Raw genomic sequence first — 60,948 nt, forward strand, 5'->3', positions numbered from 1 at the left:
GCTGCAGTACTACAGAAATTATTGGACAACACTACAGCACAGTACAAAACAAAGTGCAGTACAGGCTATCAACCATACAATTCCTGCCATTCAACACACAGAATGCAATAACAAGCACCATGCGACTTACAATACGGTACAAATCACAGCGTAATACACAATGCATTACAAAACACGTTACAAAAGACAACACAATATGGAAAACCGATACGATAAATACCATACCTTATGTTCCATGCAATATGGGCAATACCATACGTACCATATCACAGACAAAATACAGAAAACGCAACACAGTGGAATACACACAAAAATTGCAAAAAATTCAGTACAAAAGACATACAATACAATATTTGCTACAATACCTACAACACAAAATGCAGTCTCAGACACGCAACAGGAGAAATGCAATCTGACACACGCAACCTGATAAACGCCATACCATGCAATACGCAAAACACCACAAAGTCTGGTACAAAATACAGAAAAACCCTACGGTACAAAACAAATACTATACAATACATGGACTGCAATACACAGAATACATACAATGCAATGAGCACAAGACAATCAGTATCGTGACATACCATGCAACAGATAGGACACAACATGCGCGATACAGTACAACACGTACAACACTTACAACGTTAAAGACAAAATACAGAATACAATACATACAACTCCGTATGTCACATAGCTTACCACACAATACACACCCTACATAAAATACAACACGCATTACAAGGCATACTGCATTACAAGAGAAAATGCATTACAAGGGAAAATACAGTCCAACACAAAAAAGCACTGAAATAAAAAGGTACATTGCAGTACATACAAAATACATTACCACATCTAAACCAAAACACACTACGTAGAATACAAAACACATTACAAACCCTCGTACGTTACAAGCCGTGCAATACAGCTCCATACATAGAAGGCAGCGCAGACCACAATATACAGAAAACACAATACAAAAAGAATACAAAATGTAAGACAACACATACAACGCAAACTACAATACCAAATACATGACAATACAAACAAGACAATATAGGTAATACAGTATGAATAATGTGACACCATACATACAATACATGGGACCGACGTCGTACCATACCACGCACACAGGAGACTGTACAAAACGTTCAACTCCAAATACCACAATGTGTGCAAAATACAATAAACAGAACACAAAATACAATACGAAAGACTAAATCATAGAGAGTACAAGCAATACTTTGCAATAAATGCCATACCAGGTAATAGGATACAAAAAAATCAAGTACCACCACGCAATACTCACCACGCTGCTAACACCACCACAGAATATGACACAAACTAGAAACAAGACATACAATATCATGTAACACAATACAGAAAACATTTACAAAACGATACAACAGATGACAAAACATACAAAATATACAAGACGCAGCAATAAAAACCAGAACACGGTACCCACCACACAACGTGTACCACACCATACAACACAAACTACAGCACAAGAAAAAATACATCATGAAAAAAAAAAAAAGGGGCAATACAACAAAAGTTATCATCAAAAATTCATCAGAAAACATGGACTAGAATGCAAAGCCATATATACAACAAAATAAAATGCCACATATCCCATTCCGTACTTCAAATACAACTCCTACTACACCGTATTTCAAATGCAATACATGCAACACATTAAAAGCATTCCAACAGAAAACACATACCACAGGCTACAAAATACTGAACAGACCGTACACACGATGCATTACATACGGGACAAAATTCAAGAGATTATAAATACAATAAATCAAACGTACAAATAGAACACAAAATAAAATACGTACACTACAATACAAAATACAACGCAATACATACAACAGGAGATAAAGTACAAGGCAAACAAGACAATACCTACAGTACAATACAAATGATACACCAACACATACAACACAACACATGGCAGAAACATCATACCATACGGCATACTCCATACAAAGCAGACGACAGTACAAGACAAAATGCAATATGTACACTATGTACCACACAACATACGAAATACCAGGTAAAATATGAAATACAAAATGCAATACAAAACACTAGCTATTGCATACTACAGACTGTGATAAATACCATAGCGCACAACAGGATACAAACAGTGGGCACTACCATACAATGCACGCTAAAACAGAAATAACAACACACAATACGACACAAACTGTTGCACGCTACCATACATCGAATACATACAATTAAACAAAATACAGAGCAAGACAATGCAAAACAAAATACAACAGAATACATATCATACAATTCATACTATTCAACACATACAAACCAACAAAGCTTGTAACACAATACACACCACACAATGTATATGAAACCATAAAATACAGTAACACAGACTAAAACCACAAAATACATGGCGATACAAACAACACAATACGCAGTATCCTTTAAAGATCACAATACACCAAATAGAATACTATACACACTCCAAAATACAGACCATGCATAAAATACCATACCTGAAATATATAACACACAATACGTGAAATACACTCCATGAAATAAAATACACAGAATGCATTACAAACAGCGCAATAGCATACACAAGGCATAGCAGAGGACATAAAACACAATACTATGCACAGCTAAAAACACCGGCAATACCACACAAAACACAGTACTACACAATGCATACACCCCATAAACTACACGGTACAGAACAAACTACAGTGCAATACAGTACACATCGTGCAATGCACACCATACCGTACAATACACGCAACACACAATACAAGGCATACACAACAGAAAATACAATCCGGAACGGAAAATGCAGTATTCAATAAAATACAATGAACAACAGAATACGTAACAAAATATAACCCACACAAGAACAAAAAGACTGGACAATACATTACATACAATCAAGCGGTACGTTAGAACACATACCTTACATACAATAAAAACTGCAATACAATACAAAATGCAAGCTACATACAGGATAATTAGAAAGACATACAATAAATACCATACCACACAATAAAAGACAACATACACAATACATAAAATACAATATATAACGCAACACATACAATATATACAGTTCAGTCAAAGTACACACGGTACGATACATACAAGCCAACACAGAATATAAATGCTGAAACATACAGCAGAAAATACAAGACACTGCAACACGTACAATACAAAATACAACACACCATAGAATAGACAGCAGATACCCATAGCAGAACCGCAATATATACCATCCAATAAACACCAAACAATACCATACACCCCACGTAAGACACACACAAGGCGCCGGACAGTCGAATACACCAAACCCAACGCCGTACAGAACAGCAAACGCAATGACGCCGCCGTGACCGGCTCCCCTGGTGACGTGTGCCGAAGGGCTCTGCCGGGGCGCCGCCGCCATTCAGGGCTCCTTCAGCGCGGGGCGACGAAAGGCTCCACAGAGACGGCCTGGGCTGCGTGTCGAACGTGTCCTCCAGGGCTGGCACGATGCAGGGCTCCCCCGGCTAAACAAGCCCAGCCCCTGCAGCCTCGCTCAAGACACACACCACCAAAGAAGTGGCAAGAGCCAGGACATGACAAACCATAGCGCATGCCACAGGACACTTGCAGAAACAGCGTGCAAAAACAGACGCAAAAGACAAGGCAGGAAACGCAATCTATGGGGAAAATACTTCAAAAGACAATACGTACCAGAAAATACAGGCAAAACCCAGTAAAACACACGCAAGAGAAGGTACTATGCAATACATATAACATACAAGAGAGAACAAAAAATGAATACATACCATCAAAATCATCCTGCAACATCAAAGACAGCACAAAGAATACACACAATACTTAACAGACAATAACAAATACTCTACAGAAAACTAAATCCATTCCCTGCAATGTATACCAGACAGCGCACACTGTACAAGAACGACGATAGAATACACACAAGACATACGGTACAATACGAAATGCAAGTACCAGACAGCACACAAATACAGGCCAACTACAATGCCAGACCATCCCAGACCGGACTGGAGATGCCATAGGCAGGGACCAGCCCTGCAGTACCTACCGTGCAATACCTACCACACCAGCAGCGTCAGGAAGATCTCCCGTGGGCGCTGCGATGCACGGCTCCTCTGGGGCTGCGCCAGCCAGGGCCCCTCCAACGTAAGGTGACACAGGTGCCCTAGCAGGCAGCGCAAGGAGCGGCTCCTGCGGGGCGGCGCAAAGAAAGGCTCCTCCAGGGCTGCGCAACCAAGGGCTCCTCCAGCACAAAGGCGTCAACGCCTCCGCCTCAAGGGCACTGCCACCAAGGGCTCCTCCACGCCGCTGCCCTGACGGGCTCCACTGCTGCTCAGCGACGTGGCACTGCTCCACGGGACTCCTATGAAGGGCTCCTCCAGGCTGCCACAAGAAACTACTCCTTTGGCACGGGGCAAACAACGGCTCCTCCCACACAGCACGACGCAAGGTGCCTCCGGGCACCACAATGAAGAGCTCCGGCAGGAAGGTGCAGCCAATGGCTCCTCCACAGCGGCACCACAAAGGCCTCCTCCGCCACCAAGCCGTCAGGGGCTCCTCAAATGCTGCACCATCAACGGCTCACCAGCGTGGCACCACCAACGGCTCCTCCGATGCAGCAAAGGGGCTCCAAGAAGAGCTGGGCATCAAACAAACTGCTCCTCTGGCGCTCCCTGCTACCCACTGCTCTGCTGGGGCGGCACAAAGCCACCTCTAAGCCGGCGCCAAGACACGATCCTGCGGCGTGATGACACCAAGGACGCCTCCACGATGGCAAACGCCAAGAGCTTTGCCAAGCACAAAGCAAGAAATGGCTCCTCCAGAGTGGCACCACAAAGGGATCCTCTGCGGCCGAGCGCTCAGGGGCTCCTCAAATGCTGCACCATCAACGGCTCACCAGCGTGGCACCACCATCGGCTCCTCCGATGCAGCAAAGGGGCTCCAAGAAGAGCTGGGCATCAAACAAACTGCTCCTCCGGCGCTCCCAGCTACCCACTGCTCTGCTGGGGCAGCACAAAGCCATCCTCTGGAGAGGTGCCAGGACACGCTCCTCCAGCGTGGTGACACCAGGACGCCTCCAGGACAACAAACGCCAAGAGCTTTGCCAAGCACAAAGCAAGAAATGGCTCCTCCACAAACGGCTCCTCTGTGGCCGAGCGCTCAGGGGCTCCTCAAATGCTGCACCATCAACGGCTCACCAGCGTGGCACCACCAACGGCTCCTCCGATGCAGCAAAGGGGCTCCAAGAAGAGCTGGGCATCAAACAAACTGCTCCTCCGGCGCTCCCTGCTACCCACTGCTCTGCTGGGGGGGCACAAAGCCACCTCTAAGCCGGCGCCAAGACACGATCCACCGGCGTGATGACACCAAGGACGCCTCCACGATGGCAAACGCCAAGAGCTTTGCCAAGCGCAAAGCAAGAAATGGCTCCTCCAGAGCGGCACCACAAAGGGCTCCTCTGCGGCCGAGCGCTCAGGGGCTCCTCAAATGCTGCACCATCAACGGCTCACCAGCGTGGCACCACCAACGGCTCCTCCAAAGCAGCAAAGGGGCTCCAAGAAGAGCTGGGCATCAAACAAACTGCTCCTCCGGCGCTCCCTGCTACCCACTGCTCTGCTGGGGCAGCACAAAGCCATCCTCTGGAGAGGTGCCAGGACACGCTCCTCCAGCGTGGTGACACCAGGACGCCTCCAGGATGGCAAACGCCAAGACCTTTGCCAAGCACAACGCAAGAAATGGCTCCTCCACAAACGGCTCCTCTGTGGCCGGGCGCTCAGGGGCTCCTCAAATGATGCACCATCAACGGCTCACCAGCGTGGCACCACCAACGGCTCCTCCGATGCAGCAAAGGGGCTCCACGAAGAGCTGGGCATCAAACAAACTGCTCCTCCGGCGCTCCCAGCTACCCACTGCTCTGCTGGGGCGGCACAAAGCCACCTCTAAGCCGGCGCCAAGACACGATCCACCGGCGTGATGACACCAAGGACGCCTCCACGATGGCAAACGCCAAGAGCTTTGCCAAGCGCAAAGCAAGAAATGGCTCCTCCAGAGCGGCAACACAAAGGGCTCCTCTACGGCCGAGCGCTCAGGGGCTCCTCAAATGATGCACCATCAACGGCTCACCAGCGTGGCACCACCAACGGCTCCTCCGATGCAGCAAAGGGGCTCCAAGAAGAGCTGGGCATCAAACAAACTGCTCCTCCGGCGCTCCCTGCTACCCACTGCTCTGCTGGGGCGGCACAAAGCCACCTCTAAGCCGGCGCCAAGACACGATCCACCGGCGTGATGACACCAAGGATGCCTCCAGGATGGCAAACGCCAAGAGCTTTGCCAAGCACAAAGCAAGAAATGGCTCCTCCACAAACGGCTCCTCTGTGGCCGAGCGCTCAGGGGCTCCTCAAATGCTGCACCATCAACGGCTCACCAGCGTGGCACCACCAACGGCTCCTCCGATGCAGCAAAGGGGCTCCAAGAAGAGCTGGGCATCAAACAAACTGCTCCTCCGGCGCTCCCTGCTACCCACTGCTCTGCTGGGGCGGCACAAAGCCAGCTCTAAGCCGGCGCCAAGACACGATCCACCGGCGTGATGACACCAAGGACGCCTCCACGATGGCAAACGCCAAGAGCTTTGCCAAGCACAAAGCAAGAAATGGCTTCTCCAGAGCGGCACCACAAAGGGATCCTCTGCGGCCGAGCGCTCAGGGGCTCCTCAAATGCTGCACCATCAACGGCTCACCAGCGTGGCACCACCAACGGCTCCTCCGATGCAGCAAAGGGGCTCCAAGAAGAGCTGGGCATCAAACAAACTGCTCCTCCGGCGCTCCCTGCTACCCACTGCTCTGCTGGGGCGGCACAAAGCCACCTCTAAGCCGGCGCCAAGACACGATCCTGCGGCGTGATGACACCAGGACGCCTCCACGATGGCAAACGCCAAGAGCTTTGCCAAGCACAAAGCAAGAAACGGCTCCTCCACAAAGGGATCCTCTGTAGCCGAGCCGTCAGGGGCTCCTCAAATGCTGCACCATCAACGGCTCACCAGCGTGGCACCACCAACGGCTCCTCCGATGCAGCAAAGGGGCTCCAAGAAGAGCTGGGCATCAAACAAACTGCTCCTCCGGCGCTCCCAGCTACCCACTGCTCTGCTGGGGCGGCACAAAGCCACCTCTAAGCCGGCGCCAAGACACGATCCACCGGCGTGATGACACCAAGGACGCCTCCACGATGGCAAACGCCAAGAGCTTTGCCAAGCACAAAGCAAGAAATGGCTTCTCCAGAGCGGCACCACAAAGGGCTCCTCTGCGGCCGAGCGCTCAGGGGCTCCTCAAATGCTGCACCATCAACGGCTCACCAGCGTGGCACCACCAACGGCTCCTCCGATGCAGCAAAGGGGCTCCAAGAAGAGCTGGGCATCAAACAAACTGCTCCTCCGGCGCTCCCTGCTACCCACTGCTCTGCTGGGGCGGCACAAAGCCACCTCTAAGCCGGCGCCAAGACACGATCCTGCGGCGTGATGACACCAGGACGCCTCCACGATGGCAAACGCCAAGAGCTTTGCCAAGCACAAAGCAAGAAACGGCTCCTCCACAAAGGGATCCTCTGTAGCCGAGCCGTCAGGGGCTCCTCAAATGCTGCACCATCAACGGCTCACCAGCGTGGCACCACCAACGGCTCCTCCGATGCAGCAAAGGGGCTCCAAGAAGAGCTGGGCATCAAACAAACTGCTCCTCCGGCGCTCCCAGCTACCCACTGCTCTGCTGGGGCAGCACAAAGCCATCCTCTGGAGAGGTGCCAGGACACGCTCCTCCAGCGTGGTGACACCAGGACGCACCCAGGACGGCAAACGCCAAGAGCTTTGCCAAGCACAAAGCAAGAAATGGCTCCTCCACAAACGGCTCCTCTGCGGCCGAGCGCTCAGGGGCTCCTCAAATGCTGCACCATCAACGGCTCACCAGCGTGGCACCACCAACGGCTCCTCCGATGCAGCAAAGGGGCTCCAAGAAGAGCTGGGCATCAAACAAACTGCTCCTCCGGCGCTCCCTGCTACCCACTGCTCTGCTGGGGCGGCACAAAGCCACCTCTAAGCCGGCGTCAAGACACGATCCTGCGGCGTGATGACACCAAGGACGCCTCCAGGATGGCAAACGCCAAGAGCTTTGCCAAGCACAAAGCAAGAAATGGCTCCTCCAGAGCGGCACCACAAAGGGCTCCTCTGCGGCCGAGCACTCAGGGGCTCCTCAAATGCTGCACCATTAACGGCTCACCAGCGTGGCACCACCAACGGCTCCTCCGATGCAGCAAAGGGGCTCCAAGAAGAGCTGGGCATCAAACAAACTGCTCCTCCGGCGCTCCCTGCTACCCACTGCTCTGCTGGGGCGGCACAAAGCCACCTCTAAGCCGGCGTCAAGACACGATCCTGCGGCGTGATGACACCAAGGATGCCTCCAGGATGGCAAACGCCAAGAGCTTTGCCAAGCACAAAGCAAGAAATGGCTCCTCCACAAACGGCTCCTCTGTGGCCGAGCGCTCAGGGGCTCCTCAAATGCTGCACCATCAACGGCTCACCAGCGTGGCACCACCAACGGCTCCTCCGATGCAGCAAAGGGGCTCCAAGAAGAGCTGGGCATCAAACAAACTGCTCCTCCGGCGCTCCCTGCTACCCACTGCTCTGCTGGGGCGGCACAAAGCCACCTCTAAGCCGGCGCCAAGACACGATCCACCGGCGTGATGACACCAAGGACGCCTCCAGGACGGCAAACGCCAAGAGCTTTGCCAAGCACAAAGCAAGAAATGGCTCCTCCAGAGCGGCACCACAAAGGGATCCTCTGCGGCCGAGCGCTCAGGGGCTCCTCAAATGCTGCACCATCAACGGCTCACCAGCGTGGCACCACCAACGGCTCCTCCGATGCAGCAAAGGGGCTCCAAGAAGAGCTGGGCATCAAACAAACTGCTCCTCCGGCGCTCCCTGCTACCCACTGCTCTGCTGGGGCGGCACAAAGCCATCCTCTGGAGAGGTGCCAGGACACGCTCCTCCAGCGTGGTGACACCAGGACGCCTCCAGGACAACAAACGCCAAGAGCTTTGCCAAGCACAAAGCAAGAAATGGCTCCTCCACAAACGGCTCCTCTGTGGCCGGGCGCTCAGGGGCTCCTCAAATGCTGCACCATCAACGGCTCACCAGCGTGGCACCACCAACGGCTCCTCCGATGCAGCAAAGGGGCTCCAAGAAGAGCTGGGCATCAAACAAACTGCTCCTCCGGCGCTCCCTGCTACCCACTGCTCTGCTGGGGCAGCACAAAGCCATCCTCTGGAGAGGTGCCAGGACACGCTCCTCCAGCGTGGTGACACCAGGACGCCTCCAGGACAACAAACGCCAAGAGCTTTGCCAAGCACAAAGCAAGAAATGGCTCCTCCACAAACGGCTCCTCTGCGGCCGAGCGCTCAGGGGCTCCTCAAATGCTGCACCATCAACGGCTCACCAGCGTGGCACCACCAACGGCTCCTCCGATGCAGCAAAGGGGCTCCAAGAAGAGCTGGGCATCAAAAAAACTGCTCCTCCGGCGCTCCCTGCTACCCACTGCTCTGCTGGGGCGGCACAAAGCCACCTCTAAGCCGGCGCCAAGACACGATCCACCGGCGTGATGACACCAAGGATGCCTCCAGGATGGCAAACGCCAAGAGCTTTGCCAAGCACAAAGCAAGAAATGGCTCCTCCACAAACGGCTCCTCTGTGGCCGAGCGCTCAGGGGCTCCTCAAATGCTGCACCATCAACGGCTCACCAGCGTGGCACCACCAACGGCTCCTCCGATGCAGCAAAGGGGCTCCAAGAAGAGCTGGGCATAAAACAAACTGCTCCTCCGGCGCTCCCAGCTACCCACTGCTCTGCTGGGGCAGCACAAAGCCATCCTCTGGAGAGGTGCCAGGACACGCTCCTCCAGCGTGGTGACACCAGGACGCCTCCATGATGGCAAACGCCAAGAGCTTTGCCAAGCACAAAGCAAGAAATGGCTCCTCCACAAACGGCTCCTCTGCGGCCGAGCGCTCAGGGGCTCCTCAAATGCTGCACCATCAACGGCTCACCAGCGTGGCACCACCAACGGCTCCTCCGATGCAGCAAAGGGGCTCCAAGAAGAGCTGGGCATCAAACAAACTGCTCCTCCGGCGCTCCCTGCTACCCACTGCTCTGCTGGGGCAGCACAAAGCCATCCTCTGGAGAGGTGCCAGGACACGCTCCTCCAGCGTGGTGACACCAGGACGCCTCCAGGATGGCAAACGCCAAGAGCTTTGCCAAGCACAACGCAAGAAATGGCTCCTCCACAAACGGCTCCTCTGTGGCCGGGCGCTCAGGGGCTCCTCAAATGCTGCACCATCAACGGCTCACCAGCGTGGCACCACCAACGGCTCCTCCGATGCAGCAAAGGGGCTCCAAGAAGAGCTGGGCATCAAACAAACTGCTCCTCCGGCGCTCCCTGCTACCCACTGCTCTGCTGGGGCGGCACAAAGCCACCTCTAAGCTGGCGCCAAGACACGATCCACCGGCGTGATGACACCAAGGACGCCTCCACGATGGCAAACGCCAAGAGCTTTGCCAAGCACAAAGCAAGAAATGGCTCCTCCAGAGCGGCACCACAAAGGGCTCCTCTGCGGCCGAGCGCTCAGGGGCTCCTCAAATGCTGCACCATCAACGGCTCACCAGCGTGGCACCACCAACGGCTCCTCCGATGCAGCAAAGGGGCTCCAAGAAGAGCTGGGCATCAAACAAACTGCTCCTCCGGCGCTCCCTGCTACCCACTGCTCTGCTGGGGCGGCACAAAGCCACCTCTAAGCCGGCGCCAAGACACGATCCTGCGGCGTGTTGACACCAGGACGCCTCCACGATGGCAAACGCCAAGAGCTTTGCCAAGCACAAAGCAAGAAACGGCTCCTCGACAAAGGGATCCTCTGTAGCCGAGCCGTCAGGGGCTCCTCAAATGCTGCACCATCAACGGCTCACCAGCGTGGCACCACCAACGGCTCCTCCGATGCAGCAAAGGGGCTCCAAGAAGAGCTGGGCATCAAACAAACTGCTCCTCCGGCGCTCCCAGCTACCCACTGCTCTGCTGGGGCAGCACAAAGCCATCCTCTGGAGAGGTGCCAGGACACGCTCCTCCAGCGTGGTGACACCAGGACGCACCCAGGACGGCAAACGCCAAGAGCTTTGCCAAGCACAAAGCAAGAAATGGCTCCTCCACAAACGGCTCCTCTGCGGCCGAGCGCTCAGGGGCTCCTCAAATGCTGCACCATCAACAGCTCACCAGCGTGGCACCACCAACGGCTCCTCCGATGCAGCAAAGGGGCTCCAAGAAGACCTGGGCATCAAACAAACTGCTCCTCCGGCGCTCCCTGCTACCCACTGCTCTGCTGGGGCGGCACAAAGCCACCTCTAAGCCGGCGTCAAGACACGATCCTGCGGCGTGATGACACCAAGGACGCCTCCACGATGGCAAACGCCAAGAGCTTTGCCAAGCACAAAGCAAGAAATGGCTCCTCCAGAGCGGCACCACAAAGGGATCCTCTGCGGCCGAGCGCTCAGCGGCTCCTCAAATGCTGCACCATCAACGGCTCACCAGCGTGGCACCACCAACGGCTCCTCCGATGCAGCAAAGGGGCTCCAAGAAGAGCTGGGCATCAAACAAACTGCTCCTCCGGCGCTCCCAGCTACCCACTGCTCTGCTGGGGCGGCACAAAGCCACCTCTAAGCCGGCGTCAAGACACGATCCTGCGGCATGATGACACCAAGGATGCCTCCAGGATGGCAAACGCCAAGAGCTTTGCCAAGCACAAAGCAAGAAATGGCTCCTCCACAAACGGCTCCTCTGTGGCCGAGCGCTCAGGGGCTCCTCAAATGCTGCACCATCAACGGCTCACCAGCGTGGCACCACCAACGGCTCCTCCGATGCAGCAAAGGGGCTCCAAGAAGAGCTGGGCATCAAACAAACTGCTCCTCCGGCGCTCCCTGCTACCCACTGCTCTGCTGGGGCGGCACAAAGCCACCTCTAAGCCGGCGCCAAGACACGATCCACCGGCGTGATGACACCAAGGACGCCTCCAGGACGGCAAACGCCAAGAGCTTTGCCAAGCACAAAGCAAGAAATGGCTCCTCCAGAGCGGCACCACAAAGGGATCCTATGCGGCCGAGCGCTCAGGGGCTCCTCAAATGCTGCACCATCAACGGCTCACCAGCGTGGCACCACCAACGGCTCCTCCGATGCAGCAAAGGGGCTCCAAGAAGAGCTGGGCATCAAACAAACTGCTCCTCCGGCGCTCCCTGCTACCCACTGCTCTGCTGGGGCGGCACAAAGCCATCCTCTGGAGAGGTGCCAGGACACGCTCCTCCAGCGTGGTGACACCAGGACGCCTCCAGGATGGCAAACGCCAAGAGCTTTGCCAAGCACAAAGCAAGAAATGGCTCCTCCACAAACGGCTCCTCTGTGGCCGGGCGCTCAGGGGCTCCTCAAATGCTGCACCATCAACGGCTCACCAGCGTGGCACCACCAACGGCTCCTCCGATGCAGCAAAGGGGCTCCAAGAAGAGCTGGGCATCAAACAAACTGCTCCTCCGGCGCTCCCTGCTACCCACTGCTCTGCTGGGGCAGCACAAAGCCATCCTCTGGAGAGGTGCCAGGACACGCTCCTCCAGCGTGGTGACACCAGGACGCCTCCAGGACAACAAACGCCAAGAGCTTTGCCAAGCACAAAGCAAGAAATGGCTCCTCCACAAACGGCTCCTCTGCGGCCGAGCGCTCAGGGGCTCCTCAAATGCTGCACCATCAACGGCTCACCAGCGTGGCACCACCAACGGCTCCTCCGATGCAGCAAAGGGGCTCCAAGAAGAGCTGGGCATCAAAAAAACTGCTCCTCCGGCGCTCCCTGCTACCCACTGCTCTGCTGGGGCGGCACAAAGCCACCTCTAAGCCGGCGCCAAGACACGATCCTGCGGCGTGATGACACCAAGGATGCCTCCAGGATGGCAAACGCCAAGAGCTTTGCCAAGCACAAAGCAAGAAATGGCTCCTCCACAAACGGCTCCTCTGTGGCCGAGCGCTCAGGGGCTCCTCAAATGCTGCACCATCAACGGCTCACCAGCGTGGCACCAGCAACGGCTCCTCCGATGCAGCAAAGGGGCTCCAAGAAGAGCTGGGCATCAAACAAACTGCTCCTCCGGCGCTCCCAGCTACCCACTGCTCTGCTGGGGCAGCACAAAGCCATCCTCTGGAGAGGTGCCAGGACACGCTCCTCCAGCGTGGTGACACCAGGACGCCTCCACGATGGCAAACGCCAAGAGCTTTGCCAAGCACAAAGCAAGAAATGGCTCCTCCACAAACGGCTCCTCTGTGGCCGGGCGCTCAGGGGCTCCTCAAATGCTGCACCATCAACGGCTCACCAGCGTGGCACCACCAACGGCTCCTCCGATGCAGCAAAGGGGCTCCAAGAAGAGCTGGGCATCAAACAAACTGCTCCTCCGGCGCTCCCTGCTACCCACTGCTCTGCTGGGGCGGCACAAAGCCACCTCTAAGCCGGCGCCAAGACACGATCCACCGGCGTGATGACACCAAGGACGCCTCCACGATGGCAAACGCCAAGAGCTTTGCCAAGCACAAAGCAAGAAATGGCTCCTCCAGAGCGGCACCACAAAGGGATCCTCTGCGGCCGAGCGCTCAGGGGCTCCTCAAATGCTGCACCATCAACGGCTCACCAGCGTGGCACCACCAACGGCTCCTCCGATGCAGCAAAGGGGCTCCAAGAAGAGCTGGGCATCAAACAAACTGCTCCTCCGGCGCTCCCTGCTACCCACTGCTCTGCTGGGGCGGCACAAACCCATCCTCTGGATAGGTGCCAGGACACGCTCCTCCAGCGTGGTGACACCAGGACGCCTCCAGGATGGCAAACGCCAAGAGCTTTGCCAAGCACAAAGCAAGAAATGGCTCCTCCACAAACGGCTCCTCTGTGGCCGGGCGCTCAGGGGCTCCTCAAATGCTGCACCATCAACGGCTCACCAGCGTGGCACCACCAACGGCTCCTCCGATGCAGCAAAGGGGCTCCAGGAAGAGCTGGGCATCAAACAAACTGCTCCTCCGGCGCTCCCTGCTACCCACTGCTCTGCTGGGGCAGCACAAAGCCATCCGCTGGAGAGGTGCCAGGACACGCTCCTCCAGCGTAGTGACACCAGGACGACTCCACGATGGCAAACGCCAAGAGCTTTGCCAAGCACAAAGCAAGAAATGGCTCCTCCACAAAGGGCTCATCTGCGGCCGAGCACTCAGGGGCTCCTCAAATGCTGAACCATCAGCGGCTCACCAGCGTGGCACCACCAACGGCTCCTCCGATGCAGCAAAGGGGCTCCAAGAAGAGCTGGGCATCAAACAAACTGCTCCTCCGGCGCTCCCTGCTACCCACTGCTCTGCTGGGGCGGCACAAAGCCACCTCTAAGCCGGCGTCAAGACACGATCCTGCGGCGTGATGACACCAAGGATGCCTCCAGGATGGCAAACGCCAAGAGCTTTGCCAAGCACAAAGCAAGAAATGGCTCCTCCACAAACGGCTCCTCTGTGGCCGAGCGCTCAGGGGCTCCTCAAATGCTGCACCATCAACGGCTCACCAGCGTGGCACCACCAACGGCTCCTCCGATGCAGCAAAGGGGCTCCAAGAAGAGCTGGGCATCAAACAAACTGCTCCTCCGGCGCTCCCTGCTACCCACTGCTCTGCTGGGGCGGCACAAAGCCATCCTCTGGAGAGGTGCCAGGACACGCTCCTCCAGCGTGGTGACACCAGGACGCCTCCAGGATGGCAAACGCCAAGAGCTTTGCCAAGCACAAAGCAAGAAATGGCTCCTCCACAAACGGCTCCTCTGTGGCCGGGCGCTCAGGGGCTCCTCAAATGCTGCACCATCAACGGCTCACCAGCGTGGCACCACCAACGGCTCCTCCGATGCAGCAAAGGGGCTCCAAGAAGAGCTGGGCATCAAACAAACTGCTCCTCCGGCGCTCCCTGCTACCCACTGCTCTGCTGGGGCAGCACAAAGCCATCCTCTGGAGAGGTGCCAGGACACGCTCCTCCAGCGTGGTGACACCAGGACGCCTCCAGGATAACAAACGCCAAGAGCTTTGCCAAGCACAAAGCAAGAAATGGCTCCTCCACAAACGGCTCCTCTGCGGCCGAGCGCTCAGGGGCTCCTCAAATGCTGCACCATCAACGGCTCACCAGCGTGGCACCACCAACGGCTCCTCCGATGCAGCAAAGGGGCTCCAAGAAGAGCTGGGCATCAAAAAAACTGCTCCTCCGGCGCTCCCTGCTACCCACTGCTCTGCTGGGGCGGCACAAAGCCACCTCTAAGCCGGCGCCAAGACACGATCCTGCGGCGTGATGACACCAAGGATGCCTCCACGATGGCAAACGCCAAGAGCTTTGCCAAGCACAAAGCAAGAAATGGCTCTTCCACAAACGGCTCCTCTGTGGCCGGGCGCTCAGGGGCTCCTCAAATGCTGCACCATCAACGGCTCACCAGCGTGGCACCACCAACGGCTCCTCCGATGCAGCAAAGGGGCTCCAAGAAGAGCTGGGCATCAAACAAACTGCTCCTCCGGCGCTCCCTGCTACCCACTGCTCTGCTGGGGCGGCACAAAGCCACCTCTAAGCCGGCGCCAAGACACGATCCAACGGCGTGATGACACCAAGGACGCCTCCACGATGGCAAACGCCAAGAGCTTTGCCAAGCACAAAGCAAGAAATGGCTCCTCCAGAGCGGCACCACAAAGGGATCCTCTGCGGCCGAGCGCTCAGGGGCTCCTCAAATGCTGCACCATCAACGGCTCACCAGCGTGGCACCACCAACGGCTCCTCCGATGCAGCAAAGGGGCTCCAAGAAGAGCTGGGCATCAAACAAACTGCTCCTCCGGCGCTCCCTGCTACCCACTGCTCTGCTGGGGCGGCACAAACCCATCCTCTGGATAGGTGCCAGGACACGCTCCTCCAGCGTGGTGACACCAGGACGCCTCCAGGATGGCAAACGCCAAGAGCTTTGCCAAGCACAAAGCAAGAAATGGCTCCTCCACAAACGGCTCCTCTGTGGCCGGGCGCTCAGGGGCTCCTCAAATGCTGCACCATCAACGGCTCACCAGCGTGGCACCACCAACGGCTCCTCCGATGCAGCAAAGGGGCTCCAGGAAGAGCTGGGCATCAAACAAACTGCTCCACCGGCGCTCCCTGCTACCCACTGCTCTGCTGGGGCAGCACAAAGCCATCCGCTGGAGAGGTGCCAGGACACGCTCCTCCAGCGTGGTGACACCAGGACGACTCCACGATGGCAAACGCCAAGAGCTTTGCCAAGCACAAAGCAAGAAATGGCTCCTCCACAAAGGGCTCATCTGCGGCCGAGCGCTCAGGGGCTCCTCAAATGCTGAACCATCAGCGGCTCACCAGCGTGGCACCACCAACGGCTCCTCCGATGCAGCAAAGGGGCTCCAAGAAGAGCTGGGCATCAAACAAACTGCTCCTCCGGCGCTCCCTGCTACCCACTGCTCTGCTGGGGCGGCACAAAGCCACCTCTAAGCCAGCGCCAAGACACGATCCTGCGGCGTGATGACACCAAGGATGCCTCCAGGATGGCAAACGCCAAGAGCTTTGCCAAGCACAAAGCAAGAAATGGCTCCTCCACAAACGGCTCCTCTGTGGCCGAGCGCTCAGGGGCTCCTCAAATGCTGCACCATCAACGGCTCACCAGCGTGGCACCACCAACGGCTCCTCCGATGCAGCAAAGGGGCTCCAAGAAGAGCTGGGCATCAAACAAACTGCTCCTCCGGCGCTCCCTGCTACCCACTGCTCTGCTGGGGCGGCACAAAGCCACCTCTAAGCCGGCGCCAAGACACGATCCACCGGCGTGATGACACCAAGGACGCCTCCACGATGGCAAACGCCAAGAGCTTTGCCAAGCACAAAGCAAGAAATGGCTCCTCCAGAGCGGCACCACAAAGGGCTCCTCTGCGGCCGAGCACTCAGGGGCTCCTCAAATGCTGCACCATCAACGGCTCACCAGCGTGGCACCACCAACGGCTCCTCCGATGCAGCAAAGGGGCTCCAAGAAGAGCTGGGCATCAAACAAACTGCTCCTCCGGCGCTCCCAGCTACCCACTGCTCTGCTGGGGCAGCACAAAGCCATCCTCTGGAGAGGTGCCAGGACACGCTCCTCCAGCGTGGTGACACCAGGACGCCTCCAGGATGGCAAACGCCAAGAGCTTTGCCAAGCACAACGCAAGAAATGGCTCCTCCACAAACGGCTCCTCTGTGGCCGGGCGCTCAGGGGCTCCTCAAATGATGCACCATCAACGGCTCACCAGCGTGGCACCACCAACGGCTCCTCCGATGCAGCAAAGGGGCTCCAAGAAGAGCTGGGCATCAAACAAACTGTTCCTCCGGCGCTCCCTGCTACCCACTGCTCGGCTGGGGCAGCACAAAGCCATCCTCTGGAGAGGTGCCAGGAAACGCTCCTCCAGCGTGGTGAACACCAGGACGCCTCCAGGACAGCAAATGCGAAGAGCTTTGCCAAGCACAAAGCAAGAAATGGCTCCTCCACAAACGGCTCCTCTGTGGCCGAGCGCTCAGGGGCTCCTCAAATGCTGCACCATCAACGGCTCACCGGCGTGGCACCACCAACGGCTCCTCCGATGCAGCAAAGGGGCTCCAAGAAGAGCTGGGCGTCAAACAAACTGCTCCTCCTGCGCTCCCTGCTACCCACTGCTCTGCTGGGGCGGCAAAAACCCATCCTCTGGAGAGGTGCCAGGACACGCTCCTCCAGCGTGGTGACACCAGGACGCCTCCACGATGGCAAACGCCAAGAGCTTTGCCAAGCACAAAGCAAGAAATGGCTCCTCCACAAACGGCTCCTCTGTGGCTGAGCGCTCAGGGGCTCCTCAAATGCTGCACCATCAACGGCTCACCAGCGTGGCACCACCAACGGCTCCTCCGATGCAGCAAAGGGGCTCCAAGAAGAGCTGGGCATCAAACAAACTGCTCCTCCGGCGCTCCCAGCTACCCACTGCTCTGCTGGGGCAGCACAAAGCCATCCTCTGGAGAGGTGCCAGGACACGCTCCTCCAGCGTGGTGACACCAGGACGCCTCCAGGACAACAAACGCCAAGAGCTTTGCCAAGCACAAAGCAAGAAATGGCTCCTCCACAAAGGGATCCTCTGCGGCCGAGCGCTCAGGGGCTCCTCAAATGATGCACCATCAACGGCTCACCAGCGTGGCACCACCAACGGCTCCTCCGATGCAGCAAAGGGGCTCCAAGAAGAGCTGGGCATCAAACAAACTGCTCCTCCGGCGCTCCCTGCTACCCACTGCTCTGCTGGGGCGGCACAAAGCCACCTCTAAGCCGGCGCCAAGACACGATCCACCGGCGTGATGACACCAAGGATGCCTCCAGGATGGCAAACGCCAAGAGCTTTGCCAAGCACAAAGCAAGAAATGGCTCCTCCAGAGCGGCACCACAAAGGGATCCTCTGCGGCCGAGTGCTCAGGGGCTCCTCAAATGCTGCACCATCAACGGCTCACCAGCGTGGCACCACCAACGGCTCCTCCGATGCAGCAAAGGGGCTCCAAGAAGAGCTGGGCATCAAACAAACTGCTCCTCCGGCGCTCCCTGCTACCCACTGCTCTGCTGGGGCAGCACAAAGCCATCCTCTGGAGAGGTGCCAGGACACGCTCCTCCAGCGTGGTGACACCAGGACGCCTCCACGATGGCAAACGCCAAGAGCTTTGCCAAGCACAAAGCAAGAAATGGCTCCTCCACAAACGGCTCCTCTGCGGCCGAGCGCTCAGGGGCTCCTCAAATGCTGCACCATCAACGGCTCACCAGCGTGGCACCACCAACGGCTCCTCCGATGCAGCAAAGGGGCTCCAAGAAGAGCTGGGCATCAAACAAACTGCTCCTCCGGCGCTCCCAGCTACCCACTGCTCTGCTGGGGCAGCACAAAGCCATCCGCTGGAGAGGTGCCAGGACACGCTCCTCCAGCGTGGTGACACCAGGACGCCTCCAGGATGGCAAACGCCAAGAGCTTTGCCAAACACAAAGCAAGAAATGGCTCCTCCACAAAGGGCTCCTCTGAGGCCGAGCGCTCAGGGGCTCCTCAAATGCTGCACCATCAACGGCTCACCAGCGTGGCACCACCAACGGCTCCTCCGATGCAGCAAAGGGGCTCCAAGAAGAGCTGGGCATCAAACAAACTGCTCCTCCGGCGCTCCCTGCTACCCACTGCTCTGCTGGGGCGGCACAAAGCCACCTCTAAGCCGGCGCCAAGACACGATCCACCGGCGTGATGACACCAAGGATGCCTCCAGGATGGCAAACGCCAAGAGCTTTGCCAAGCACAAAGCAAGAAATGGCTCCTCCAGAGCGGCACCACAAAGGGATCCTCTGCGGCCGAGCGCTCAGGGGCTCCTCAAATGCTGCACCATCAACGGCTCACCAGCGTGGCACCACCAACGGCTCCTCCGATGCAGCAAAGGGGCTCCAAGAAGAGCTGGGCATCAAACAAACTGCTCCTCCGGCGCTCCCTGCTACCCACTGCTCTGCTGGGGCGGCACAAAGCCACCTCTAAGCCGGCGCCAAGACACGATCCACCGGCGTGATGACACCAAGGACGCCTCCAGGATGGCAAACGCCAAGAGCTTTGCCAAGCACAAAGCAAGAAATGGCTCCTCCAGAGCAGCACCACAAAGGGATCCTCTGCGGCCGAGCGCTCAGGGGCTCCTCAAATGCTGCACCATCAACGGCTCACCAGCGTGGCACCACCAACGGCTCCTCCGATGCAGCAAAGGGGCTCCAAGAAGAGCTGGGCATCAAACAAACTGCTCCTCCGGCACTCCCTGCTACCCACTGCTCTGCTGGGGCGGCACAAAGCCACCTCTAAGCCGGCGCCAAGACACGATCCTGCGGCGTGATGACACCAAGGACGCCTCCACGATGGCAAACGCCAAGAGCTTTGCCAAGCACAAAGCAAGAAATGGCTCCTCCACAAACGGCTCCTCTGTGGCCGAGCCATCAGGGGCTCCTCAAATGCTGCACCATCAACAGCTAACCAGCGTGGCACCACCAACGGCTCCTCCGATGCAGCAAAGGGGCTCCAAGAAGAGCTGGGCATCAAACAAACTGCTCCTCCGGCGCTCCCAGCTACCCACTGCTCTGCTGAGGCGGCACAAAGCCATCCTCTGGAGAGGTGCCAGGACACGCTCCTCCAGCGTGACACCAAGGACGCCTCCACGATGGCAAACGCCAAGAGCTTTGCCAAGCACAAAGCAAGAAATGGCTCCTCCAGAGCGGCACCACAAAGGGCTCCTCTGCGGCCGAGCACTCAGGGGCTCCTCAAATGCTGCACCATCAACGGCTCACCAGCGTGGCACCACCAACGGCTCCTCCGATGCAGCAAAGGGGCTCCAAGAAGAGCTGGGCATCAAACAAACTGCTCCACCGGCGCTCCCTGCTACCCACTGCTCTGCTGGGGCAGCACAAAGCCATCCTCTGGAGAGGTGCCAGGACACGCTCCTCCAGCGTGCTGACACCAGGACACCTCCACGATGGCAAACGCCAAGTGCTTTGCCAAGCACAAAGCAAGAAATGGCTCCTCCACAAACAGCTCCTCTGTGGCCGAGCCGTCAGGGGCTCCTCAAATGCTGCACCATCAACGGCTCACCAGCGTGGCACCACCAACGGCTCCTCCGATGCAGCAAAGGGGCTCCAAGAAGAGCTGGGCATCAAACAAACTGCTCCTCCGGCGCTCCCAGCTACCCACTGCTCTGCTGAGGCGGCACAAAGCCATCCTCTGGAGAGGTGCCAGGACACGCTCCTCCAGCGTGCTGACACCAGGACGCCTCCAGGACAGCAAACGCCAAGAGCTTTGCCAAGCACAAAGCAAGAAATGGCTCCTCCAGAGCGGCACCACAAAGGGCTCCTCTGCGGCCGAGCGCTCAGGGGCTCCTCAAATGCTGCACCATCAACGGCTCACCAGCGTGGCACCACCAACGGCTCCTCCGATGCAGCAAAGGGGCTCCAAGAAGAGCTGGGCATCAAACAAACTGCTCCTCCGGCGCTCCCTGCTACCCACTGCTCTGCTGGGGCGGCACAAAGCCACCTCTAAGCCGGCGCCAAGACACGATCCACCGGCGTGATGACACCAAGGACGCCTCCACGATGGCAAACGCCAAGAGCTTAGCCAAGCACAAAGCAAGAAATGGCTCCTCCAGAACGGCACCACAAAGGGCTCCTCTGCGGCCGAGCGCTCAGGGGCTCCTCAAATGCTGCACCATCAACGGCTCACCAGCGTGGCACCACCAACGGCTCCTCCGATGCAGCAAAGGGGCTCCAAGAAGAGCTGGGCATCAAACAAACTGCTCCTCCGGCGCTCCCTGCTACCTACTGCTCTGCTGGGGCGGCACAAAGCCACTTCTAAGCCGGCGCCAAGACACGATCCTGCGGCGTGATGACACCAAGGACGCCTCCAGGATGGCAAACGCCAAGAGCTTAGCCAAGCACAAAGCAAGAAATGGCTCCTCCATAAACGGCTCCTCTGCGGACGAGCGCTCAGGGGCTCCTCAAATGCTGCACCATCAACGGCTCACCAGCGTGGCACCACCAATGGCTCATCCGATGCAGCAAAGAGGCTCCAAGAAGAGCTGGGCATCAAACAAACTGCTCCTCCGGCGCTCCCTGCTACCCCCTGCTCTGCGGGGGCGGCACAAAGCCATCCTCTGGAGAGGTGCCAGGACAGGCTCCTCTGGCGTGGTGACACCAAGGACACCACCGGGACGGCGACACCAAGGGCTCCTCCCGCGCAAAGCAAGAAATGGCGCCTCCAGGGCACTGCCACCATCCGCTCCTCCTCGGCAGCGTAACAAAGTGCTCCACTGCGACACGACGAGGGGCTCCCCGGGCACTTCGCCACCAGCCGCTCCCCTGGGGCGCTGCGCTATAGGGCTGCTTTGGGGCAGCGCCACTGGGGGTCTCCAGGGGCAACAGCATCAGCACTCCTCCGGGTTGGCGTGAGCGCAGTACAGCACAACTCATACCAAGCTGGAAAGAACAGACTTGAAATACAATCCGTCATACGACGCATTACAAACAGCCCAGCAGAAAACACAAGACGTACCGTCGGATACAAAATACAACCCGACGCACACCATACACACGAGGCAGGAAATACAAGATGCAACTCAAGAGACCCTCAGTACAAGAAGCACTAAACCATGCAAAACCAAAACAATACATACAGCACCAAATATAACCCAGGCGAGAGCACGCAATACACAGTAATACACGACTATGCAGCGCATACAATATGGAATATGGAACACAAAACCAACTACCATATGCTCCACCAGGTACACCTCCCCCCACAACCCATCCCCGACAAAGCACACTGTGCAGGCCACGTAAGACACACACAAGGCGCCAGACAGTCGAATACACCAAACCCAACGCCGTACAGAACAGCAAACGCAATGACGCAGCCGTGACCGGCTCCCCTGGTGACGTGTGCCGAAGGGCTCTGCCGGGGCGCCGCCGCCATTCAGGGCTCCTTCAGCGCGGGGCGACGAAAGGCTCCACAGAGACGGCCTGGGCTGCGTGTCGAACGTGTCCTCCAGGGCTGGCACGATGCAGGGCTCCCCCGGCTAAACAAGCCCAGCCCCTGCAGCCTCGCTCAAGACACACACCACCAAAGAAGTGGCAAGAGCCAGGACATGACAAACCATAGCGCATGCCACAGGACACTTGCAGAAACAGCGTGCAAAAACAGACGCAAAAGACAAGGCAGGAAACGCAATCTGCGGGGAAAATACCTCAAAAGACAATACGTACCAGAAAATACAGGCAAAACCCAGTAAAACACACGCAACAGAAGGAACTATGCAATACATATAACATACAAGAGAGAACAAAAAATGAATACATACCATCAAAATCATCCTGCAACATCAAAGACAGCACAAAGAATACACACAATACTTAACAGACAATAACAAATACTCTACAGAAAACAAAACCCAAAGTAAAAAAAATACAAAATAATGTAAACAACATATGCCACCTATAAAAAACACCGTACAGTAGGATACCAAGAATACCATGACACAATATATATGATACAGAACATACCACACTACAGAATACAACAGTACAACATCAAAATACATGTAATACAATATAAATTACAATACTTGCAATAGAAGAAAACACACTACGTACAAGACAAGACATTACAATACCACGTACCATTACGAACCGCCAATACAACCCAATACATACAATACTTTGCATGCCATAATTTAGAGAAAATAGAATACAAAAGTAAATGCATGTAACGCACATAAAAATATAAGGCAATACATAGAAGACAAGACACTACATATAGTACCATACAAATCATACACCTTGATATGCTCCAATACGTCGGATAAACGTCATACCATACAATACGTACAGGACAGAACAGAAAACAAACTACGGTACAACACAACACTACAATGCAAAGTACAACACCCACAGTACTTAATAAGAAAGGCAATAGAAAATGGTAAACGCACTACAAAACAGAAAAGATTCTGCAATACAAATATTACAATACACTCAATACCACAAAATACACACAAGACACACTGAAATGCAAACAGCAACAAACAAGATGACACAAACCACCGTGCAATGTAATGCCTGCAACACAATAAAGCACAACCCACACCTGCGAAACAGAAAACAGACACTCCCAGTGCCTCTGGCACGGTGCGGCGAAGGACTTCAAGACCACCTGGGTGCTGCGATGAAGAGCTCCTCTGGGGCTGCTCCGTCAAGGGATCCCCCAGCGCGGTGCCATGACCGGGTCCCTCCTGGGTGGCGCAAGGACGGCTGCAGTACTACAGAAATTATTGGACAACACTACAGCACAGTACAAAACAAAGTGCAGTACAGGCTATCAACCATACAATTCCTGCCATTCAACACACAGAATGCAATAACAAGCACCATGCGACTTACAATACGGTACAAATCACAGCGTAATACACAATGCATTACAAAACACGTTACAAAAGACAACACAATATGGAAAACCGATACGATAAATACCATACCTTATGTTCCATGCAATATGGGCAATACCATACGTACCATATCACAGACAAAATACAGAAAACGCAACACAGTGGAATACACACAAAAATTGCAAAAAATTCAGTACAAAAGACATACAATACAATATTTGCTACAATACCTACAACACAAAATGCAGTCTCAGACACGCAACAGGAGAAATGCAATCTGACACACGCAACCTGATAAACGCCATACCATGCAATACGCAAAACACCACAAAGTCTGGTACAAAATACAGAAAAACCCTACGGTACAAAACAAATACTATACAATACATGGACTGCAATACACAGAATACATACAATGCAATGAGCACAAGACAATCAGTATCGTGACATACCATGCAACAGATAGGACACAACATGCGCGATACAATACAACACGTACAACACTTACAACGTTAAAAACAAAATACAGAATACAATACATACAACTCCGTATGTCACATAGCTTACCACACAATACACACCCTACATAAAATACAACACGCATTACAAGGCATACTGCATTACAAGAGAAAATGCATTACAAGGGAAAATACAGTCCAACACAAAAAAGCACTGAAATAAAAAGGTACATTGCAGTACATACAAAATACATTACCACATCTAAACCAAAACACACTACGTAGAATACAAAACACATTACAAACCCTCGTACGTTACAAGCCGTGCAATACAGCTCCATACATAGAAGGCAGCGCAGACCACAATATACAGAAAACACAATACAAAAAGAATACAAAATGTAAGACAACACATACAACGCAAACTACAATACCAAATACATGACAATACAAACAAGACAATATAGGTAATACAGTATGAATAATGTGACACCATACATACAATACATGGGACCGACGTCGTACCATACCACGCACACAGGAGACTGTACAAAACGTTCAACTCCAAATACCACAATGTGTGCAAAATACAATAAACAGAACACAAAATACAATACGAAAGACTAAATCATAGAGAGTACAAGCAATACTTTGCAATAAATGCCATACCAGGTAATAGGATACAAAAAAATCAAGTACCACCACGCAATACTCACCACGCTGCTAACACCACCACAGAATATGACACAAACTAGAAACAAGACATACAATATCATGTAACACAATACAGAAAACATTTACAAAACGATACAACAGATGACAAAACATACAAAATATACAAGACGCAGCAATAAAAACCAGAACACGGTACCCACCACACAACGTGTACCACACCATACAACACAAACTACAGCACAAGAAAAAATACATCATGAAAAAAAAAAAAAGGGGCAATACAACAAAAGTTATCATCAAAAATTCATCAGAAAACATGGACTAGAATGCAAAGCCATATATACAACAAAATAAAATGCCACATATCCCATTCCGTACTTCAAATACAACTCCTACTACACTGTATTTCAAATGCAATACATGCAACACATTAAAAGCATTCCAACAGAAAACACATACCACAGGCTACAAAATACTGAACAGACCGTACACACGATGCATTACATACGGGACAAAATTCAAGAGATTATAAATACAATAAATCAAACGTACAAATAGAACACAAAATAAAATACGTACACTACAATACAAAATACAACGCAATACATACAACAGGAGATAAAGTACAAGGCAAACAAGACAATACCTACAGTACAATACAAATGATACACCAACACATACAACACAACACATGGCAGAAACATCATACCATACGGCATACTCCATACAAAGCAGACGACAGTACAAGACAAAATGCAATATGTACACTATGTACCACACAACATACGAAATACCAGGTAAAATATGAAATACAAAATGCAATACAAAACACTAGCTATTGCATACTACAGACTGTGATAAATACCATAGCGCACAACAGGATACAAACAGTGGGCACTACCATACAATGCACGCTAAAACAGAAATAACAACACACAATACGACACAAACTGTTGCACGCTACCATACATCGAATACATACAATTAAACAAAATACAGAGCAAGACAATGCAAAACAAAATACAATACAACAGAATACATATCGTACAATTCATACTATTCAACACATACAAACCAACAAAGCTTGTAACACAATACATACCACACAATGTATATGAAACCATAAAATACAGTAACACAGACTAAAACCACAAAATACATGGCGATACAAACAACACAATACGCAGTATCCTTTAAAGATCACAATACACCAAATAGAATACTATACACACTCCAAAATACAGACCATGCATAAAATACCATACCTGAAATATATAACACACAATACGTGAAATACACTCCATGAAATAAAATACACAGAATGCATTACAAACAGCGCAATAGCATACACAAGGCATAGCAGAGGACATAAAACACAATACTATGCACAGCTAAAAACACCGGCAATACCACACAAAACACAGTACTACACAATGCATACACCCCATAAACTACACGGTACAGAACAAACTACAGTGCAATACAGTACACATCGTGCAATGCACACCATACCGTACAATACACGCAACACACAATACAAGGCATACACAACAGAAAATACAATCCGGAACGGAAAATGCAGTATTCAATAAAATACAATGAACAACAGAATACGTAACAAAATATAACCCACACAAGAACAAAAAGACTGGACAATACATTACATACAATCAAGCGGTACGTTAGAACACATACCTTACATACAATAAAAACTGCAATACAATACAAAATGCAAGCTACATACAAGATAATTAGAAGGACATACAATAAATACCATACCACACAATAAAAGACAACATACACAATACATAAAATACAATATATAACGCAACACATACAATATATACAGTTCAGTCAAAGTACACACGGTACGATACATACAAGCCAACACAGAATATAAATGCTGAAACATACAGCAGAAAATACAAGACACTGCAACACGTACAATACAAAATACAACACACCATAGAATAGACAGCAGATACCCATAGCAGAACCGCAATATATACCATCCAATAAACACCAAACAATACCATACACCCCACGTAAGACACACACAAGGCGCCAGACAGTCGAATACACCAAACCCAACGCCGTACAGAACAGCAAACGCAATGACGCAGCCGTGACCGGCTCCCCTGGTGACGTGTGCCAAGGGCTCTGCCGGGGCGCCGCCGCCATTCAGGGCTCCTTCAGCGCGGGGCGACGAAAGGCTCCACAGAGACGGCCTGGGCTGCGTGTCGAACGTGTCCTCCAGGGCTGGCACGATGCGGGGCTCCCCCGGCTAAACAAGCCCAGCCCCTGCAGCCTCGCTCAAGACACACACCACCAAAGAAGTGGCAAGAGCCAGGACATGACAAACCATAGCGCATGCCACAGGGCACTTGCAGAAACAGCGTGCAAAAACAGACACAAAAGACAAGGCAGGAAACGCAATCTGCGGGGAAAATACCTCAAAAGACAATACGTACCAGAAAATACAGGCAAAACCCAGTAAAACACACGCAACAGAAGGAACTATGCAATACATATAACATACAAGAGAGAACAAAAAATGAATACATACCATCAAAATCATCCTGCAACATCAAAGACAGCACAAAGAATACACACAATACTTAACAGACAATAACAAATACTCTACAGAAAACTAAATCCATTCCCTGCAATGTATACCAGACAGCGCACACTGTACAAGAACGACGATAGAATACACACAAGACATACGGTACAATACGAAATGCAAGTACCAGACAGCACACAAATACAGGCCAACTACAATGCCAGACCATCCCAGACCGGACTGGAGATGCCATAGGCAGGGACCAGCCCTGCAGTACCTACCGTGCAATACCTACCACACCAGCAGCGTCAGGAAGATCTCCCGTGGGCGCTGCGATGCACGGCTCCTCTGGGGCTGCGCCAGCCAGGGCCCCTCCAACGTAAGGTGACACAGGTGCCCTAGCAGGCAGCGCAAGGAGCGGCTCCTGCGGGGCGGCGCAAAGAAAGGCTCCTCCAGGGCTGCGCAACCAAGGGCTCCTCCAGCACAAAGGCGTCAACGCCTCCGCCTCAAGGGCGCTGCCACCAAGGGCTCCTCCACGCCGCTGCCCTGACGGGCTCCACTGCTGCTCAGCGACGTGGCACTGCTCCACGGGACTCCTATGAAGGGCTCCTCCAGGCTGCCACAAGAAACTACTCCTTTGGCACGGGGCAAACAACGGCTCCTCCCACACAGCACGACGCAAGGTGCCTCCGGGCACCACAATGAAGAGCTCCTGCGGGACGGCGCAGCCAATGGCTCCTCCACAGCAGCACCACAAAGGCCTCCTCCGCCACCAAGCCGTCAGGGGCTCCTCAAATGCTGCACCATCAACGGCTCACCAGCGTGGCACCACCAACGGCTCCTCCGATGCAGCAAAGGGGCTCCAAGAAGAGCTGGGCATCAAACAAACTGCTCCTCCGGCGCTCCCTGCTACCCACTGCTCTGCTGGGGCGGCACAAAGCCACCCTCTGGAGAGGTGCCAGGACACGCTCCTCCAGCGTGGTGACACCAAGGACGCCTCTGGGACGGCAACACCAAGGGCTTTGCCAAGCACAAAGCAACAACTGGCTCCTCCAGAGCACTGCCATCATTGGCTCCTCCTCGGCAGCGTAACAAAGGGCTGCTCCACTGCGACATGACGACGGCCTCCTGAGGCGCTTCGCCAACAATCGCACCCCTGCAGCGCTGTGATACCGGGCTGCTCTATGACAGGACAGCACAATCAGTATCGCGCTTGAAATACAGTACAGAAAACAACACATTTAAAATACCACAGAAACAACACATCAGACTGGAGCTCCTTGAGCACGAAACTCCTGGATAGCTTCTGCATAATATTCCACATGAAAAACTGCCTTAAGAACACGTTCTGAATGTGCTGGCACCTATGAACCATCTTAACTGCCCCTCACTTCAACGGCACACCCTTAACCAACTCCGTTAGTTTTCAAATGCCGAGGGGCGCATGCGTGCGTTCAGCCTTCTCTTTTGAGGTGGAAACAGGCAGCACCAGAGGTCCCTGGTCCCTGACGCCAGGCTCAGCCTCTCAGATGTGGGGCCTGACGCTAAACCACCCGGCGTGAGCGCCACACTCGGGGCCTGTCACCGGGCCGGCTCCTCACGGCAGGGCCGCGCACAGGCCCCAGACCCGCAGGCAGGCTGCCCGCCGCCTGCCTCTGCGATAAAAGCGCCTTTCTCCCCTCACCAGTCCTGCCGGACGAGGCCTTGGCTCACCCGGCCGTCCTCCCCGAAACTGCCGCCGCCGCCGCCGCCTCCTAACGGCAGCTCCGCGCGCGCCTCGCGCCGGCAGTTACCGCCCGAAGCTTCCCGAAGCCGCGCAGGCACCAGCCAATGGGAGGGGAGGGGCGGGGCCAAGCGGAGCGCAGCGCAGCGGCTGCCCGCAGCCCCGGCCGGAGCCCAGAGCAGCCCGCCCGCCGCTCTGGCGGCCCGAGGGAGGGGAGAGGCAGCGGCGCCCGAGGCAGAGCCCGCCTGGCAGGGCAGGGCTCCCCCGCCCGCTCCCACCCGGCCCCCCTCACCGCGCACCTCAGCCCCGGCCCCGGCCGAACCCCACCTGAAGCCATGCCTGGGGCGGCTCCGTCCTGACGCAGCCCGGCTCCAGCCGGGCCCTGGGCAGGGTCTCCAGGCCGGCTCTCCCCAGAGCGGACGGGTTGCGGCGGTGGCCGCTCCCACCCCCGAGGGCAGCTCCCCGCCGAGGGGGCTCGGCCACAGCGGCGGCAGCAGCGGCTGCCGGGCACAGCCGCCCGCGGGGAGGCGCCGAGGCGCACTGCCCTCGCCGCAGCCAGACGCGCTCCGGGGAACCCCGCCGATTCCCTCTCTTATGACAAGGCGCCACCCCATTGGCCGGCGGCCTCGACGCCTCTGGGCCCAGCCAATGGCGAGCGCCCTGGCGCCTGTTGCTAGGCGACAGCGCCCGCAGCCCCGGCGGGGCCCCAGGCCGCCGGCAGCCCCGGGCCCGGCCAGGCCCAGCACAGGCCCAGCGCGGGGGGCGGCGGGCTCGGCGCTGCGGAGGCCGCGCACGGCGGGAGCCGAGGGGGCCCCTTGAGCCCCCCTCGACTCCTTCCCGAGAGGAGCCTGGTCACAGGGGGACGACCACGTGAGCTGCTCCAAAAACACGGCGGGGGTGTTGCACAGGGCACCGCGTCCACCAAGGCCTCCTCAGGCGCCCACAGGGAGGACAGCGGGCCTTCACCCCACTGCAGGGAGAGGGGACTCGGCCAAGCCCTGTAACGTGCTTCCCTGTCAGCATCAACACCGCTCATGTTGACTCCCTTCAGCAAAATACATTGGGCGATAAACTTGCAAGACACTTGCAATAAACTTTGTGAGATTCCACAGCTGAGCGTATGGAAATCTCTTACTCCCTTGCCGTCTGCCCAGATGTCACGGCAGGATACTGAAGAATTAAGAGGCAAGCAAAGCAGACAAGAATTAAATTCATTTGAAAATTAATTCATTTAGGTTAAAAATGAAGTCACATTAGTTTAACTAAAGAGCTGCATTGCAGGTACCACTCCAAGATTGTCATTATCCAAGAGTTCATGTGTATTCAGGCAACCACAACAAAAAATGGCAATAAAGAGGGGACTGCGCGACAGGAGCAACAGAGCAGCTCCCTCCCCTTAAGCCCCTGTCAAGGGCAGGTACCTGGGCACGGACCCCAGACGGCCTCCGCACGCCCTCACCTGCCGTGCCCATGAACAGGCCAGCAGAGGTTTGTCTCAACCCAATTAGTGATGGTCAGTGGAAAACCCCTCCCAGGGTCATGCCTGGGCTGGGGCCTCCTCTCATTCTCACCTGAAACAGTGTCTGTTTCTGAGGATCACTCCTCCAGAAAGACATAAGCCAAGGAGAAAGCAGCCAGAGGCTATGGCTAAGAAGGGTCAGGGCTTCAGGAAACAGGGTCTCACAGGATTAATCATCGGGTGAATGGACTTGTTTAACATCAGCATCTTCTTAACAGAAGAGCTGTCTAAAGGCCTTTAAATACTTCAAAGGATGCTACAAATCAAAAGGTAATTAACTTCTCCCCATGCTCTGTGTTGAGGACGGACACTCCGTGTTGACCAGGCTTTAAATGAAGGCAAGCAAAGGCATTTGAGCTCTTACAGAAAGAGTTTGGGGGCAGGTTGAGAGCTGCCTGTAGCACCACGAGATAAAAGGAGGGAGGAGTTACAGTCTGCAGCCCAACACACAGGGAACAGAGGCTTACACATCTTATAGCCAGATTAGTAAAGCGGATGGGTACCCTCCTCTCAGGTGACAGCTGAAGAGAAGCACTTCTTATTCACTTCGTTTGAAGTACAGTATTTAAAAATGCGTTTGCTGGGGAGGGGCAGGGGGGTAAACATTTCACCAGTCTGGTTTTTTTCAGAGCAAAAAAGCGTGTATTACAGGGTAATGTGATGCAGGCTCTGCATGGTGAAATGTCACCCTCTGCCTTTTGGAGGCAATTGGCACAGACAGTCAGAATGTGCCTTTGATTAGTTCAACAACGTATTTACAGAATAAACTGTACCCAGAGCCAGTGTCACCACAGGACTACCTCTAGACTCAGCTCACTGAGCTGCGCTGCATTCCTGACTCACTGAGCAAATACTGGGTAACTTGACATTTGAGGGTCTGCTGAGCACCTGGGTACTCTCATCTGTATCTGCAAGAGTAGTTTCAATCAGGATTCCGGTAACCTGGAGGTACCAGTTCATTCTGCCAGAAGAATAAAAACGCATCCTGCTGTTAAGAAAAGGATACAAGAACAGGGAAATGCACTTCAACAGAGAGAACTTCAACCTACCAGCACAGAGCAGCTCAACGACGGCTTTGACTGTCCCAGTGTGCTGCTTTGGTCACACGCAAGTTTTTCAGTCCTGATCATGCAACATCAAAGTTTACTTCCAAACGTGCTTTTGTGATTACAGATCTGACTGGGAGCGTCCAGCGATAAAAAGCTATTTCTGCTTTCAAAGTAAAGGCTAGTAGCTCCCGTGAGCAGCTTAAATAGCCATTCACAAAATAATGCTGTGATATAGAGTGCTTTGGCTCGAGGAAGGTTATGGTCACAGAAATCACCAGACACTGTACAAAACACCAAACGGATTCTTTCTGCATGGAATAACTTTAGCAAACAGTAAGCCATTGGCCAACAGAAGGTGATGTTCTCCAAATTTGCAACAGCTGCCCATCCTAAATGTTTGTATTTTTGACTTTTACAATTTTTGAGAGAAGCTTCTGACACACAATTGGCAGAAGATGGTCCCCACATCCAAAAGCGCCCAATGCCAGCTTGCAGCAACGGCTGCTGCATTTTAAGCAGAGCACAACAAGCCACCCAGCTGAAAAGCTTGAGTGTACCTGGACGTCTGTCTCCAGCTGCCATTGGGCAGGCATTCCCAGGGCAGCCAGAGCCACACAAGAACACTTCCCCCTGCAGAATCTCCAGACTCTGCCCAAAAAGGTGCCAAATTCACACGGCTCCGGTCACCTGTCCTGAAACACACTAAAATTTTTAACTTACTTTCTTGAAAGCTCAGGCATGCTGTGAACACACGGAAGGGAAGATCTTCCAAGAGTCTTTAGAAATCACAGAGACACAAGCAAATGTTTTTTCCACAGTATGTTACAAGTTTAATTGTGCAAAAAAACAGTCACCAAGACTTCAGCTTTGTTGTGAACTGAACATAATTCCAGTGAGGTACAGGCATGGGAAGAGGTCCTACTGTAATTACAGCAAATACACCATAATCATTGTTTAGACAACCAAGCGGTTCGATAGGCTGATATACTGTTCTCAAGTGATATACACATTCTGTATTCAACTCCTGCACATCAAGAGAATCAAAGAAATGACACCCAAGAGGAAAGCCAGTAGCACTGCACTAACTCAAAAGAGCGTTAAAAAAATTTAGACAAACCCCCCAGTGATGGCCAAGAAGTAGTCTGCGATACTGCAGGTGGGCAGTGTAACTCCCCTTCATCCAGCACTGTATATACTGTCTTTCAGCAAAAGAAAAGGCTTTCCTAAGGCCAGTATTTCTTTCAAGCACTGCAAGAAGAAGCATTAACAACCTTTAAAACTGTATTTCAAACTATGAAATACCAATGGTGTTGCATAAGAGATAAATGAGGGGGGGGGGGGGGGGAACCACAAAAAAGTTTCAGAGCTCAGTCCTCTGGCTCCACCACTTAATAAAACAAAAAAACCCATATGGAAAAGAAAGGCATTGCTGAATCCCCTCACCCTCATTAAAATCCTCCTGCAGTGCCTACATCACTGAGGAAAAAACAGTTTTCAAAGCAGGCCCCCTCCTTACACACCCATGTTTCACCATAACCAGTTTGGACATTTGTAACATCGTTCCATGCAGCTACTTTTTGGTTCTAACAAAGCTAGACGCTTCTTGCAAAAGCATTTCAACATCTTCGTTATCCTTGTCTTCTGAACTTGGTTCCCAGTCAGAGTCTTCGTCGGTAGGTTCGCACTCCTCTTCCTCATCATCTCTAAAGCTGTCACCAAGGTCATACTCATTTGGTTCATCATCATTGGCACCGTCTTTCTCCACAGCCCTTTCTCCTGTAGGGACAACAATGCCATATATTCATGAATAATAAATACAGAACTAAAGAGACCTTGCAGGGGCCATCTAGTTAGCCCCTCTCCTCAACAGGAGAAAGGCTCAACTAAAGCACTCTATCCAATGCTGACAGTTTTGTGTTTGATTTTCAAGACTGTTATGAAAAGCTGTATCATCCCTCTCTGACCACTTCTGCAGGGCTTACCAGTCTGATCAATTAAGAAAGTTCTCCCTAGTGGCTTTTCTTCCAGCACTTGGAAAACAGTAATCAGGCCTCTTCTGACAACATCTTCTGATATCAGAAGAAACCAGTATCAGACAACGTCTTCTGACAACTCTCCTTTCCTGAAGCAGTGGCATACACAATTTCCCTGGTCTTCTTCCTGTTACTTCTGTACCTAAACAAGGCATCTTTCTTGGCATTTAGCCCCTAGCTCTTTCTAGACAGCTATTCTGACCCTAAATTTTCTGCCTGCACCCATCCATATTTACTTAGGGCTACTTTATACTCTTGCGCTTTGGAATCTGACATGGCTTTGAATTCCCATTCACTTCCTTCCTGAGCTTCAGGTGAGCAAAGACAATCTCATAGATCACTCGCCTCCTACGCTCTCAACTTGGATCTGTGCTGGGTAGTCTGTGCTTCCTTTCTGAACACAGGTTAAGGAAACAACAAATGCTGAACACTTCTTTCCTGAGCTGGAGGCAGCCTACCCATTTCCCAGTTCAGTCTACTCTATCACACTGCTGTCTCATCTGCTGCCTATCCATCTTCTGCACAACCTACACGTTGTGATTAAATTGCCTTCTGTCTTCACAGTATGTCACAATACTCTGTACTGGCAGGAATCAAAGACTTGGAAACCTCTATGTATGAGAAATGGATGCTGCTCACAGCATGTTCTTAAACTTTTTTTAGGCAGCTTGTCTTGCAGTCATCCTTTAATTGCTCAAATACGTTGGCATATTTAAACCAATTCCCAGAGACAGGGTAATCCTGCTTTTTGAAGAAGCCTTATCTACCTGACTCGGTAGCATCTGGGCAAAGTTGCCGCCATAGCAGCATTGCCTTCTCCTTTGACTTACCAGTAGCTGTGAACCTTTAACAAGTTGATTTCCACTGCTTTTGGACTTTGCCAGATGTGCACACCCATTGCTCTACCAGCCTATGCTACCTCCCTTTTCCCTACATGCCCGCAATTCCTAACTAGCCACCGTCTGTTAATGTTCCACTCATGTTATGCTGCCCTTAAGTCATACCCCTGAGTAAAGCTGTATTTGTTCCTTTTCCCCCCAGCCTCCGCTTTCTGCATTCTTCTCTCATCTGGAGATAACCTGTCAATGATCTCATACAAGTCATTTATCTGTTAGGCAGTTCTTATCATCTTTTATATGAAACTAGAAATGTGCCTTTTCTTCTCAGCTACACAACCCAGTCCAAATCAGCCATGTTTATATCAACCTCAAGTGTCTTCGCAGCTTCTTGAAACCTCGGGTCAGAGCTCCAGACACTCAAGCTGTGCGTGTGGTGAACAAGCAAGAACACCAGCACCTGATGTAGTCAGATCACATCCTCTGTCAGTTACATTTTTCTGCTAGTGGGAATGTTACTATTCCAGCATTATCTTATGGTCTGATTAACATTTTATACTCTATAGCAGCTTTCACCCAAGGTTTTCAAAAGCATTTACAGTAGCAGTCAAGTCCCTCAAAGGTACACAATTTTATGGGTGAACTGTGCTACAGAGGCACCCAATGACTACCTCGAATAGAGTCAGCCATGTGTGACGCAGCCGATACTACAACTGAGAGATATCCTGTGGGCAGCAATCTATACTGTGCACCACCTAGCAGAAAATCCTGAAAATGTCCAACTGTCAGTTTCAGCTGTAAGCCCATATGATGCTTGCTAGTTTACTGTTTACCAGACTTTAGAGGAAAGTAATCATGCCCATGTTTACCCATAACAGCAGAATTTCTTCTAAGAATCACGGACTATGTTGTGCAGAAGGAATTACGTCTCAGAGGGAGACGCTGAAACAAAGATGCTAAATACATTAAGAACAAAACCTCCCTTCTCAGACGAGGCCTGTGAGAATAGTAAGCCCAAGACCTGCTTAGCAAAGAAAAGCTGCTCTTACAGCACTGCAGGTATTTTACAACAGAAATAGGAATTCTGCAAAAAATACTGATGACTTCCATATGTTTCCTACAAATGTACGAGGAGCATACTATGTTTTTCATCCCCATCCACCAATGTGTTTAGATTTCAGCAGCAAATGACGCACTTCCGTCCAGGTCTTCTCATGCCATCTCTTTCTGCTATAGTCTCATTCAGCTCCACAGCCCCTGAAGCTGCTCATTAAGCACAATTCTGCCTTTCCCCTGTTCCATATTTATAAAGATGACCTTGAAACATTCTCTGAAAGTATGTCCTTTACGTGGGGAGAAAAAGCTTGCTGACCACCCCTTTCCACAGGGTTGTATTTGGAAGTGACCTGATCAGCTTGCTAGATAACATACAAAGAAGTGTGTAGGAGAATTATGCATAGTCCATAGCCACAGCAGGTCGTTCATCCCAGTAGCAACAAGGTAGTAAGGTCATTCAGCAGTGACAATGTAATGACAACGTAACTCTAGCCTTTCTCCTTTTTTTTTTCCTTCGTCTCTTACAGCTATTCCCCCAGTAATTAGCCTTAGACTATTTCTCAGAACACAGAACACATTCTCTATGGGCAACTTGGAATCCATCTCGTAGCAATTACACTAACGATGTTAAAAACTAAACGTGGCAAGTACCATGTAGATGGCACCCTCCTTCTCTTGGCTGGTGGAGTTTCAGTACACTTGTACGGAAATTAATCCTGCTGTGCTTACCAGTGCAGTTGTGCCAAACAGCACGAAATAAAGGCTAATGGAACCCTGCCTGTGTGATCTTGCATGGCTCGGTACGACCGCCTCAGATGCGAGCTTGCTGAGTGCAACCTTTTACAGGCTTTGCCCTCAAGACAACTAAGCAAGCCAGTCAACAAGATATTGAGGGGAAAAAATAAATTTAAAAAAATCATCAAATACAAACAGAACTTTAACGAGTGAATTACCTTCTTCCCACTGTGCATGGAATATCAATTTTTCCCTGGTTCGTTCTTAGGAAGAGGAGTTGAATTTAACAGACTGAATTTCACTCCCACGTCAAAGTTTTACACGCTTACAAGAGAAGCACTTTTCCATCCATAGCCATACCTGGCTGACCACCTGCCATGAGCTGCACGCGCAGGATCTAGCATTCCAGTAAGGAAGGTGTTCTTATGAAAGGCACAGCTACAATTTAAAACCTTCAAGTTTAGCTTTAATTAGCTTCAGATATGCACACAGTCCAGCTTGCTGCATTATAAAGTCTTAACCACTCGCTGCACTTACAATGCTGCTAACAATTTTCACCACTCTACAATGCACTTTTCTGCAAGGCAGCGGCGATCAAGATGGGGCTCGTACTTGCACCATGGGATGTGGCAAAGCATACAGCTAACAAGTATGCCTCAGAACACGCTAGTGCACAGATACAACCACACCAAGCATTCAGTGGCAGCGAAAGTACACACATACATGATAAGGAAATGGGATGGGAAATAAATTTCTGAGTGGAAAGCAAGTCACAGAAGAGAATGGAGGCCAAAACACTTTGTCTAGAAAACTACAGCTATTTGCACTTCAATTTACTTTCTCTAGAAGGCGTATCTCTCTATTTTGAAGATTTCTTTAGGAAATGTCCAGCCACACCTTGGTGATCTCAAAGACGTCAAGTTAGTTCCCACTTCCACTCGAGAGGCATCAGTTCCACATCCTCATGCCTTGTTCAGGCCAGCGAACGTAAAGACGGCATATTATCAGACTGCTCTTCAAAGCTCACTTTTAAATTCTTTTAGAAATAACAGGAAGCTTCACATTTGGAAGCCGAAACTGAGACACAAAAGATGCCTGGAAACAGACCTAAAGGATATTTAAAACTGGAGCCCATGCACCTGCAACATGTAAGCTAATATTATTGGCAGCAGCAAAGCAAGCTAGGTGTACTACTGGTGAATGGAGGAGATACTCATACACAGTATTACAGGTTACATTATCAAGAGAGACTACAGCTTGCCTGTGATACTACGTAATGCTCACTGATGCCTAGAAACTAAAGTTTGCAGGACACAGGCGTAGTTTACAGTGAATGCCGCCCCCAGCTGAAAGGCATTACCCTTCTTCTACACTTCAGTCCTAACAAGCCTGTAACATCAATACCTCAGAGTAAATATAAGAAAAGCTCATCACCACATCCACAGGTATCATTTGAAAGTTATTTCGAGGTCAATGCAACGCAGAAGGAATATCTCAATGTTTCAAGAGCCATCAGTCTTCATGGGGTAACCTTAACTAGCTGTGGATGAACTATTGGCTCCTTTCGTCCTATTATGAACCCTGTTTAAGGAAGGAAGGAAGAATTGGTTTGGTCACACTCGTCTCTCCTTAAAACATTTGTTTGTTTCGCTGCCCGCTTCCAGGGAAGTACAGGTGTGCTCAGCCAGGACGCCTGGCACAAATCCAATTCAGCACTATTACTTGTGAAAAAGGAAGCAGAGTTTTACTAAAATAACGACTACCTTCTCCTCAGGTAAGTGTTATCAAGCATCTCCAGCACTACTAAATGCCCAAAACCCAAAGCAGATCAGTTGCATCCCATGATGATGTGCCCGTTCATACCATCAGAACATACCATTTTTTGAAGTTCGTTGTCGTGTTCGTCTTTCAGTTACTAAAGAAAGAAATGTTATTAGTCAGGTCAGAGTACAACATAGCAATAAGGGTTATTCCTAGGGGTTGCTACAACAGAAGACTGACTTATTAAAAGAAATGCTGCAATGGTTGTGCTGTCTTCACAAGTGTAAAAACTACTCTGCTGCCCCCAAAAGACCTTTTTTTTTTTAATTAAATGATTCTTGAAAGATTACCCAGATGAACAACTCTTACAAGTAGGAACCATGCTGCCTGTAGACAAATGTCATCAGTACTGGTTGCGGTTTTTAAAGCAGAAAATTGCAGTATTTCAAAGCATTTAAGTATTTCACACCATTGTTTCCATAAATGCAATTTCTCCTTATTAACCATAGAACCATAGAATGGTTTGGGTTGGAAGGGACCTAAAAGGTCATGTAGTTCCACCCCTCCTGCCAGGGGCAGGAGTACCGTCATAATCCTGATTTTTTAAAGTAAAATGCATTATCATTACATTTCCATAACTGTTCTGCTCTAAAGTATTGCTCTTTGCATTGGGAACTAAATTGGAAAAAAACCCTCCAAGTCCAATAATTGAGAAGAAGCACAAAAAAATGCAAAGTATATCTCTGAATTATCTAAGAACAGACAAAATGTAAACAGTACATTCCCCTGTGTTTTTCAACAAGTCTAGTTACTGGAACATATAAAGACTTTTAGAATATAAGCTCAGATTCAGTTTTAATTATATCCTCTCCAAGCCTCAACAGAACATCCATGCTATGGGGATGGGAAAAAAAGCTATAGAAAAAATTTACCGCAGTATCCATTTGAAATGTTGAGAAATACTTCAGTGTATTCCCTGTTTTCACTGTAATACTCCAGCTCCAAATGGAGGAAGCAGAATAGAGAGATCTGCTAAGATCACACTACACCATGCTTAATTTTCAAAAAAACCTGTTAAACTCATGAAAATAGCCACCGGCCACGTGGCATGTTTCTCAAATCCTAAGATACAAAGCATACAAACTACATCAATGGTGTCTGACCCAGACCATCTTGCTTCAGTTGAAAAACATTTAAAAAAGTGAATGTTAAGCGTGCAGCGGCCAAGCAACCTGAACTTCCTTATCAGTGTCAATGGCAGCACCTCATGCTTAAGAGCAAGGGCGCAGGGCAATACAGAGCAAGCCGCAAATGCAGTGTTACTCACTTAAAGCATTTTATTCCAAGGTTTTGGCATCAATTACTGGGTTTGGGGTTTTCCCAAATTTGGGAAATTTGGGAAAATTTGGGTTTGGGGTTTGTTCAGCTATACTGAACAACTTGGCTTACCTGGAGGTGCACTGTGCTTGTATTCTAGCTTATGCTGTGGATTCTTCCTGCAAAGAAGAAAACAGCACAAGTTTGATTTGCCACCTTGTTCCACGCTTAACAAGAGCTCAGCAAGTTCCCAGAACCCCTTTGTATTTTGTGAATAATTTTAATTTCTTTTTAAAATAAAATTCTGTGACCAGTGCTTTACTGCAGTGTCTCAGCATATCGAATGTAGGGTGAAAAAAAAAAAAGGGTTCAGTAAGAGTTCCTCTTGTTTCGGCCTTTAATTAAAAAAAAAAAAAAAAAGCTGATCAAAACCAAGAGATGAGATAGTTCCCAAAGTTGTAAGATGAGATGCATTTGTTCAGCATAATAAGAACTGATCCAATTATTTACTCTCACTAGAAACGAAACCAGAACATGAACCTCTGGTGCATAAAGCACAATGCACGCCCAGTGCATCACAAGTCTGAGATACCAGGCAAAGCTTCAATATTCTGCAACATAAAGCTACAAATCACATAGTTTGGGAAAATTATTGCTTGTCTCAAAGTAGTATCACAGGGAAAGGACACAGAAGGATTGTTAAGAGAGATTATTCATTTCTGCAATATGCTGCTGCAATCCAGAAAGTTCAACATACAAGTGTGTATGTCTTCTATTAAAAAACAGCATCAATGCAATGAAAAAAATTAAATTAAACTTACTCTTGGATCTGCAGTAAATGCTCCCCTCATTCAGGCTGTGATCCAGGTCATAACACGCTGGTTTATCCCCCTCCACACACCCCCACCCCCCAAGCAGTTATCCAATGCTGTTCTAATATTTTAACTCGGTCCCACTTACATCGTGCTAATCAGTTGTGTTAGTGTATTAGAGGCTTTTCTCAAGGCTGCACGTTAAAATAGTTTCAGCTCAATTTACTGTTTTGCAGAAAATTAAAAAAAAATATCCAACTTTGGAAGAAAACTGGATCAGTTGTCATAATTTTTGCTTCTGAAAAGAATTAAAGCCCACTATTTAAGAATGACATATCACGTGACATTGCTTGAAACACAAGATTAATTTCTGTAACTGCAGAATTTTGGGGATATTTTACAAAACACCCTTGCTGTGAAGACCGCCTTGTAAAACTAGTTATTTATTTGTTTTCTTATTCTTCAAAACCAGCATACTCTTCAGTAGAAATACCTTATTTTCATGTCAAATAACGTGACAAATTCACATACTTCAAGTTGATTTACAGTTTTATGGCTACTGCTGTCCTAAAGTACATTACAAGTGCATTAGAAGGGATAGTTATCTGAATAAAAACATGCAAGTACACCTTTTTATTAAATACACTGTACTGAAACAAAAACAGTTGCCTAATTCAGTGTTTTGCAAGTATTGTCAGCATCAGAGCATTTGATCCCAACTCAAGGCATAGCATTTAGATAATTCAATTATGTATTCAAGTAGTAGCCAGCGGATAAAGACAACAAAAATAACATGAAAACCCTTCAAATGACACCTGTTGCTTCTACCCCCAAAAGAATGAAACACAGATTAAGAAAAGATCAACTAATGCAGCACAGGAGTTGTCTTACCTGCAAGGGGAGACAGTTTTAGTTCCGTTGTACTCCTGGAAAGCATGTCGGCAATTTCATGACTGGTATAAACCCAGATTTCTCCTCCCGAGATGAGAAATTCATCTCACAGATGTTTTTCAGATGAGAAATACTTCTGTGTTAGCTGAACGTAAGATGGCTTTTTCCTAAAAGCTACCCTCATTTTCTTACATTTTGGAAAGAACACGCTCTTTAGGATCATCACACTTCCCAGGAGAGAGAGAAAATGGTTTTGCTCAAGCACAATCTTGAACAGCAGCTGTTCGTTTCAGTATGCCCCCACAGAAGGGCTGTTGCCTCAAAATATATCCTTTTGTCCATTGCACCAATTACAAAGCAGTCATTAAACTCTGCTAAATAAAAGTGTAAAACCTAGATGTTGAGAAACAAATGGAACAAAAGGATCTTTTGAATCAACAGTGGTTAAAAGAAGCAGCAGTCTGCCATGAACTGGATTTTCTTGCTGGTACCTAAATTATGCTTGCTTACACATCAAATACAGATTAAAACAGAGTGTTTGTACAAAACCTCAACAAATATTTTATCAATATCTAAACTAAAAGTTACATATCAGGAACAACGCGTAACAATAAATTATTGTTTCTATACAAGAACAACAGTTTACTACATGTTGAAAAGTGAAAAAGTTTTGATTTTTGGGCCGCTGAATAGGTTTCAAAAGTCAAGTCTTCAGGTTCGCCAGCTGAAATCACAAAAAAAAATTTTGCACAGACTTGGGTGCTTTAAAGGTAGAAGTCTGTCCACAGCAAATTTTGGAAGGCCACAGTCGAGGTTTAACATCACTATCCTATAGTCATTTTGCAGCTCCAGGGGAGAACATTCTTAACCTGTAAAACAAGCCAAGCCATTTTGCACAGTGCTTCTTACCTGTAACAAGCCGTTCCATACGGACATTCAGGCCGGTTATCTTTGTTATCCTGAGTTACGATCTCTGTTTCATGATAGTCATCATCATGAGGGTGACTGAACTGCTGAAAGTGAAGGGGATTCTTCCTGCAAAAGACAAAGATAGATCAAGAACCGACTATTCAATTTTTACGCAAGAAGGTGGAGACGAGAAAGGTGTTACTGAATCAGTGACAACTCATTTTTCTGTGGTTACAGAAAGAGCAGCTTTTAACGTTTAACTTTATGCAGAATGTAAGACCTGCTTTCAGGGTAAGAGAAGAAAAATTTTGTCTCAGCACATGCCACAAGAGGTTAAAACACGAATTCTCCTATTTGCCACCAGCTTCAAGTTTCAGACCTCCAACACATACACAATCTACTGATGTAGTCATATAGCACGAATCTTACTGAGCAGCTTGCTCCGTTAGGACTCCCTCTGGAGCTATGCAAGTGCCGTACAAACCTCTCGCAAAGTCTCAGCTCAAGCTGCAAGGATCACCCATGGCAGCTGAGCAACTGCAGTACTGGAGACTTCCCACGCTCTCCGGTGATCACCTGTGAGCTTTAGGCAATACGTCTCAATCATTCTGTTCCGTATGAAAGTTACTTCTCACTTGAATACTTCAAATGCCAGCGTATTATTCCAGAGGGATGAAGTACTGAGGCCTGAGCAACAGGCCCCGACCCAAAGCTGACCTCTAGACAAACCCACCAACCAAACATTAAATATATTTAGTATCCAAACATTAGCGAAATATGCACGATCATTAACTATGTATGACCATCAGCAAAAGACAGATAAAATATAATCATTAGTGAAGATACCGTGTGTCCAGCCTTGCTTAGAGGCAGGTGGTCAAGGCCATGAAACCAGGTATTTTCTGTGGTTAAAATCCAGTAGATACAGGAATCTCCCTCGGGTCCTCCCTGAGCCCTGGCCAGGCTTTGGTGGGATCTGACAGGAGAGTGAAACCAGATGTTTCTGCATTTGAAATTATGTGAACTTGTTTATTCCCTAGCATAAAAGCTGGAGCCTCTCGCAGTGACGTTGGAGACCTCACCCACCAGATGCCCTGCGTAGGACTTCCCAGCTGCCGGGACAGGCTCTCCAGATCCTTGCTGCAACAAGATCCCCAGCGACTGCGGATCTGGGTGATGGTAATGTATTAGGGCAACTGGTGATGTATCTGTCTTAATCACGACAGCTAACGGTGAATAGTAATGATCGGGTGCATTGCCTTGCTTATCTCTTTTACCGCTTGAATCAGGGTATCATAGGCTAACCCTTCTGTACATGCATATGCCTTATTTTCGGCATTAATTTGAAACAAACAGTAAAGCAAGGTTATTTTGTGTATTGGTGTCTGTGTGCCATCTACCGACCCTGTCAATTGGCAAAACACGGAGCAGTCTACTGGACATGACGCTGATGGTGCTCTCAGGTTTGCCTTGGCTACCGTGGCATTTTATTTGAAATACCAAATCACAACGATGACATGAAGTTGTACCGTAAGACACAACTCGGAGCCACACCAACGTCAGTGATGAGAGCGCATTACCAGCATCCATGACTTCGTGCTCTACAACACTTAGTCGAATCCAAGGTGAGCAAGCAGTGAATACACATATATGCATCATTCAAAGGCCTTTTCTACTGCTTCTAGGCAACAGGCTTGCATGCACACCGTACAAGACATGGCAACTATAAACAACATCACTTAGTGAAGATTTTCTGTAAAGCGATGTTAAAAAGAACACAGAAAAACACATCATGACTTCCGGAGAAATTCATGTGACAGATCAAAAGACATTACATAAAAATTATGTCACAGTGTGAACATACTGTACTAAAAGCAAATCTACTTTTCCCCAATGATTTCTTTTAGACACTTTTTCTCAAGCGTATTTAAAAGCAAGAAATGGGAGATGTTTTAAGAAATGATTTTCCAAAAGATATCCGCAAAATACTTCTGTGATTTACCACATTAATTCCCAGAACACATAATCTTCAACATGTTTGTGCAAATTATAGAAGTTACCTGCTTGCCTCAAGCAAGAGGAACAACTTTAAACTAGAGCGAGTACTGCTTTAATTTGTACTTGTTACTGCTGCACTGAGAAACACAAAGCCAGAAACATGTATGTAGCTAGCCACATACACAACAGCTCCCTCACTGACCACAGGCATTCCTTCCTTTAAATTCACAACCGGCTCTTCGGAACTTTCTGTGGAACAGTCAGTATTAATTTCAGCATTTCAACTAACAACATAAGAAAAAAGCTTTTGTTACAGCTTTGGCAAAATGATTACTTGAGTGCTGTGAGCTCTACTAACCATTCAGGCACCAAAAAAAAAGACTAGATATTTAGTATTAATACTTTACATCTCCATTTGCCTGGCACCTTTCATTCAGGAAACTCAGCAAGCAAGCTACCGATAAACTCTTCCATGAGTTACTTATCAGAGATCCAGTGTCCCTCAGATCTGTTTACACAGGTGACAGACGCCTCGTCCTGGTCTTTTCTGTTAATTTCTGCAGACTGTAGGGTAAGTCAATACTGTTTCACTAGATATCATTGCAAAGTTGCATCTAGCAGTCTTTTATTCCACAAGTTCTCAGGGAACACCACCAAATTCAGGCTGGCTGCCTACTTCCTTTGCCATTGAAAAATAAATGGGATGAAACCAAGTAATTTTAGAGACCGCTTGCTTTGTTTTCTAAATGCACAGAGCTAACTTACTAGCAATACTAGCTAGAATTTTAATTCGGTCATTTGAAACACAATTCATCTTCTCAAAGGGATACAGAAGCAGCTAATGCTCTGTGAAATCATTTTAATACTTATTCCTACAATAAGATCCTAGTCACCAAGGAAAGAAGGCCTAACAGCTGTCAATTAGCTAACCTATTCTGTTTTAGGTGACAGCCAGTTCCTTTCAAAAATTTACTTCAAAAGCTATTTGGCCAATACCAAACAGCCCTTATTGCAGGAGAGAAAAAAAAAAAGAAGAGAGAGGAGAGAAAAGAAAGAGAGAGGAGAGGAAAGAGAGAGAGAGGAGAGGAAAGAGAGAGAGAGGAGAGGAAAGAGAGAGAGAGGAGAGGAAAGAGAGAGAGAGGAGAGGAAAGAGAGAAAAGAGTATAGGAGGAAGCAGTAAGAAAAAGGAAAGGGTCTTGATGTATGCTTCCTATCACTGGGCTTCAGGATTTTTTGGGCCAGTGGATGATGCTCCTCAAATTATACTTTACCTTTGAAGCACCTTAAACATGTCCTACTTCAGATGCTCAGGACTAGAAAAAAAAAATATCATAATTTATCTTACCTTGATGTGGATAATTTATACTCACTCCACTTCTATATGTTGTGCAACAATATCCAGCAAAATGAAAAGAAGCAGAGAAGTGCATAGCTTCTATTAAGCAAATATTATCCCTTCTTGCAAAAATCTTCTTCCTTTTATTGGGACTTTGGTTGGTTTGAGGGTTGTTTGGGTTTTTTTGAATACAAGAGATGTCAGTTGTAAGAGCACACCATCTTTCATGCTGGAAGTTGCACTCCAAAGTTATTTAGTTTTACAACAAAACCTCGCTGCATAGGAATATGTTATTAGTATGATCAAAAGAAAATCATTAAGCTTTACTTGCACAAAAATTAACCAATGAAGAGCCTATTTTAAGAATAAAGTTTTAGGAGACCTGCCTTCTCATAAACATATACAGAAGCTCTGAATTTGTGTCCTTGCACTTTGCGTTGCAGAAAATTACACAAATAATTAGACAAGTAAAACTTAGAAAGTTCTTCAGAATCAATGCAGTCATCTCAAGCAGAAGCTGAGTGTTGCTCAGTGAAATATTCAAGACAGTTTTCATCGATGCAGCTCCCAAAAGCATCTTAAAAGCTTCTTCTAAAGCAAATTTAAGTGGTAAGGTCAGAATCCCTGGCTCTTCATAATCACACGCAGGAGACTCCTGCCATCTCAAGGGCTTATTTTCTCAGCCTACTAAAGAAACTGGTAGTGAAAATATAATGAATTACCAGCACTAGCTGTAAAGCCATGGAATTCAAGTCTGAAGTTACAAACACCTTACACACACCTACGGTGTAAGTTCTAAATTGTAAGTCTTATTAGAAAACAGGTCTCAAAAAAAGACAGATGCAAGTCTTTAGCTGCCAGATGTACAAGCTTAAGGTGAAATGAAAAATACTGATTTTCATAAACAAACAAACAAAGATCAAAGTATTTCGAAGAATGCACACACAAATCCAAAGGTTGGTTGAGCGTGCCCTGCTTTGACAGTTCCAGGAAAGGTTCACACACACCCAGCCAGCACAGAACAGTATCACTGGCTAGCAAAAGGACAGAACCCTGGACCAAAATTGTGAACGACAGTTTCAGAGATGAGAGTTCAGCTGTATCACACCACTACTATGCAGCCCTTGAAATCAGGGGGTGGGTTCGGATTTGGTTTTATTTTTAATTCCCTATTCTTCTAACTTGGGAAAAACAAGCAGCAGACAAGAAAATGAACCAAAGACAGTATTCAAAGGGTCAGCTCCTTGACAACAAACATAGTCAGACAACACACACAGAGCACTTTGCCTCCTAGTGGTAACAGCAGTTTCTTTCGATTTGGTAAAAGCTTCAGACTACCACAGAAAGGGAATCTCACACTGAGGAGGACAACAAGAAGAATCTCTGGAGCGAGAGCTGTGAATCAAGCTGGATCCTTTCAAAAGCAGTGGTTTCAAATTCATAAACGAAGAAACTGAGCTATGGGTTACAAAGTTATTTCCTAAATGTTTCAGCCATGTGTTGTGTAAGAGACGTCTAATAAAATCAACTAAACTAACATTTCATCTTTTCAGTTTGTGCTGTTCTACCAGGCACCTACCAAAGGTGCCTGTCATATCCAGAAGGCAAGTATCTCTCAATAGGAGTTCACAAAATAAAGACTAGAAAACTGAAGAGCATTTAGTTATTGGATAAATGACATTTGATGACTATGAAACCTCACCTAGAAAGAACACTTTAAGGAAATGGCTTGGTTACCAAAGCAGTCCTCATTTGAGATGTTGACTCCTACAGCACCTTGTGTCAGAAGACACCTTTCATAAGGTGAATGGAAGGAGACGAAAACCAACCACTCATTGTACTGAAAAGAGCACTCAAAGCAGCTTCTCTTCCTTAGCAACTCTACAAACCAGGTTTTGCTCAAGGAAAACACCACACAATGAAAAACTGAATACGCTACCCATGTGTTCCTTCAAAGCGTCCATTCACATCACACATGCGTACATTTCTGTCAAAAATAGGGGTAACTGCAACAGCTTGCTTTACTCCACCATAGCCATCTCATCGATGCAGAATGACTACTTAGTATTTGCTTTTAATGCAAGCCCACCAAGACAGACTACAAAGCACCTTCCTTTGCTGCAAACAAGCAGGTTTCGTCTCATGACATTTCCTGAAGATCAGAACCGATGGGTTTGATACTTCCTATTGACAAATTTCTCCAACAAAGTAAGATTTTGTTATGTGCTATTTCAGAGCATTCTTTTTTCTTATAAAGCAACGCTTCCCAAAAGTGCTGCCACCAAATGTTTTAGAATAAAGACCCAAGAAGAAATGTGCACATGCAGACTCCTATTCCATATTACCTGTAACTAAAACTTGCCTTCCAAAACATTAGGAACCCTTCAGCATGTCAGAGCATTACACCAGCTTAACCCCCACACAGGGGAAAACTTGTCTGAGCAAAAAGAAAAGCAGCTGGAGCAAACTAAAGGCTGCATTTGTACTACCGGATCAGCTTGACTGCCTAATAAAACATGTTTCCCTCATAATCATTAAGGGCAAAAACTGAGATGCGTGAAAGTATGCTACATGTAAACTTGAAGTCTGTAGTGTTCGTTAATGCGACAGCCTTACGCTTTTGATATACCGTTACCTGCAGCAACAGGCACACCAGATACATACAAGAACCCCTTTACTTGTCCCGGCTTGTTTTCTGAGCAACCTCAGGTTTTACTATCGCTCAAGCCACTTGGGGGAAGAGGAAAAAAATACAAAAGCAATAATAGTAATAATAATTTCTTAAAAAATAATCACAGGCCCCCCTGTTTCCTGGATTAGCCTTATCTTTTGTGCTTACAATGTACATGGATTTACCTGGAGCTCAAAACCTTCTCCAAAATGCAGTTTGCAGGTCACTGGTCACTTCCTAGCCTCAGGAACACCTCTAGATTCCTATCTTCCATTCAATACATTAACACACCACACTACAGACCTTTCCTGGGCAGAAAGAACTAGCAGGAGACCAGGCATGCAGCACTGCAGTTTTTTAACTTCGCTGCAACCTTTGTAGCGCACAAAACATCTGTATGACAGATCCTTCACCGTGAATCGAGGGGATATGAGTAGCAGAAAAAAGAAAAAAAAATATATTGTCCCTCAATTGAAGTATCACCAAAGACACTGACCAGGTAAAGGTACTGACCAGATAAGGGTTAACAGGGAGTTTATAAGTGTGTCTTGTTCGGGTTTTAAGGGGGGACCGAATGCTTTAAAAAAAACCCAAAAGTGCAGACTGGCCAAGTTATAACAAAAGTAGTTCTTCATTATTTAGGGATAACAAATAGTAAGTATTTTCAATATTCAGATCACAAAGCATGCAATAACTTCATCTTTCATAAAAATTTCAGCTGCTAATAAAATAAGCCTACAGGGTCTATGTTGGGCATTTCAATCATTTACATCTCTTCTCCCTGCTGGTACATGTACTCTACACACAGCGGGGTTTATTTCTTTTCTTTTTAAAGTGGACCTTTGTTCCTTATTTCCTACGACACTGCATTGTTCGATTTGCTGAAGTAAATCATCCCTTGTTGAGGTTATATTGGCAGTTAGCAAGACATCCTGGCTCCTCCTCTTAGACTTTTAGAATTCTTGTTATGCCATTGGTTTCTCATCAGTCCCCTGTTTACCAAAAGATCTTTTTCAAATCAAAGCTTGTAACCACTTTACTGTTTACTCTTCTGTAGCTAACACAGTACTTCTTAATAACAAGCCAGCTTAAGCTAGTTTTATTTTTGCTTTACCTGTAACAGCCTGTTCCATACATGCAAGGTGTCCTCTTACGCTTGTTGTGTTTGGAGCTTTCTGAAGTATCTGCACTTCTGGTTGAATCAGAAATCTCAGTCTTGTAATCCAGATTTGCATCAGGCTCAAGAATCCCTTCCTGGGCACCAAAAGATTGGGAAGTCCTGCCCCAGTCAGCTTGTTGGCTTGTAGAACCAGTAATCTGCTCTTTGTTTTCTGTTTCCTCAATTCTATTTTCTTTACTGGAGATCTGACCTACTCTTTTAGACAATTTACTATGCAGCTGCCTATCTTTTTTTTCCAGAGAACTTCCAGGGTTTTTTGTTCCAGTCTTGCCATTTCCTTCCATGTTTCTCATGGTATTCTCAAGAGGAAATCCAGATGCATTCTGTGGAACAAGGTTACATTTTGAAGGACCTGAAAATGTACACTCTTCAGAATTAAAAGCTTTAAGGTAAACTCCGCCTCATCATTCCTGTTTTCAAAGTGAGAGAATCATAGAAGAGCCCAGGTTGGAAAGGACCTCAAAAGATCATCTGGTCCAGCCTTTAAAATCTTCTACTCCACTTTCCAAACTCAAGTTAGCTGCTAAATACACCTGCTGAATGAAAGGCTCAAGTTCAGAACACACACGCACTTTAAAGGAAAACTTATTCTAGAGCTCCTGTCCTCAGCTTCAGTTCCCTCACGACACGGTCAGGCTCCTCTCTCACCACCTCGTTTGTGAATAGTCCAAGGACTTCAGTTTAAACTAACTTTTGATTAGAAGTACTGCTCCTGAAAAAGGAATGCGGATTATACATGTGACGATACAGTAGCCTCTATAAGAACGTACCCTCCTATACAATAATCAATTTCAATCCCTTAAATAGCAAGCTAGATGGAAGATATATATTTATCTATATGCAGGAGATACAGGGAATTCATGACACATACCTTGAGCTTAATCCCACCCCAATAAATCTTAAACGCTTCAGCTTGTGACTCTAAATCATAAAAGAGTTTGTCAGTAGACACCATTAAGTAAAAATTTCCCTTTTGACAAATACTGCATTTTAAATTTTGGAACACACGTACGCTGAAAATAAGAGATGTGTGCTTTAGAAAAAGGATACGAGATACGTAACCAAGACAAGAGTACTGTCCCAACAACTGAGATGTCACCCAGAAGCAGACCTGTATCGAAGGCTGAACTACTTTGGTACATTACCAAACTATTCAAAAGTTTCTGCTCTCTACAGTTTATGATCTAAGTTCCTCCTCCAGGAGATGTATACTTAGTTTACATGGATGTGTTTGGCAGAGCTGGAAAATCAGGTGGCAGTTACCTATTTGATTTTGTTCCTTTCAATGCAAGCCTCATAAACTGTTAACCAAAACCCGAGGCAATTACATTTGAGCAGCGGTGTGATTAAGAAAGGGCAAAGTCAGAATTAGTATCAAATGATCCAGACAGCAGCAGATTTAGTAAGTCGGCTTGGAGACAAAGGTGACTTTTTTTATTAAGACTCCCAAATTAAGGCTCAGTAAACAACTGCCGCTTAGGAAATAAGCCTTCATTTGCAAAGCAGAACTAAATGACTCTAATTTGCCACTTCCACTTGTGACTTCTCTGCTACATACTTCATACTACGTATTACATGCCTGTGTTGTATGTAATGAGACTAAACACTTCCACAGGTATGATGATGACTAGTTAAAAAACAGGTCGGAATCAAAGAAAACCAAAGACAACAGCGCTACTGGCACTCGTTATGACACGTGTGTGACCTCTCTGCCATCTGGTGGCTGCTGGCACTTAAAAGAACTAAGAATCTTTTCAGTTCCTACCCTACACTACATTTTCTCAGTTGCCTTCATTATGACAGCAGCGGCGTGATTCTGGTTTTGATATCAAAATTCCAGTCTTTTAGAGCTCTCTAAGATTATTACTTGTGCTTGAACTAACCTATTATTTTTTCTGCAAAGTTCTGAAGGCAAGTACACTGTGCTTCAGATAAGAAATATTTCTAGAATGATTAGGAGAAAATAAGTAAGGCTTCATACAAGCTCACAAGTCAGAACACTTCTTCAGATAAAAAGGGCCACTACTTTATATCCCAACTATCCCGAAGGGTACGCTCGCCAGGAGTAATTCATTTCAGCTAACCTTAAGATTTAATTAAAAAACAAAACCCTAAGAGTTTTCAGTGTCAAAATCCACAAAGCATTATCAAGTAACGGTATTTTAAGTGTTTTATAGATCCTAGAACAGATCCAGGCAATTCAAATGCTAGAGATTAGAAACACCTCCCCCAGGCTGTTCACTTAAAGGAAAAGTCAGTGAAAGCCTCAGTTTGCTCTCACCAAAATACTGTTTCACTTTGGTAACGATCCTCCTCTTTTCATTACTAGCAGCATTTCCCTGCCTATAAACGCAGCTGTAATTTGGGGACACACAGAGATTGACCAGCTGAAGTGTCTGTTCACTTATTGCCACAGAGCATTTTGGATTTCAGATTACTTTTTCTTGTCTTTCCTTCTTTTTTGACTCAGATTTTGAGATTGTGGCATAAGCACACTCCATGCTACCTTTCTTCAAAACGCAGCAGTTGCTACGCCATGTACCATCGTTCCCTGACCATAAAACTTTACCGAGAACAGCACGAGTTTGGGCAAAGTCCAGTACCACATTACATCAGTGTCATACCATCACCTACCCCTAAAAGGTTCTCGGAGAAAGAAACCACACACCAAGCCACTCCTAGGACCAGTACTTTGGCCCATGTCTACCAGCCTCTTGCTGTAAAGCTGAAAAGTCTGGTATTTCTGTGGAACTTTGGGAGCCAAAGTTCCAGATCCCAAGGAAGAAGTGCAAAAAACCTAGTCTCATGAAAGGCTTCCACCACCCTCGCTATAGAGCTCTCCAATGGACTGGCATTTCAAAACAACTGTTGAACAACAAATTACAAGCAGAACACACGTAGACCCAGCCTTCAACACCACACTGTGAACTACAGTCTCAGTTTTTGAAATACCACGGTTCTTCCCTGAGCCAAAAAATTACCTGAGATGAAGGGACAGGCATGGAAAGACAGCTCCTTTTCCCTTGATCTTGCTCTTCACCTTCAAAATCCTCTGCAGTTTCTTCAGAAGCTAATCTCTTTTTCTGCTGCACATTTACTTCTGGTTTTAATGACACCATATTACTTTTTCCTCCTCTCCCTTGGCCTTTTTTCATTCTACTACCTTAAAAGAAAAACAAAAGGGTTCTTTTGGAATGCAACTTTTTACAGTGAAATCCTGACCACATTAGAAATCTACATCTGCGCTGAAGCAGAACATTGGGCAAAAAGCATGAGAAATAGCAGCGTTGGGCATGTGCTGTTTCAACCACACATTTTTCATTTCCTGCTTACAGGAATAAAAAGCATATTTTAGGATGAAACAGATGCTTGAGGGGCAAATTTGGAGGAAAACAATAAATATGTGGCAAAGGATATTCGGGATTGACTGTATCAGTGCCACTGACAATTTCATTTACACAACAGGAGCGGATCAGTAAACTACTCGGTCCAAGGACAACTTTTACCACAGATCTTTTGTGTTACTATCACCTCAGATAACCACTTTATGCACACAAACATCAATTAGGACACGGCAAAATCAGGGTATGCCCACCTGCCTAGTCACCCACATCACAGCCCATTATTTCATCGGCCAGTAACCAACAAAAAGACAGCGAACGTTGTGCCTCCCGTTGGAAAGCTTCACAGCTCAGAAAACCGCAAGATCTCTGTCCTGAAGTGGTATTTCTGGATACACAGCTGGGAGACAGCCAGGGCCATACAGCTCCATCTGCTGCAAAACGCATGCAGAAGGAAAATACTTGATGCCATTTTGCAAGACTTCAAAAACTCTCCCCCTTCAAAAAATAGCCATGTGCCAGAGTCATGTATACAAAGCAAGGAATGTTTCAAATTTTAATGTTTGACTTCAAAATCACAAATCAGTGTTACCTTCCCAGTAAGAAGACAGACAGGGGGAGAAGAAAAACAAAAAAGGGGCAGCCTTTTAGATTTACTCTCTACCTTTCTACCTTCCCACCCAATATCACCTTAGAAAGATGCAAACCGTTTCACAGTTTTAAGGAAATATTTTAGATTTGCAGAAGAGATCGGTTGTTTTATTAAAGCAGCCCATCCTAAACTAGAATCATTCCCTCACATAGGGGTTTTTTAAACAGCTCCAGTAGTGTTCATACATATCCCTAGCTCCCCCAAGGTCAGGCCTTCAACAGCACACAGGTGTCCCTGGCCCACACAGCTTCACATCTCTACAGCTACCTGACCAAAGCATTCAGCCTTTGAAACAAACATTAGATACACACACATATCAAAAATTACAGTACTTGCGGAGACAAAACAAATGAAACCCCTCACCCTACACACATACACCCCCTCCAAACGCAAGAAAGCAATCACGCTAGCGCAGGACTAAAGACAGTCAGCAGAGGTCCTCTGGTACGTGCAATTTTTATATCTGAGGGAATAAGCCAGCAGGGAACAGTCTAGAGTTTGAAAGGGGAAGTAAGGGGGGGAAATGAAATCATAATAAAAAAAGTAAAGTTTCTTTTGCTTCTTCTAATTTTCTCAAAATTAGCTTCTGAGGAAAGGAATAGGCAGGGTAATCAATGGCATACAACTAATGTCTTTAAGCCACAATGGCCCAGGTCAATCTATACAGACACCTGCATTTACTATAGGATGTAAGAAGCAATCGGTCAGGCACCGCATGAAACACTTCTGCGGGCCTGCTTGGGCATTACACCACCTCAGCAGAAACAGGAGGTGGAAAGAGAGGCATTAAACTAGCTGTCGGACACAGAGGAGCGGACACACACCCGCCTGCCACAGTTCATACACTGAACACTGACTACCGAAGGAAACTCAGCAGTTAGCACCTAAACCACCTCCCCACAGAACAGCAAGCAGGGTGGGGCACGCCGTCTTCAGTACAGAGAAAGACAGAAATTCTGGAGGAGTATTAATGTACGTAGTCATCATCCTCTTGTTTCTTGAGTCCTCCGGTCCCCGTGGTAAAAGCCATCAGAGCAGTAAGTGCCTTGCCGGAAGTTTGTCAGAGAATGTCTAGTGGCAGTTTTAGAAGTCTTCACAAGCTCCCAGGACCAAAGCCAGACACGCTAGCAAATTTTCTTGGGATTGTGCCAAAGCTGCACCCTTGTGTCTCCCGTTGATAGTAACTTCACACAGTATTCTGCTGCCGCTACCGCTGATACACAGCAGCAGCAGTTTATCGTACATTCAGCAGTTTCCTTTTGCACAACAAACAAGAGGGAATGCAATATTATTTTAGCCTCATACTGGTAAGAAACTACTACGCTGTGATGAATTACTCCTCCTACGAAGTAACTTTGGACTAAATGATCAAGTTTGATTCAGTCACAGCTCAAAAACTAACACACACCACCACCCAAAAAACCCCACCTGCAAAACTTGTGAAATCAGAAGAATCTCACTTTAGAAGGGCAATACATGAGTGACTTAAAACGTTGAGAAGGCTTGGAATTAAAGGTACAGAAGCTACCTACAATTTGCACGGTAAACAAAACAGGCGAGTTTATAGGAAAGGGCTCCCAACACGCAGCTGTCCAAAGAGAGTATGTTACCTGGCATTAAAAAAAAAAAAAACCACAAACCAAACCAAAACAAAAAAACCCACCAGAATGAAACCCAACTGATCAGAAAGAGCTCTGTCACACCCAGGACTGATGACAAAGGAGGCAGAAGTCAGTCTCTGTTGGCTGCCAGGCATGGAGCACGGGAAGAGAAGTAACAAATTAATACTTTCTACCACCACCATTACAATTAAAGTTATATCAAAGCACATAAATATATATTAGTATGCAAACGTACTACACTGCAAACCTACCTCCTTCCGTTAGAGGCTCAGAAATCCTCTGAACCAGGAGGTCTCTTTCCAGCATCCAAGATGGAAGCACTCTCTTTCTTTGAATAGATTTTGATGGTTTGCTTTCATTATCGCCAGAAAGAGGAACCTGAAAAAACATTTACTGTTTAGTACCTTTTCCCAGTTACAAAAGAGGGGAGGAAAAAATAGATCACAAGTTTGTACCAGTTATGCCCTTCAAATGCAGCCTGGACAACTACCTACTTTTTGGATGGTGTCCATTGCCTGAAATTATTTCTTTTTTTTCCCCACACTTCCCCCTCACTCAGAAAAAACAACATCTATAGAAACCTTCATGCAGTAAAAAAACCTCTTAGACCTTTGGAGTAAATATCTGAAAGGCTACAAACTTAAGTTTCATAGAAGAGCCTTACCAGCACCTTGCTATAGAGTTTCCACATGTAGAGGTAAAGACAAACAGCAGGTTTAACAAACAAACACTTATTTGTCAAAAAAAAAAAAATTCCCAACCAACCAACTAAAAACCCAGAAAAGTCTTGCTACCCTTCTTTCAACTTACTTCTCTAGAAATGAACCACACTCTAAACCTTGGCTGCAAAAACAATGCAAATATACCAAAGTCATGTTCGACACATATTTCTTTACTGCAAGTAATGCTATCAGTTTGAATCTTTACTTACTAAAAGGTAAGTAGCCATCCAGGGATCTCAGCTACAGTAAAGGCTGATACTTCATTTGTTGTATGTAGTTATTATCTACTATACAATGATGTTGACCAACGTGTCCCTTCTAGCTGGATACACAACAGAAGATCTAAGAAAAATCCCACTTGCTCCATACACTATTTATCAGACCGTCTGAAAGCCACTTGACTTGGTAACATTTTCAAAAAGCAAAAGATGGTTTTTTTGAAAACTCTGTTTTGCTGGACAGCATGCTGGCTACCAGAGAAAAACTGGAGGGTTGGTTGTTTAGCTGTGTGTTTGTAATGGATCTTGACAACACAGCTCCATCACAGCTGTACGACTCAAATGAAATAGGCTGCTAGGACACAATAAACAGACACTATTTACAGGCAGCACAAGGTATCTACAGGGCAACTACAGGCTCTCCAGAGAGACATTTTAGAGGCTTCTAGGCTGGTTGGAAGAACAGCCATTCATTCCCCTGGACCTTCACAAGTACTGACAGGGCAGTAACTGATGCAGACCACACGACTGAACTGGACTTTGTTCTGTAGTACTGAAATCAGCTACAATATTGTTAGTTCAAAACATTCTTGTAGCAATGGCAATTTTTTTATATTTGAGAGAACGAACTACTGCAGCGTAATTATCATAAACAGAAATACACAATAGAAATGTATTTATATACTTGTATAGTATGGCATCCCAATCAATAAAACAACAGATATTTTGAGTTCACAATTTGACCGTTGTAATTCTCAGGAAAAATAAAAAAAACATGCAACACCTTTTTAATTTTCAACACATGCTTACAAACATTAAATTAAAAAATTAAGCACTCACCAAACATCTGGAAGTAGCATCATTTTTTCTCATTTTTGCGGCTCCCTGTATCTCAGAGCTGGAACACGCTGCCTCTATTAACAGTGGACTACAAGACATCTCAACAGGATAAGCAGTTGGTGCTTCTTCTGTACCAGCCTCCCGATTTTTTTCTAAGAAATCAAAATCATTTTTAGCTAGTCAAACTCATCACAAACGTAAACACGTACTTTTTATTCAAACACAGAAGTTGGTCTGAATGCCATTAATTTTCCATTGGTGCACTTGTACACTGAAAACAACACACTCTTGCAACAACTTATCAAGGAAATAAACATGCCTGCCTTTCTGCCTTTAACTGAAAGTATTGTGAACAAAATGTTTTCCAGTCACTGCTGACCACTACTGTAGCATTTTGATGTTTAAGCACAGAATTTATGCTAGTCACTGCCATGACAAAACTTTGAGAAAGCTGAAATCACAGCTTTCTTGTGAAGCTATGCACCTTCCCAAAATGTAATTCTATACTAAAAGTTAGGAAATGTTAAGATACGGTTTTCAGGGTCAGATGCCCAACGAATCCAGCACTCCTTGGCAAGTTCACTCATGGAAGGCTGCCAGCCTGCAGCGCTGACACCACATACTCAGTTGCTGGGTTTAAAAGCTTCAGAGGCCCTGTCTGAAATGCCTTTCAGTCACGAAGCGCACCATAACTGCAACTGGTTTTCTTTCAACACTCTGCCCTTCCACTAGTCAATTCACTAGCAGGAAGAATGGGGTGTATGGATGGGACGCCTAATTGCTGCTGGACTCACTGCACAGCACCCCTCGGGAGCCACTGCCGCCCCCCTCAGCGTCCCGCGTTTCAGGGAAGGCCCTGGCTGCCCAGCCGAGCTGCTCATCGCCTCCCGGCGAGAATCACCAGCGCCCAGGCCCTGCCCCCTCCAGCCAGGCCCCCTCAGGTGCCTCCCGGGAGCTTTCGGTGCTGCCGGGGCTCCCCCCGCGATGGTGCCAGCCCGGACCCGGGGCTCCAGCCTGTGCCCCTCTAGAGGCGGTGAATCAAGGCACAACAGGCCCCTGGCCTGGGGGGAGAGGGGGGAGAAGGTATCTGCCTGCAGCACAGCTCCGACCTGCACCCTTCCCCTCACGGGAGGCCGGGGGAAGGGGGGGGGGGGGGGGGGGAGGAGGCGAGGCGAGGCGGCAGCCGGGCCCCTGGGAGCGGGAGGCCGAGGGGGGGGGGGGGGGGTGAGGCTGCAGCCGGGACCCTGGGAGCGGGAGGCCGCGGTTCTGCTCTGCACGGACGGGCCGGGCCTCACCTCAGGGCCGGGAGCGGCCGCCGCCGGCGGGACGGAGCGCAGCCCGCATGAGCCGCGGGCGCCGCCTGATGACGCAACGACGTCGCGCGGCGCCCCAGCACCCCCTGCGGGCCGGGGAAGGGACAACCCCGCCCACCACCCACCCACCCGTCCGCCGCTGCGGCGTGAGGCGGCGGCGCGAAGGGACATGGCGGCGGGCGACGAAGCGGGCCCGGGTGCTGCTGGCTGCAGCCACCGCCGTGACAGGAGGTGGCCCGCCCCGCCCTGAGGCCGCGGGGATGGAGGGGGAGCGCTTGGCCGCCGCGGGACCCGCGGGGGGGGAAGGACGGGGAGGAGGAGGAGGAGGAGGAGGAGGAAGGGGTGACTTCGTGGCTGTCCTCCCTCCGGAGGTGAGCTCTCAGATTTTCAGCGACCTGGACGTTGAGAGCTTGTGTCACGCCGCGGTGACGTGTAAGGGCTGGCATCGCGCCATCGAGAGCGACGACGGGCTGTGGAGGCCCCACTGCCTGAGCGCCAGGGCCGTCTGCCAGCGGGAGATCGATGGCGATCGTGGCAGCGGGTACTCCTGGAAGGTAAATGTCACCTCACTGAGGTCACCTCGGCAGCAGCCAGGCTTCAGGGGTTGCCACTAAAAATACAGAAAGAAAGGACATCAGCCCGTCTCAGCCGCCTGGCCTAACGGCCTGACGGGAGCGCCACAGCAGTGGTGGCGTGGCTGGGTAGGGCACCCCGGCGGCTGGATGGCTGGAAACCAACCAAAGGATGACAGCAAGCTGCCCTGCTTTGAACCCAGGGCCACATCTGGCCGCAGCCCAGGACCGCACCTCGTTCCTCCCTCACGGGCTGGTGCTGATAACCATCACGGTGCTGATAACCATCATGTCGAAGTCTGCACAGCCCTGACATGGAGGAGAAGCCACATCCCACTAGACAGGGCTGGGAGGGGACAGCATGTGCCTTCTGGTTGTATTTCATGGGGGTGGTTCTGCTGGTGAGGAGTAACTTCCCAGAAATTCATCCTGGGTAGCTCTGCTGCAGTATACCTTGAGCGACATGCATCCAGGAGAAAAAAAAAAAAAAAAAACACAAACCAAAACTGGGGTAGAGAAAAGGAAGCAAGCAGGAGCTCTGAGAAGCTATTTCAAAACTCTCCCCATACACCCCCAGTTACAGCTGCTCTCAGAATTTAGGGGCGGAACATGCTGGAAGATCTATCGCTGTCGAGTGCAGCCTGCAAGCTGAGGTAGATCAGGAAAGAAGTGGTTTCACAGTTAGTACTCCAGACCACCTAGAGAGTGATCCTCACCTCATTTTAGCAGCTGTGTTTGAGAGCAGAGGGGTGGTGGAGGAGTGAAAAGAGATAAGCAGCAGCAAAAACACCCCAGTTCTGGACTCTGGACATTTCAGTAGAGGTGTTTCAGTGTGAAGCGAAGCCACAAGCAGGTAGTGGTTGCCCTTAGAATGCACAGATCTTACAACTCTTGCAGGAATCTTCAGGACTCCCTGCACTGATTCTCTATTTTAACTGGAGGGGATTTGAAGCAGAAGCCACAAACACACCAGGCCAGTGTTTTCTTGCACTAAAAGCCTGGCTGAAGGGAAGAATCCAGCCAACCTGCATTAAGAGCCCGAACAAGAGTTCAATGTCACAAATAACCTAAACAGGGAGAGGAGGTGAAAGGCACCTCTTTTAAGGAGTAAGATAAATTCCTGGTTTAGGGTTTTAATCTTTGACCCTCAAAGAATTGAGGCAAGAAGGAATTCTCCACCCAGCTTAGAACAGAAAAGTTGAAAGTAGACCAAGTCTCTTTTTTGGCAGCAGTGCACCTTCCTGGGCTTAGTGTCTAGATACCCAAAGACATGTTACACATCCTTTTTCTAGCATTACTCTTCCAATGCAAAACTTACCTATAATGTATGCAGCTTAGATCAGTTCATTTCCAAGATCTGAGCTGTCTTGTTTTTCCATCAGATCACATTACTGAGAAACTACTGGAAAAGCAAAGTGAAGCAAGAATGGCTGAGTGGGAAATACAGCAACATTCCTTCACAAAACAGCTTGCCAGAGAAAAGCATGTATCCGATGGATGTTGACACGTGGGGAGAAATCCTGGAAGCAGAACTTGAGAGATGAGAAACCAGTGTTGGTTCTTCCAGCTCAAGGACTTCCTATCAACAACTTAGAGACTGCCAAACTGTAAATATTTTGCTGTTCAGTATCAGTTGTGTTTGCAAACATATGATGAAAGCTTCTAAAAAAAAATAACATTGTGTCTTTTTTTTATTATTTGCACTTTATCTGATTAATTTTCTGTAAAATTCTAAGTGAGACTAAATATTTAGTTGTAATTTTATATTTGTTACATTTAATATTTGGCTGTAAAGATGTTGATTGTACTTTCAGTTTGCACTTTTTATTTTGGAAGAGATTACTTTTCTAAAAAAAACTGTGTTTGACTTTTGACTTGAAGTGATTCCTATCAGCAGCACAACATGAGAGCCCACAAAGGCAAGCTGGGGAAAGGACAAATCCAGACCCTGGAAAGGAAAAAAAAGGATGAGGCAGCGACCTCAGGGTCAGCTGAACATCCCCAGCTCAGCAGCGCTGCGCTACC

The 60,948-nt window shown here is 48.7% G+C and overlaps 2 protein-coding genes across 4 annotated transcripts; one reads left to right on the forward strand and one right to left on the reverse strand.

Annotated features, from left to right (window-relative positions):
- Positions 1-32,912: 32,912 nt before the first annotated feature.
- On the reverse strand, positions 32,913-58,423 carry APLF (aprataxin and PNKP like factor). 3 transcript variants are annotated; one of them, XM_056342809.1, is made up of 10 exons: positions 58,334-58,423; positions 57,039-57,190; positions 55,510-55,636; positions 53,239-53,418; positions 52,625-52,806; positions 49,578-49,966; positions 42,459-42,584; positions 39,979-40,025; positions 38,645-38,683; positions 32,913-33,884 (listed from the first exon to the last, which is right to left on the reverse strand). In XM_056342809.1, the coding sequence occupies exons 5-10, from the start codon at positions 52,796-52,798 to the stop codon at positions 33,679-33,681; spliced, it is 981 nt and encodes a 326-aa protein (XP_056198784.1). In that variant the 5' UTR covers positions 52,799-52,806; positions 53,239-53,418; positions 55,510-55,636; positions 57,039-57,190; positions 58,334-58,423; the 3' UTR covers positions 32,913-33,678. The 3 variants fall into 3 exon arrangements, with proteins under 3 accessions (XP_056198784.1, XP_056198783.1, XP_056198785.1); XM_056342808.1 differs by lacking the exon at positions 53,239-53,418 and having other exon boundaries at positions 52,625-52,802; positions 55,506-55,636; XM_056342810.1 differs by lacking the exons at positions 53,239-53,418; positions 55,510-55,636; positions 57,039-57,190; positions 58,334-58,423 and adding an exon at positions 54,461-54,583.
- A 165-nt stretch (positions 58,424-58,588) lies between these two features.
- Positions 58,589-60,736, forward strand: FBXO48 (F-box protein 48). Its single transcript, XM_056342820.1, has 2 exons — positions 58,589-58,905; positions 60,306-60,736. Exons 1-2 carry the CDS (start codon positions 58,612-58,614, stop codon positions 60,465-60,467), a joined length of 456 nt encoding a protein of 151 aa, XP_056198795.1. The 5' UTR covers positions 58,589-58,611; the 3' UTR covers positions 60,468-60,736.
- The last annotated feature ends 212 nt before the right edge of the window (positions 60,737-60,948 follow it).

Source organism: Falco biarmicus, chromosome 6, assembly GCF_023638135.1.
Source record: "Falco biarmicus isolate bFalBia1 chromosome 6, bFalBia1.pri, whole genome shotgun sequence".
NCBI lineage: Eukaryota > Metazoa > Chordata > Aves > Falconiformes > Falconidae > Falco > Falco biarmicus.

Excerpts from the sequence above, each read along its gene's own strand:
- APLF (XM_056342808.1), bottom strand. The coding sequence starts at position 57,137 with ATGTCTTGTAGTCCACTGTTAATAGAGGCAGCGTGTTCCAGCTCTGAG. Across the intron at positions 42,585-49,577 it reads TATGGAACAGGCTGTTACAG|GAAGAATCCCCTTCACTTTC; the intron begins GTAAAGCAAAAA and ends TGTCTTTTGCAG. Across the intron at positions 33,885-38,644 it reads ACAACGAACTTCAAAAAATG|GAGAAAGGGCTGTGGAGAAA; the intron begins GTATGTTCTGAT and ends TTGTCCCTACAG.
- FBXO48 (XM_056342820.1), top strand. The coding sequence starts at position 58,612 with ATGGAGGGGGAGCGCTTGGCCGCCGCGGGACCCGCGGGGGGGGAAGGA. Across the intron at positions 58,906-60,305 it reads GCAGCGGGTACTCCTGGAAG|ATCACATTACTGAGAAACTA; the intron begins GTAAATGTCACC and ends TTTTTCCATCAG.